Source organism: Nothobranchius furzeri, chromosome 13 (genome assembly GCF_043380555.1).
Source record: "Nothobranchius furzeri strain GRZ-AD chromosome 13, NfurGRZ-RIMD1, whole genome shotgun sequence".
Lineage (NCBI taxonomy): Eukaryota > Metazoa > Chordata > Actinopteri > Cyprinodontiformes > Nothobranchiidae > Nothobranchius > Nothobranchius furzeri.
The window spans coordinates 51,308,594-51,380,682 of NC_091753.1; the positions used below are offsets into that span (position 1 = coordinate 51,308,594).

Here is a 72,089-nt window from a genome sequence, read left to right on the forward strand (position 1 = left end):
TGTTTGATGTTGTATACATGTTGTTGTTCCTCTCCACTGCCAGGATTAAAACCATGAAAAACACATTGGTGCACCTCGCAAACGACGCTGAACATGAATAAGCTGTTAGGTCACATGTATTGACGCAATCTACGAAATTAAGTCTTTGCAACAGTCTGTAAATTACCAGACGATTTACACTGATACCGTATGTGATTTCCTGTCTGACCCTATGTTAACTGTGGAAGTTGATGCATCCCAGAAGCGGCTCATGGCAAAAATAGAACCCAATAATTTCTTTGGCGTTACGTTGAGTTGCATCTGGGACACGTCTGAAATGTTCCGCACCACGACCAGTCATCTCATAGACTATAGTGGATTTTATTTGAAGCAGCGACCTTCTGCTGCCGTTCTGCACCAGGCCAGTCTGGATTGGGAGTAAATCTGTTCCAGATACATTCCCACAAATGATCATTATTCAGCAGATTGTTTTCCATGGATAAAGCATCAAAAATGGTACAAATAACGTACCTTGACCCCCTGAAAGGTTAATTTCTGCAGACATTTCTACTGTTTAAGTCTATACTGATCTTTCAAAGAAAATAAACAACTTTGCATTGCATGGTTTTTATTTAATTGCTTGTAGGAATGTGTATAGGTGAACTTCTGGCGATACAATACGTATCATGATACAGGGGAAACGATAGATTATTTTACCATATATTGCAATACATTCAGTCAGACAATATTAGCAATTTTTTTGACTGAAATTATTGTAGAAAAATTCAATAAGCAGTCCAAAGTGATACTTAACATGTTTCGAAATATGTATCTGAACCATAAAAAGGATTTACATTTCAATGGTGGTGTAGTGATCTGTAGTTTGTATATTTATACACTGTAATTAGATCTAAATAGTATAATCAGAAGTGGTTGTTTTTATCATCAGGGAGTTTACTTAAACGCTCTGTATTGACTGAGAGACAAGATAAGAGAGAGTTGGGATCGTTTAAGAATCTTTAATTTCTATAATTATAAATTCTTACAATCTACCAGGACTAACTCCGTGATGGATGCATATGGATTTGGATGTTTCGTGTTGCTGTGTTGGGAAACAAACTCCATTGCACACTGCTGCCAATTAGCGGCCGGGATTTGAATTACACGAAAATAAAATACACAAATGTTTGCAAGTAAATTCTTCCAAAGATTAGATACATGGCTTTTGAAGATCGATATAATATTGCAGGGAAAAAAATCACAATATATTGTCATATCGATATTTTCTTAAATCCCTATTTGCCTGCCTAAACCAGAGCACATTCTTTTAAGTTATTTGGTTTATAAAAATATGTCAAATCAGAATCATTTCCAGGATCTGCACAGTTTTTCAGCGTGACAGAAAAGCAATTTTAAGAACAGATTTAGCTTTTTTTTTTTGCTGAATTAACTATGCTTTTCCAAGCATGTGTTTTCTTGTGTTCATTTCAGGTTTAAATACAAGAATGAAGCATTTTGGTGCAAATATACAAAACAGTATTCCATAACTTGATGCCAGAATAGCAAAAATCTCCACGGCAACAGTAAACTTCCCAGGAGAGCTGACATATGCTGGGATGAAGGTGAGCCACACTGCACAGAAGATCAACATGCTAAAAGTAATATATTTGGCTTCGTTGAAGCTGTCTGGCAACTTTCTGGCCAGAAAAGCAAGAACAAAGCACAACAAAGCAAGAAATCCAATAAATCCTAAGACAGCCCAGAAGCCGACAGTTGACCCCAGAGCACATTCCAGAATTATCTTCTCCAAATAGTAACTCCCATTTTTAAAAGGAAAAGGGGGGTTTATCCTCAACCACAGGGTGCAAATTATGAGCTGTATGAAGGGGAAGAACAAAACAGTGAGTCTCTGCTGTGCAGGCCCAAACCATTTCATCACATTGCTGCCTGGAAGCGTTGCTCTAAAAGCCATTAAAACCACCATGGTTTTCCCGAGAATACAGGAAATGCAGAGGACAAAGGTGATGCCAAACGCCGTGTGACGCAGCATGCAGGACCACTCTGTGGGCTGGCCGATGAAGGTCAGAGAGCATAAAAAACACAAAGACAAGGAGAAGAGCAGCAGGAAGCTCAGCTCTGAGTTGTTGGCTTTCACCAACGGTGTGTCTTTATTGATTAAAAACAGAGCAGCTACCATGAAGGTCAGGAGCAAACCAAACAAGGTGAAAAACACAAGGATTTTAGCCATGACCTCACTGAATGAGAGGAACTCAATAAGTTTGAGTACACATGCATCTCTGTTCTGATTGGATAAAAATTCCTCAGGACACTTTTTGCAGTCATTAGAGTCTGTAATAAAAAACAATGTTACTATTGTTGTCATAAGTGAATCAGTCACATACTAATGACACTGATAAGGGAGTGTGTTACTGCAGATTTCAACAGTAAACAGACACTGTAGCTAAGTAACGATGTCTGCGAATCATGATAATTCAGGTCCGTGTTACCTGTTGAGTTGCTAATTTCCCCAACAGGACATGGTATACAGTCATAGCAGCAGATGGGTTTTCCCTTTTGAAGGACTTTATGAGTTCCTGGTCGACAGCTTTCACTGCACACTGAAGCAGGCAACTTTATGTCATGCAAGAAAAATACACTCTTAGTTTATTGAAACAGCAGTTTAGAAAATGAGGTTATAGGAAGTTTACCTCCTTGCTTCCTCCAGGCCACGTTATAGCTTCTGTATTCAGAACTAACATCTGTCCAGAAGGCAGAGAAGCATCATAGTAACCAACCGGTTTAAACTGAATCAATCCATCTGATCCACGCTGCCAGTTCACCACTTCATACTTCGCAAAAGCTCCTCCTGTGTGATCAAACCACACCTGGTCTCCATTATTCATTGTAAAATTCAACTGCTGTAGAGCCTCAACTACCTAAACACAAACAGTTTCTCAGTGACAATAGGCAAAACGAATTATGAAACTTTAAACACAAAAAAATATATTTTTTTCATTTTACCTCCCAAGGCTTGACCTCCAATGTTTTATCGCACCCTTGACTTTCTGAGCATCTCAGGATGCTGTGCAGAGCGTGAGCCACAGCAAAGATGGCTTGATATATGTTATTTGAGTATCTCAGCTCTGCCACATCCTCATTATAACCTCTAAACTCAAGTAAGTCCTGGTTTTCTTTGCATATTTTTATCATACTGTCCGTATTCATCTCATTGCATTGGAGGTCTGATTCCCAGAAGTCTTTAACTAAAAAATCCTCTAGACCACTAATATTAACTTTTTGCACAGCAAAGCCCAGTGAGCCTCCCAGCACATTAAAACTTGTAGGAGTAACAAGGCTGTCAGCGGTAATCCAGGCCTCCACACCAATGAACTGTCGGCCCGTGATGTTGAGCCGACTCAGCTGCTCTAACAGATTGTTCATTTCCACGTGAGCCAGGAAGCAGACAATAACCCGAGCAGTGCTCTTTAGGATCACTTCCACCACTTTCAGGAGTTTTTCTGGTTCGTGTCGGCTAAATTTCTCTGTATATTCCACACACACTCCTTCCTCCTGGGCAGCAGCCAGGAAGATGGCCATGCCATTGTTGCCATAGTCACTGTCACTGTTGACTGCCCCGACCCACGTCCAGCCAAAGTGTTTAACCAGCTGGACAAGAGCACGGCCTTGATAGAGGTCACTAGCAATGGTTCGAAAGAAAGAAGGATACTCCTTCCTGTTGCTCAAACACTCGCACGTTGCTGAATGACTGATCTGTGGACAGAAAATAAAAACAAACAAACAAATGAAACGTAGAAGAAGGATTTACCTGTGATAATAGCCACAGGTATATTTCTTACCACTGGTATTTTAAATGGTCCAGTAGTGCGTGAAAGCACAATGGTTGAGGAAGATTCCGATTCCCCAATGATAGCATGGACAGCTGCTTGGCCAGAGCAACTCTGTCCCATTGTCCACTCATCACCATTCAACAGAGCCATTGCGGAATGCATTGAGGTCAGTGTCGATGCACAGTTGTCATAAATCCGATATCCAATAGAAACATTAGGAAGAAGAAATGTACTTTTATTGATTTCCTCAATAGCAAAAATCATCATCTGTGCAAATCTGAACTCCCTTAGGTTGATGCTGAGACAAGATCAGAGTAATATAAATTCAAATGAAGTGATACAAAATAGTGAAGGACTAAGACATTTACATACAGTTCAGAAATACCTGGAACAAGTTAGAGGTGTTGGTTTCTCTCTAAAGGAAAGTGGAGGTTGTGTGATTTTGCTGTGAATAGAGAAAGCACCCCCGACCACCACATCTCCTGCTTTAGACAGCAGAGGAAGCTCTGAACTCCCCAAAATCTGACAGAGAGGAGCGCCCTTCTCCGCTCTGTCACATGCCAATAAGAGCCCGATGAAAAGAAACCCGGTTATTACTCGTGGCATTTTCATCCTCATGGACCCTGACGGGGAAGAGCCACTTGGGTCAAGTGAGACAACTCTCTTGTAGCTTCCATGGTGAGAACTGTAGTATCATTATCCAATCAGAGCATTAATTGGACCTTGTCATATTATTGTATATGTTATTGATCTTTCATGGTGTTGCAATACATTTTGCATTATTCACTCAGAACACGTGAAAAGATGTAAAACAGTCAGTATCAACAGAAAACAGATTTTTCAATCAACTTTTATTTGTATAGTGCTTTCCATCATCCTTAAAGGGACATTATGGAAGTTTGACAGCCAAAACATGTATAGAAATAATACATTTCTTCTTCATACAGTCTCCTGCAATGCCCTGGTCCTGTAGACTGAGCCCTGGCATTTTTACTGTGATTGCCTGTTTTTCTGTAAAATCACAAAAAAAGAGAGATGCTCGGGTCGAGCAGGCTGCTTCATGCGCGTTCACGCTCAGGCATAGCCAGTGTTGCCAACTTAGCAACTTTGTCGCCATTTCTAACGACTTTTCAGACCCCCATAACGACTTTTTTTTTTTTCAAAAAAGCACCTAGCGACAAATCTGGCGACATTTCTGACCCCCCTCAGCTACTTTGACTACAACTTTTTAGCAGACTTTACCTGCAGATCAGCGATGCATCTGAAGCGACAGGACCGTCCTTCCTTTCAGAGGATCAGAAAGAAAATGATCTGCGCATGTGTGTGCAGCATGATCACGGTACCCCCATTGATCAAACCTTTTGTGAGTTTTCACAAGTCCATTATTTGAGATAGCCACCGGAGCTACATAAAGGGCGACCGCTCCTTCCGCCATCCTGCCGCATTTCGGCCACTGAGCTCGGCTGGCACTGGCAGGCAGCGTCGCACTCACACATGGCTTCTCGCACCACTTGTGGTGCATTCAAGGAACATTGACACTCTATGATGAGTTCAAAAACATAGCACATTTAAATTTTTTTATAAAAAACAGAATAATGCTGTAAGACAAACACCTCAGGTCATTGGCAGTTTGCATGTAATCTGAATACTAAATACGGCCTGCTTCTTTTTACACAAAAGTACTAAAAACAACAAAACCAAACAAAAACAAAAATATATATATATTATCTTTTAGGTCAATATATAGCACTGAATCACAACAGAAAAATACATCTCAAGGCACTAGAAAAGTACAAGAGAAAATTCATTTTAATTCAATCATACATACATTCCTATCAATTTAATATTTTTGTGTTTAAGAGTTCCATTCTCTTCAGACAAAATAGAAATATTCCTTCCATTTTTTTGTGCCATCTTTCCTTGATGTTTTAATGGCTGCTGTTTTGGATTATATGGGGTTTTTATTTTAATAAAATATTTAAAAATAAATTAAATAATTTTTTAAATAATATCACGTGGGTTTTATTTGATTTACTCTACAAGACCGGTGACGTCATGACGCAAACATGGTGACGTCATCACGCAAACCAGAGGACGTCATTGCGTCATATGCAAATTAGCACATGACATCATCTGGCGACATCTAGCGACTTTTGGGGGGAACTTCAGCTACTTTCAGTCAAAAACAGTTGGCAACACTGGGCATAGCCCGTAGCATTTGCTATCCGTAGATTTAGCAGCAGAGCCAACTCAGCGACTTTGTCGCTGTTCCTAATGCCTAGTGATGAACCTAGCTACATTTCTGAGGACCCTTAGCTTCTTTCTGTAGAACTTTCTTCTAGGTATTTCCTGCAAATTGGCAACAAAATTGCCATTTTCGCCTTGAACCGTTCTTTGGTTTGACGTTATTTCAGCTGTCATCAAGGATATAAAAGTTACAGATACTGTGAATGTTACTAGAGTGTAACTCACCTTGTAAGATGTCTGACTCCCATGCAGAAGACCTGGGTTTGATTATGGGTGTGAACATAGTTCATTTAGAGTTTCTTTTTTACATTAATGGTATTTTGTTAATAGTACGATGCCCAAATTTTTATTTGAGACTTGCCGAACGGCATTGAATTCACCGATAAAAAAGATGTGGGTTCAACTTTCATTTTGGAACAATTTTTCAAGCAAGGGAAGCGAATGATCTGAGCATGCAGGAGGACTGACCCATCATAAACCTTTGTCGGCTGTGCTGAAGAGAAAGGTACAGAACCAAATTATTTAATTAATTAGCTGCGCATTCTCCTGTCCTCTTTCCTCCGGGCCACACACACACACACACACACACACACACACACACACACACACACACACACACACACACACACACACACACACACGTGACTGTCTCAGCTGTTATTTTCGTTAAGGAGTGTGCACGTACAGAATGCACGCCTCGTGCACGAGCCTACTATGGAAGCTGCCATTACGCTTTTGGCCTGAGGGGGCAATTGCGAGCATAAAAATTCAAAAGTCCGTTAAGTCCCTTTAAGGGGAACCCAAAGCGCTGAACACAGCCCAAATAAAACATAGAAACAAGACACCAATAAAACTAGGATCAAAAAGACAAAAATTAATAATAGAAAACAAAAATATAAACTATTTAAATAAAATAAAAATAAAAGGAAACAACAATTTTTACAATAAAAAAATCAAAAGGTTTTAAGTGACTGTTAAATGTTGGCTCATGTTGGAAATGCTTAAAAATATTTTATTTCAAATGAAGACCCTTACCACAGGAAGTAAAGGACTCCCCTCTTTGTAGATGAACAATACAGATATCAAACTCAACTAACTTCACAAAAGCAACTGTAAATATACAACTTATTTTTAAAGGTGCAATTTGTACATCATGTGGTGAAAAATGGTTACTGCTGTCTTTTTTTTATTCAAAAATATCACTTTCTCACTCCCGTTCAGTGAGCTTCATGGCTGATGCCAGGATCTGCACCAAAACATTCTAGATGGCAAATGAAGATGAGTCATACACAGTGACTTGACAAGTAGATACACATTGGCATATGTGGTGTTAGCCCATTTGAGTTCTAAATGGTAGGGAGCACTTACTACACTTATTAATCAATCAATCAATCAAAGCTTTATTTATAAAGCACCTTCCGCGACCCTGTCGGGAAGCCCAAGGCGCTGAACATGCTACATGAGAAAAGTTAAATATGATGAATAAATCTAAAATAAAAGCAATTAAAATCTTACAAAAAAAGGTAAAACATTCTAGTAGAAGACAAATGGGTAAAACAAGGGATAGAGAGACCATTGAAAACAGAGAAATAAAATCAACATTGAAGAGGGCCAAATTCAAACACGTTCAGGGAACACCAAGCGGAGGATGTGGGTTTTTAGGCGACTCTTAAAGACTGGCAGAGATGGGGACAGCCTAACTGAGGGTGGCAACTGGTTCCAGAGTGACGGTGCTAGGACTGAGAAAGCCCGGTCTCCGCGAGTACGGCACTTAGAACGAGGGACAGCGAGCAGGCCTTGGTCAGAAGAGCGCAGAGCGCATGATGGGGAATGTTGGTTCAGGAGTGTGGCTAGATAGGGGGAGCACCACCCTGGAAGAAATTGTAAACAAAGATGAGGAGTTTAAAGTGTGAATGATAACAAACTGGAAGCCAGTGCAGGGAGGCCAGAACCGGACTGTTGTGATCCTGTTTCCTGGTCCCAGTCAGGAACCTGGCTGCGCTGTTCTGCACAACCTGTAGGCGACGCAGTGATGACTGACACAACCCTGCATAGAGAGAGTTGCAATGATCAAGCCTCGGAATTACAAAAGCATGGAGTACCCGCTCCAGGTGGGCTCTTGACAGCATAGGCTTGATTTTTGCAAGGCGTCTCAGGTGAAAGAAACTGGACCGGATCACAGAGTTGATGTGAGCATCAAATTTAAGTCCAGCGTCAATTTTCGCCCCCAGACTGGTGACAACTGGTTTTGAATGGGGGGAAAGAGGGCCAAGATCAACATAACGACCCACAGCCCTGCTATTGGGGTGAAAAACAATGAGCTCTGTCTTTCCCTCAGTTACAGTACATTACAGTAATTTGTCTCCAGCAATACAGGAAGTGTGATCTTTTATCGTCTTACAGTTAGCTTGCTATTATACTTTTTAACGACTCAATACAATGCGCCGATGGACTCATTCACTTCCCACATACATTTCACTGTAACATCGAGTGGTTGGTGTTTGGAAAAGTAGCTTGAGATATTTTTGGAGCTGACTATTTGATTCTGATTAGCCATTAGCATTGTTAGCTCAACATTAGAAGAAGAAGAAAATATCATTTCAATAGCGCCTCTCAAGATAAAAATCATGAGGTGCTTCGCCTCTTGCCTTCTTCACTCCACATTAGAGAAAAACAAAAAGATACCTTGGCTTCTTATGGGGTAAAAGAAATAACATCTGGGTCACTCTGACTCTAGTCCTTTTAACAAGACACGCCGTGCCAGCAAATCAGCGTAATATTAGGCAAGGCAAGGCAGCTTTATTTATAGAGCTCATTTCAAACACGGAGGCAGTTCAGTGTGCTTTGCAGTTATCAGGACACTGATTACAGTAACGGTGTGTCCTATAAACACGCCGCACCGGCATGGCAATGTGCAAATTTTGCAGCATTCTTTTCACGACTTATTGCGACAAGGCGACTGCGCCTTGACGCAACAGAGGAAGGCATCACGATTGCGTTAGAAGGTACTGTCGAGCTTCCGCCGGCAAATGTTTTGAAAATGAAAGCCAACACGGGCCGCAAGTTTCACTTCTGTAAACAGAATCAGCTGAGATGTTAAACTGAAGCGATGCAGCTTTCCTGGAGCTTCTCTCGGTTAGAGCTGGAGGTCAAATCACCAGAGACAGCATGGGGACTGTGGAAGACAGACACCTTTAGGAGCAGCTTGTTAAAATAAAAAGCAAGTTATGTCCAAGATAAATGGAATGCCACAGCGGCGCAGAGACCGCCCCCATACCCCCTTATACCGCCATCGCCTAATCTTTTGTAAAAAGGAAATAATTGAGCAACATTACCACCATGGTCTGACCACTTATACAGGTGCTGGCCAGTAAATTAGAATATCATCAAAAGGTTGAAAATATTTCAGTAATTCCATTCAAAACGTGAAACTTGTACATTATATTCATGCAATGCACACAGACCAATGTATTTCCAATGTTCATTACATTTAAATTTGATATTCATAAGTGACAACTAATGAAAACTCCAAATTTGGTATCTCAAAAAATTAGAATATTCTGAAAAGGCTGAATATAGAAGACACCTGCTGCCACTCTAATCAGCTGATTTACTCAAAACACCTGCAAAGGCCTTTAAAAGGTCCCTCAGTCTTGTTTTGAAGGCACCACAATCATGGGGAAGACTTCTGACTTAACAGCTGTCCAAAAGACAATCATTGACACCTTGCACAAGGAGGGCAAGACACAAAAGGTGATTGCTAAAGAAGCTGGCTGTTCGCAGAGCTCTGTGTCCAAGCACATTAACAGACAGGCGAAGGGACGGAAAAAATGTGGTAGAAAAAAGTGTACAAGCTCTAGGGATAACCGCACCCTGCAGAGAATTGTGACGACAAACCCATTCAAAAATGTGGGGGAGATCCACAAAGAGTGGACTGCAGCTGGAGTCAGCGCTTCAAGAACCACCACGAGGAGACTCATGAAAGACATGGGATTCAGGTGTCGCATTCCGTGTGTCAAGCCACTCTTGAACATGAAACAGCGCAAGAAGCGTCTCGCCTGGGCCAAGGACAAAAAGGACTGGACTGATGCTGAGTGGTCCAAAGTTATGTTTTCTGATGAAAGCAAGTTCTGCATTTCCTTTGGAAATCAAGGACCCAGAGTCTGGAGGAAGAGCGGAGAAGCACAGAATCCACGTTGCATGAGGTCCAGTGTAAAGTTTCCACCGTCAGTGATGGTGTGGGGTGCCATGTCATCTGCCGGTGTTGGCCCACTCTGTTTCCTGAGGTCCAGGGTCAATGCAGCCGTCTACCAGGAAGTTTTAGAGCACTTCATGCTTCCTGCTGCTGACCAACTTTATGGGGATGCAGACTTCACCTTTCAACAGGACTTGGCACCTGCACACAGTGCCAAAACCACCAGCACCTGGTTCAAGGACCATGGTATCCCTGTCCTTGATTGGCCAGCAAACTCGCCTGACCTTAACCCCATAGAAAATCTATGGGGTATTGTGAAGCGGAGGATGCAATACGCTAGACCCAACAATGCAGAGGAGCTGAAGACGACTATCAGAGCAACCTGGGCTCTCATAACACCTGAGCAGTGCCACAGACTGATCGAGTCCATGCCACGCCGCATTACTGCAGTTATTGAGGCAAAAGGAGCCCCGACTAAGTATTGAGTGCTATACATGCACATTCTTTTCATGTTCATTCTTTTCAGTTGGCCAACATTAGAGAAACAAACATTTTTTCATTGGCCTTTAGAATATTCTAATTTTCTGAGATACCAGATTTGATGTTTTCATTGGTTGTCACCTATAAATATCAAAATTAAACGTAATAAACATCGGAAATACATTGGTCTGTGTGCATTGCATGAATATAATGTACAAGTTTCACGTTTTGAATGGAATTACTGAAATATTTTCAACCTTTTGATGATATTCTAATTTACTGGCCAGCACCTGTAAATGACCTAAATCTCCCTGATGCCACAACGCCGTGGCGGCAAATTGACGGCATTGTTTTGTAAATACGGCTTCTGGGGCTTTTTGTCTGCTTGTGTCGAATTAAAAGTGTCGGCGCTGCTATGTTAGCTCGCTGCAGATTCAGCAATCTCACAATCTTACAGATTGTAAACAGTACCAACATCAATCTTTTGTCTTTTATTTTGAAAGGAGAAAAACTGACAACACTCCAGCCAGCAGAAAAAGAAATCCGTCTCAGTACAACCTTTCTTCTAACATGTTTGAGACATTAGACTGTTTTGTGGTTATTTTACGGTAGAATTCTTACAAATTGCACCTTTAAATATATGTGGATGCTAATGTACACAGCTGTACTGTTGTACTGGATAAAATAAAAGTAAGAAACTGAAAGAAACTTTTTTTTTCCCTCATAAGGAGCACAACTGGGTGACAGGGGAAATTAGAAAAGTAGAAGTTTCAAACTCCCATGAGCCACAGCTTTAAAAGTCAGGCATTGTCTCATGAGATGCATTTCTTATTTGGCCATTTTGTCCATGTGGCGACAATTTTGGCATTCAAAAGTTGATGTCAAAATCGTTACAAACAAGCTGTGGCCATCTTAGTTTTGGCTCTGACCTGGTTTTAAGTCTATCGGCCCTCTGGCAATTGCTTGGCCTACCTATCGGCATGCAGGGGCGCGTTTTACCTTCAATGTATTTAGAAAAAAAATCTTACTTTGCTTCTGGCCCTCTAACTATAGTCTTTTTTCTTTCCATGTTACAAACATCGTATTCCCTCAACCATTTAGTGGACCTTAATTGATTTTTACTTTGTTTTATTTTATTGGTTTAGAGCAGGGGTGTCAAACTCATTTTAGCTCAGTGGCCATATTGAGGGAAATCTAGTCCCAAGTGGGCCAGACCGGTAAATTAAAAACAACTTCAGATTGTTTTCTTTGTATTAATACAATCAATATAAAACAAAGCTGGAGCCTGAGGACAGTGTATCCAAAATAGTACAAGTACAACACCTGAAGTGTACTTGAAAATTTGAAAAAATAAATAAATAAATAAATAAACATTCCTTAGTGATCCAAAGAGCTTACAGATCACATGGCTAGATCAGTTTCATGCAGCACTTAAAGTATATTTGACTCATTTTACTTTACATCTTTTAGCTTTCACCAGCACATCAATATCAGGAGTCACATCCTGAGTGGCAGACATCTTCAGGATGGGATTCAAGTTCTTGTGTGAGCCTTGAGCGCAGCTTTGTTTTATTTATACTCTTTACAGAGAAAACTTGCTCACAATGATAAGTTTATTTTCACTCTACAATGTAAAGTATGAAAATAAAGTTTACACAACCATCTCGCGGGCCGGATGTTTGACACCCTTAGTCACAATTTCAAAGTGTTATGGCTAAATCCAAAGTGGATAACTGCTGTCACCTAATAAACATTTATAAAAGATTTGATAGCAATTGATAAAGAAATGTGTTTGCAAAACTTCACATAAATATTTTCCTCACAATATGCTATTGTTCATGAACCTTTCACGAGTTTAAACGACTCTTATGACCATTGTGTATTTATTACAGGTAATGTATACAGAAATCTCTGCTTTTCAGGCCCTTAGTTCTCTTTGGAAGAAAAATACAGCCATGCCATGGAGGAATATTTAATTTTTTGTGCTTGACAAAAACAACAATATTGTCCATTTATTATGGATTAAGTGCATCTTTAAGAAATTGGGTTCATTTCATCTTTGACACATTTTTAAATAAGGAGATTTTTATTTTGAAAGTAAATGTAGGATCTGCAAGAAAATGCTAATTTGCAGAAAACTAAACAATTTAAATTGCATGTGTTCATTTCAAATAAAGGTAAGGTTATGTTTTTCCAAGCATGTGCTTTCTTGTGTTCATTTCAGGTTTAAATACAAGAATGAAGCATTTTGGTGCAAATATACAAAACAGTATTCCATAACTTGATGCCAGAATAGCAAAAATCTCCACGGCAACAGTAAACTTCCCAGGAGAGCTGACATATGCTGGGATGAAGGTGAGCCACACTGCACAGAAGATCAACATGCTAAAAGTGATATATTTGGCTTCGTTGAAGCTGTCTGGCAACTTTCTGGCCAGAAAAGCAAGAACAAAGCACAACAAAGCAAGAAATCCAATAAATCCTAAGACAGCCCAGAAGCCGACAGTTGACCCCAGAGCACATTCCAGAATTATCTTCTCCAAATAGTAACTCCCATTTTTAAAAGGAAAAGGGGGGTTTATCCTCAACCATAGGGTGCAAATTATGAGCTGTATGAAGGGGAAGAACAAAACAGTGAGTCTCTGCTGTGCAGGCCCAAACCATTTCATCACATTGCTGCCTGGAAGCGTTGCTCTAAAAGCCATTAAAACCACCATGGTTTTCCCGAGAATACAGGAAATGCAGAGGACAAAGGTGATGCCAAACGCCGTGTGACGCAGCATGCAGGACCACTCTGTGGGCTGGCCGATGAAGGTCAGAGAGCATAAAAAACACAAAGACAAGGAGAAGAGCAGCAGGAAGCTCAGCTCTGAGTTGTTGGCTTTCACCAACGGTGTCTCTTTATTGATTAAAAACAGAGCAGCTACCATGAAGGTCAGGAGCAAACCAAACAAGGTGAAAAACACAAGGATTTTAGCCATGACCTCACTGAATGAGAGGAACTCAATAAGTTTGAGTACACATGCATCTCTGTTCTGATTGGACCAAAATGCTTCAGGACACTTTTTGCAGTCATTAGAATCTGTAATGAAAAACAATGTTCAATCAGCTTTATTTTTATAGCACATTTAAAACAGACTGACCGTTGCTGAACGTTTGTGAAAAACCACATTAAGACAAATTAAACAGTCAAGAAATAAGAGTAAAGATACTAAAATCATTAAGAACACTCAAAAGCTAAAGAAAATAGATGTGCTTTCAAATTAGATTTCAAAATCGCTGTGAAAGCGGAGTCGTTTCAACCAAATAGGAAGATAAATCTAGAGTTTTGGGGCTGCTACAGCGAACTCCTGGTCACTTTTTCTGAAGTGCTGATCTTAGACACACAGCGCTATTATATTAAGAAAGGTGCTCAGTAATATTTACGGGGGCCAGACTATTAAGAGCTTTAAAAACAAATGGCCAAACCTTTAAAACAATGCTATATTTGCCTGGAGCCAGTGCAAGGACATTAAATAGGACTGATTCTCTTTTCTAAGTCTAGCTGCTGAATTTCGCACCACTTGCAGATGCGTCAATGCATGGCGGGATAGATTACAACACAGGGCATCACAATCATCAAGGTGAGAGGAGAAAAGAGTTGTGATTAATGTTTTTAGGTTTAGAAGGGATTGGAACATTTTTATTTTGATTATTCACGTTATTTAAAAAGAGCATAATTTAGCTACAGAACGTCAGTCTTTCAAATAATGATGTAGAATAAAAACTACAGAGATTTTTAGCGTATTTTTGAACATGCGCTGCTAGATTTCCCAGTTGTCTGATTATACCATTATTGTCGTAGTCACACACTAATGACACTGATAATGGAGTGTGTTACTGCAGATTTCAACAGTAAACAGACACTGTAGATAACAAACGATGTCTGCGAATCATGATAAATCAGGTCCGTGTTACCTGTTGAGTTGCTAATTTCCCCAACAGGACATGTTATACAGTCATAGCAGCAGATGGGTTTTCCCTTTTGAAGGACTTTATGAGTTCCTGGTCGACAGCTTTCACTGCACACTGAAGCAGGCAACTTTATGTCATGCAAGAAAAATACACTCTTAGTTTATTGAAACAGCAGTTTAGAAAATGAGGTTATAGGAAGTTTACCTCCTTGCTTCCTCCAGGCCACGTTATAGCTTCTGTATTCAGAACAAACATCTGTCCAGAAGGCAGAGAAGCATCATAGTAACCAACCGGTTTAAACTGAATCAATCCATCTGATCCACGCTGCCAGTTCACCACTTCATACTTCGCAACAGCTGCTCCTGTGTGATCAAACCACACCTGGTCTCCATTATTCATTGTAAAATTCACCTGCTGTAGAGCCTCAACTACCTAAAGTATGACATCAATGTTTGTCAGTGATCATAATGTCAGGACAATGAATTATGAAAATTTGAAACTAACAGTGTTGATTTGATTGTAATTTACCTCCCAAGGCTTGACCACCAGTGTTTTCTCACAGTCCTGACTTTCTGAGCATCTCAGGATGCTGTGCAGAGAGTGAGCCACAGCAAAGATGGCATTATAGATGTTACTAGAGTATCTCAGCTCTGCCACATCCTCATTATAACCTCTAAACTCAAGTAAGTCCTGGTTTTCTTTGCATATTTTTATCATACTGTCCGTATTCATCTCATTGCATTGGAGGTCTGATTCCCAGAAGTCTTTAACTAAAAAATCCTCCAGACCACTAATATTAACTTTTTGCACAGCAAAGCCCAGTGAGCCTCCCAGCACATTAAAGCTTGTAGGAGTAACAAGGCTGTCAGCGGTAATCCAGGCCTCCACACCAATGAACTGTCGGCCCGTGATGTTGAGCCGACTCAGCTGCTCTAACAGATTGTTCATTTCCACGTGAGCCAGGAAGCAGACAATCACCCGAGCAGTGCTCTTTAGGATCACTTCCACCACTTTCAGGAGTTTTTCTGGTTCGTGTCGGCTAAATTTCTCTGTATATTCCACACACACTCCTTCCTCCTGGGCAGCAGCCAGGAAGATGGCCATGCCATTGTTGCCATAGTCACTGTCACTGTTGACTGCCCCGACCCACGTCCAGCCAAAGTGTTTGACCATTTGGGCGAGGGCACGGCTTTGATAGAGGTCACTGGCAATGGTTCGAAAGAAAGAAGGATATTCCTTCCTGTTGCTCAAACACTCGCACGTTGCTGAATGACTGATCTGTGGACAGAAAATAAAAACAAACAAATGAAACGTAGAAGAAGGATTTACCTGCGATAATAGCCACAGGTATATTTCTTACCACTGGTATTTTAAATGGTCCAGTAGTGCGTGAAAGCACAATGGTTGAGGAAGATTCAGATTCCCCAATGATAGCATGGACAGCTGCTTGGCCAGAGCAACTCTGTCCCATTGTCCACTCATCACCGTTCAACAGAGCCATTGCGGAATGCATTGAGGATAATGTTGAGCCACAGTTGTCATAAATCCGATATCCAATAGAAACATTAGGAAGAAGAAATGCACTTTTATTGATTTCCTCAATAGCAAAAATCATCGTCTGTGCAAATCTGAACTCCCTTAGGTTGACGCTGAGACAAGATCAGAGTAATATAAATTCAAACGAAGTGATACAAAATAGTGAAGGACTAAGACATTTACATACAGTTCAGAAATACCTGGAACAAGTTAGAGGTGCTGGTTTCTCTCTAAAGGAAAGTGGAGGTTGTGTGATTTTGCTGTGAATAGAGAAAGCACCCCCGACCACCACATCTCCTGCTTTAGACAGCAGAGGAAGCTCTGGACTCCCCAGAATCTGACAGAGAGGAGCGTCCTTCTCCGCTCTGTCACATGCCAAGAAGAGCCCGATGAAAAGAAGCCCGGTTATTACTCGTCGCATTTTCATCCTCATGGACCCTGATGGGCAAAAGCCACTAGGGTTAAGCAAGACTTATTCTTGTGGTTTCTATGGCAACAATCACATTTTCATTACATAATCACATATAACCAATCTGATTGGACCGTTGGATATGAGTTATGTGTAAAATTATTGTTTTGTGGAGGGTTTTACATATGGGACATTTGTGCAGAACATGTGAGGGTTGAGGCTCAGGGTTTAGGAGTTTACCCTGTGATCGGTGTGTTTCTGGTTCGAGCCCAGGCTCCATTCATATTAGTCATTGTGTCCTTGAGCAAAACGCTTCCCCCTTCATGCTTAATGATGGAGGTCAGAGGGACAGTTGGTAGTTGTCCCAAAGGCAGCTGTAGTTTATTACCATCAGCAGGGGTATGAATGATTGTTCTCTAAAATGCTTTGGAGTCCCCAACTTAGAAAATGTATTTATTTTAATAAATCATCCTAATCATCATTTTAATTCAAACATAGTTTATCATCACCTGAAAAAAACATGGTCCATGTTAAACGTCCTAATAGAATAAAAACCAAAGGCTTTAAATAATAATTCATGCTGTAGACACATGGAATCAAACTTCAGATGAAGAACGCCAGCGCAGAAAGTGGTGGATTGTTGAGGTATCACCACCCTCTCCTGGTAGCTCAAGGATGTAGCATCTAAAAGTCCAACTTCCTATGAGCAGCTGCAAATGCACCACCTAAAATATAAGAATTTTAGATGCATTACATTACTTACTGGTATTGACAAAAAAATCTAAATAATAGGCCTAAACAGACATTTGTTCCTGTTTAGCAGCTCAACACAACTAGTTGATACAGGAAGATAGTGAAAGAAAGTTTTAAACTCTCATGCTTCGACAATAAGGCCTGGACTCATGAGATTCGTGTTCCTTTTAGTAAGTTTTGCCATGTGGCATCAACCTACATTGGTGTTTTGTAAAGGAAAAGTTTCAGTTTCTGACCAACAAAAATGCTTTTGAAATTTTGAATTCTGATTTTTACTGTCTGCTTCATTTGAACTAGCCAGGCCCCACCTGTTGCAACGGCTGATTCAGTGTTGGTGTTGTTAAATGATACTGCTTCATTAGTAGCAATCACTGCCCCCCAGTTTTTTTTTTCTATTTTCTGACAGTGGGTGATATTCAGGAACTACAGGAGCAACTTAAACATCTAACAGAAAACTAAAGATATCTTTCATCTTGCACGTAGAGGGCATGTAGAGCAGCTTGTTAGCATGATAGCCATGTTTAAACATGCAGCCACTGCTGAAAAAGTACCATGTACCAAAAAGCATGTATTTTTTATTACATGTTACTAAATGTCTGTTGCACTTACAATCTCGTACACTTACAAGAATATCTTTGTAATGGCACAGTCAGGAAGAAGGTATTTAATTTTGTTTTAAAGTTCCAAATGAATAAAAGATTGAGAAAAAGATGTTTTATTTGTTAATTGACCCCCACATGTCACGCCACTTAGGGAAATTTAAAGTTTCACATCTGTCAACTGATCAAAAATAAACAATTAAACATGTTTATTTTAGCAAAGCATTAGGGTGTTACTTTTAATCAGGTGTTTTTGCTTTTTCTCAGCCTAAGGGGTGTTTAGAGTCAAGCTGCGATGCCACTTAGTCCCATTTCAATTAAAAAAAAAACAATGATGTTTTCTTTTTTTAAGTTTAGAAACCAGCTTTGACTCTGCTGGTTTTGTCTTTTGGGAGCTGATCTAGCAGAACACCGGCTGTGAAGTGCCCGTGCCTCGGGCCTGATGGTGACTTGCATCCTGTGTTTTTCTTGAGAACAGAAACACTAAACCAACCAACTCTCTAGAGAACCAACCCCATGTCACTCCTGTTTGTTCTGGAAACTTCCCTTCAGGCTTGTTGCATCACAACAACACCAGCGATTTGGGATTTTAATTGATCAAATTGTTTGAACGTAAATTCAAGAAAAGAAAGTTTGATAATAAAACTGTAATCGAATAAAACATAATTATCTAAAAATACATTTCCTATTAAGTCATTTATGAAAACTCCATATTTTTTAACATGTTTGCTGAACACCAGATTCTTATAAATTTTTTAAGTCAAATGATCAAATCAGGATCAGGCCAGTTAACATTTTTCATTACTACTTCTTTAGTTCGTGCTGGAAAAAAAGACACATTTGATTTGGAAATAATTTTATTACATAATTTAGTTTTAAAATTATATTACAGGAAGGAAAGGGAACCCCACAGTTAAATACACCATTTGCCTGAAACAATTAGGTATATTCTGCCAGTAAAAACAAAGTTCATTCAAATAGTGGGTTAGCATGGAAGTGAAAATTAGAAGAGGGGTTGTAGATAGTCTGAGTCATAAAAATGTAATATAATTAATGTAAGATAAAAAGATCCTAACAAACTCTAAAAAATAAACAAAAAATGGGAAAATAGAAAAACACACATTGACTTTTAAGACCCAAGAAACAAAACCATACAGTGTACAATGTTGCCATCTGCTGGGCTGGTGTGGTATTGCCTTATACTCTGAATGCTGATGTTGTTTTCTGAGTAGTAAAACCAAGTACTGCAGGTAGAACAACAATATATGTACCTAAATATGAGAGGCTTTTGTCTTCATTTAAAAAAAAGACGTTATTTTATGTGTCAGTGAAACTCTAAATTGGAAATAAGAAATCACATGATGGGGAAACCTGACACAGTCCACAGTCAGATTTGATCTGGGTCCATTATGTTTTTTTATGAAGATGGTCCTGCTTTTGGACGACATCCAGTTTCCAGTTTTAGTATCCAAAACATCACCAGTTGAAGGTTTTCATCTAAATGGGGTTTTTGTTTCCCTTGCTTACAGTAAATGTTTGCTGCACAAACCAAAAAGTGTACTTCAATGATCCAAAGACCCGAAATCCAACAACACAGATTCTGTCAATTTCCACAAATTCTTCGGTTGTCAAATAAAAGTAGGTCGAGGTTGGGGCATGTGTTGTGGAAGGTTTTTGTTTGTCAGCACAGTTTCTCACCATTGCTCAGAAAACTAAAGGCCTTCTTTAAGAATAACAGAAAATGCCCACATGTACTCTCAAAAAGGCCAGATTGTTCACCAGATGAACAACTTAAAGCAACGCACAACAGCTTCCTGCTTCTCCATTCTACTGGCTAAAAGTAGAATTAAAACAGTCATGACTATAACCCTGCCACTGTCTGCTAGCGCTAACAACAAGCTAAGGCCAACTGACATTAACGTAACCAAAGATCTACACTGCTCATTGTTACTTAACAAAGCCATGTAACCATCAGTCCGTGATAGCATAGCATCTTTAAGCACCACTTTTAGCGTTTTGCTTAGCCTCCAAAGACATTTAATTCTCGCATTTACTTCCAGGCTTGGCCATGATGCCAACAAAAAAAGAAACATTTTTCTTCTTGTGCTTTTTACTGACAATCAGTAAACAAAAATAAATAAATAAATAAAACTTCTAGCCTTTGTAGTAGCCATCGGCAGAGTAAACAGCTAGCAGCCATGAAGCAGGTAGAGACGCCCACCTATACCCAGAGCCGGATGAACGCAAAGGCAAAGTCGGCACGCGCCAAGGGCCTGATTGGCTGGATGGGGCCCAGACAGAGGGACAAAATTAAAAATAAATAAATAAAAATTAAATGTACAAATGTCCAATGATAGGACTCCTATCTACAGTTTATTTCAATATTTATTAATTAACTAAAAATAGTGACAATGTTTATCTTAACCATAGACATTAGCTACGTCACATTAACACCAGCCCATGACTAGCTTACAACTTGGGCTCCACCCAATTAAGGATGTCAGAGAAGTGGTCAGAGACAGAGCGGGACACAACAAAGCTAGCAGGTGTTTTTGGGTAGGCTAACTTTCACGATGCTTTCAGGTGCGGCAAAACGTAAAAAGAAAAAAATGAAGAGGAACAAAAGAAGAGACAGGGGGCGGTGTCGGTACAGGATCTGCTCGGGTCCTTCGACTGCCGATGACATCAAAGTAGTTGATTGGCTGAAGATGAAGCTTACGGAAGTGACGTTATTACGTCATGATTTTGATTGGTCAGAACACATTTGCGGTCGTAGTCTTAGCGGTTGTAGTCCTGTAGTCCAAAAATCAACACTTTTTGGAGAAAATATGTTTGAATTTCTAAAGGAAATGTAAAATATAAGCAAATGATAAACGGTGACCCTCAAAAGCTCTTGATGTTGATGAAATGGGGAAAAATAAAATATAATAACTTTATTGAAAGACACCAAGCAATATTTTGAGTCAAAGAATGTATTTAGATAACAACTAAGGAAATATACAGACGAACTCCACATGAATACAAACAGATGTGGCTTCACATATAAGAACTGTTCTATTTTTTGTCAGTCCGATGTTGGTTTTATGCAGTTTCACATTCTTTACAAAACAAAGATAATGTGGTGTTTTATTAACAAATTGCAGTTATAAAGAAAACATTTAGGTGTTAACAAACAAGAATTTATTAACAAAACTGCTGATGTCTTTCCAAAACGTGTGTGTGAAAACCAAGTAGATTTGCAGTTATGTGACGTCATTGGCAGTCGAAGGACCCCGAGCCGATCCTGTACCGACAGCGGCTTTACAGAAGTTTCTGTCGGGCTGCTCAGGCAGCCGTTCGACAGCTGTGAACCTGCTCAAGTCAGCAGAGCCAGAGGCCGGGCCCGAGCCAGACCCGGAGGAGACACGGCCCGAAGACGTGGTGGAAGATGCGGTGGGAAATGCGGCGGAATGGCTGTCAACATCAACGCCGTCACTAGGGCTGGGGGTAAACGATTATTTTTAAAACGATTATTCTGACGATTATTTTATCGAATAGTCGACTATTCTATTTAGAAAATTAATCTAATGATTATTTTTCTATTGCACAATTAACAAAAACCAGAAAATCTCAAATAAATTCCTCAAAAAAATTGATAAATTCTTACTGTAAGAGAATAAACACTACAGGCCTTCCATTTTGTATAACACTGCGTTTATTGTGTTGGTTGGTTATGTTCTGGTGACGTGTAGAACTTGGGAGTGCAGGCTGCTGCCTGAGAGGTGGTAGAAGATGGAGTGTCTCCATGCTGCTTTGTTTTGGTCACTTATGTGCGTGAGGCGAGTGGTCTTACGGGTTAAACCAAACTCAGGTGATGTTTTACACTAAACCGAAAACCCACAACACTCTAAATGTAATAAAAGGGAGATCTACACCACAAAAAAGATGAACTCTAAACCAAAATGTAACAGCTTATTGCAACGCAAGAAGCTGTTAGCGAAGATGCTAACAGTAGCTTTACCAACATTAAGTTCAAGTTACCAAGTTTAAATAAATCAAAAACACCCAGCAGCAAACAGACCAGCACGGAGGAGAGACTGCTACCACCAAAACAGCTCTCCTAATGTCTGAAAGAAGCTCCTTTATGAAGGGAGAAGCGCTCCCGGTGATTTTCTACATCTGCGGTAGAGACGAAGCAGCGCATCTGACCCCGGAAGTTGTTGTCCGTTGCCGGGAGACGAAAGGGCAAAACAGGAAAATAATCTAGTAGTGGACGGACGTTGTTCCGGGTCTTCGGTATTTGGCGGAGATGTTAGTGAAGGCGGAGAAGAGGGCGAACTAGAGGAAAAACAGGCAGATTCCTCCTCTATTTACAAACTCCTGGGGATGTAACAAGTGGGCGCGGTGCGTCGACTACCGGATCTGACGTCGACAAATTTTTAGAATCGAGCCGTCGACTTCGTCGAGGCTTCGCTACAGCCCTAGCCGTCACAGAACGATGAACTAGAAACCAGCCAGCCAGAAGACAACCCAATATAGTCTTGCAGCAGGAGCCTCTAGACCAGGGATCCCCAATCCTGTCCTGGCGAGCCGGTATCCAGCAGGTTTTGTGGTTTTTCTGCTCCAACAGACTTGATTCAGTGGTTGGAACACCTGTGCAGCAGCTCATCAGGCTCTGCAGAAGCCTGTTAATTAGCTGCTGATTGAAATCAGGTGTGTTGAAACAGTTCAAACTAAAACATGCAGGATACCGGCTCTCCAGGATCAGGACTGGGGACCCCTGCTCTAGACCCAGAAAGGGTATTAACAGGCTACATCTGATCCTGCAAAGTGGTACCAAATTGATGACAGGGTGCGAGAATACTTTGCACTAAACCATCCCTCTCAAAATATTGGATATTCCTCTGCATCACAGAGGAAATATGGAGACATGAACCGAAACTTAACCAAGGAACATTTCTTTAGACGTGTTTCTGCTGTGACTGAGGCCTGTGATGCTGGAAGGCTGAAGATTATTTCAGAGAGGAGAATGCTAAATGGTTTCCATGGTTTCTGTTTTTATTAATTAATTTTTTTTCAAATATTTTTATTAATGTTCAAATATCATAACAAACAATAAGTTCACACTCAGAAAACACAGAATTTCTGATTCAGCAGAGGGAAAAACAGCCTGAATGCGCATAAAGCAAGATCAAAACTTAAGATAATGTTTTTATTTTATTAAAATGCTTTCTTTTAAGATTATAGATTGTATACAATTCATACTGTAATAATTTAGGCTGCATGTTTATAGTTTGTTTTTGCACCTTTAAAGATGCTTCAGTCCATTCAAATAAATCCGTTTCTTCTTGTCAACATTTATAAATATTTGTAAGTTATTGTATTTTGCTGAAAATGTTTTTAATTAAATATGTTGATTCACTCATTCACTTCCATTGACGACTAAAGTCGTCATTTTAGATCCAACCGTTCACTGCCAAAGACGACTAAAGTTGTCATTTGCATTTTTTTACTGTTTGAGTGTCGGAACGAGCCCACGCGCTGAGAACAAACATCTCAGCCTTGAAGCCGATCTTCATCCGCACACGCCACACGTCACATGATCAGGAAGCAGAACATCCATGTGTTAGGAGATCGTTTTGGGCCGTTCCTGTAAAAAAAAGTGAGGCGCGAACCGGAAAAGCGTCTGCCGATCACAATTTGACAACGGATTATGAAAGAACGGATAACGCTCGAAACACACGGATTCCTCCTGATGTAAGGGGTGAGTCCTCTTTGTTTTGGTTGTTTTGGCATCGACATCATCCTAGCGCAACATTCTGTGACTCTTAAAAAAACAGTAAAAACGGTGAGAAACACTGGCAGCGAAGGCCTTTAGCGATCAGGAAACGGCTGGCAGTGAATGAGTTAAATGTAAACAGAGCAAATAAGATAAACATATTTGCTCTGTTTACATACTGTAGTTTAATGACACCTAGTGGTTATTTAGAGGTAGTACTGCCTTAACAATGACACTCCGAATGGATAAGATGAGGATAATTGGGCAGCAGTAGCTCAGGTGGTAAAGCGGGTTGCCTCATGATCGGAGGGTCATGGGATCGATTCCAGCTCCCGCCAGGGGTATCCTGCTGTTGTGTCCTTGGGCAAGACACTTCACCCAATTTGCCTGTGTTAGTGGTGGTCAGAGGGGCCGACGGCGCCAAATGGCAGCCTCGCCTCTGTCAGACCTCCCCAGGGCGGCTGTGGCTACAAGTAGCTTACCATCACTAGCAGTGTGTGAATGTGAGAGTGTGTGAAAGCGTCTTTGGGTATCTAGAAAAGTGCTATATAAGTTCAATGCATTATTATTATTATTATTATTATTATTATTATTATTTATTAGCATATAATACAGCTGTGTAATGATGTATAAATCATTAATATCAAAAGATTGTCTAATATAATGTTTTACATACAACACATGACTTATTTTGGCATACAAACAACCAATTTGTAACCAAAGACTAGGCTATGTAAAATGCCTAGTGTAGTCCATTTAATCCGGCTCTGACTTTTTCCATGCCACAAAACGTTAGGTGTGGTTTCTGGTCAGCAGAGGGCTGCTGAATTTTGTCCAGTGTGAAGTTGATCAAGTTTCTACCTAAAGAAACTCCAAAACCCTCTTTTAAAGAAGTAGGCTATAGTATTAAAAACTCTTTTGTGTCGCTTTTTATAAACAAAACAGTTCTTAACATTTGGGTGTGTTTTTTGCAGATAGTAGTTTGTAAATCCAAACCTAATTATGATATTTTCATTTTGGATTCTATTTCTATTCAGCCATGTTTATATACTTAGAGCAGTTGGACCAGCACAGTGCTACAGGTTACTGAATATAAAGTATTTGATTAATTTGAAATAGAGCTCATATTATGTCAATGTATCAATATGTGGAATAGAATCACAATAAAACAATGTCCCAGTCAGATGTGTGCAAAAAGTCATCTTTAAAAGAAATTACATTAAAAAAAATTCAAAGCAGTTCCTTTGCTTTTGTTTTATATGTGGTCTATACGTGTTAAAGTTATATAATAGCAGCACTTTCTATCCCTAGGGGAAATATTTATGCATGTTTTATTTTGGAGGAAAAAACATTTTAAATGATGACCTTTCCTTCACTTTTTTGACATTTAGTGGTTTCAACTACAATTTAAAAATAACTATTATTCTTTCTCTAAATGAAATTTAATATATCAGTTGAAGGGGAAACATTATCTAATAAAATTAATTAGATTTTTTTTCCTTCTAATTAATGTGTTTTGGAAGAGCCATGATGAATTTGGAACTCTGAATTAATTACCTTTGCAACACAACACCTGGTGTCTTCCTGGTGTTCAGCCTCAGGCCGAGATTTAACCACGTCGAATGGAAACAGTTACTTGTCTTTGCACGCCCAGCTGCCCATCCCCGTGGGGTAAAAGGTAAATTGGCAGGTTTGGGATGATGTAAGGATGTCGTCTCTGTCATGAAGCTCACAAAAACAAGTCTAAGTGCTTCCCAGGTGTGTGTTGTGGTTCCGATCTTGTTATTGAGGAATTCATTAGATTAGAACAACATTTATAGTTCATTGATCATTGTCCCCCACTGTGCAACCTCACAAACCCCCACCTTTACTGAAAGTTTACTTTGTGAGAAATAAGTGATTTAAACTATATTAGAATATTTATGCTTGATGACAGTCAGTACTAAATCATGGTTTAATCCATTCTATATAGTATTATTAAGTGTTTAAGACAATCTATTTGTTGTACGAATCAGTTGCATCTTTGAGTACATCTAGAAATAAAATGGAACCCAGTTTTTCTCATGATTGGGGCCGTTTCTCATTATGCATACCTGTGTACTCACCTTGTTGTGAAACGTCATCAACGATGGTCCAAGTACTGTTCCGATCATAAGTACATGGCCCAGTCCCAATACTCACACTTTCACCCTCAATTGCACCTTTCTGTCCAGGAGTGCGTGTACGTAGACTGTCACAATTCTCAAGTGCGGAAGTGAGCCATGCTACTTTTACACCCTTGATCTGTAGTTCACTGAAGTTTGCATCAATGAGTACTTTGGCGAAGGGTATTACCCATAATCCATTGCTGTGTGGGAATTTTAGGAAAAGCCTGAGCAATTTATTGGTGAAAAATTGTATTATTGTACAGATTAATTAAAATAAAATCACTTGTTTTTATACACTGCTTGGCCAACAAGTTATTCAACCCAACTGGTGCAATGAGTCGCTTCTCATTTCTTAAACAACCACGTAGAAAGACACATCTGGTGGTCGTGTAAAAGATGTTAGTCTGTTTAAGAAGGGTCAGATCATTGGCATCAAGCAGAGAAAACATCTAAGGAGACTGTATCAACGACTAAAACGGGGTTAAGGGGACTTCCGGGCATGGCGTATTGGTGAGCGGACGTGTCTAGCGGAGCTCCGACTATTTTTTTCTGTAATGAGCTGCTAAAGGACATGAATATCGCTTTTCTTTCCCCTATCTGGCCTAAAACTGACCTTTCACAGTTCTCTTGCCTTGAGCATGAGTATACTTAATGAGCAAGAAGCAACAATACGGAACTCGAGCTAGCGTGTCAGCTAAGTTAGCTAACATGGATAAATGTAAGGCCAGCAACGATGACCGCCCTGTCACCAGAGGAGACCTCGAAGCACTGCTCAATGAACAACGAGAAAGCTTCAAGACCGATGTAGCTGCCCTGATCAACGAGTCAACAGTATCTCTCAAATCGTCCGTGGAATCACAGGGACAACATGTAGCATCTTTCAATAGCCGCCTCACTCAGACAGAAACACTGGCTGGGGAGAACTTTGGGAAACTTACCGAACTGGAGGCTGTCATTAAAACTCTTCAACCCTAGTATGAAAAGTTACTAGAAAAAGTGGATGATCTTGAAAATAGATCAAGGCGGTCGAATTTGAGAATAATCAACATACCGGAAGGTATTGAAAAGGGCCAAGATCCAGCTAAGTTTGTGGCGAATCTGCTGATGACGGCTACAGGCTCAGAAGTCTTCAGCAGCCCTCCTGAGAAAGAGAGAGCCCACCGCTCTCTTCGCAGAGCGGGTCACAGCGCTACGGAGAAACCCAGGGCCTTCATCGTGAAATTCTTTCACTTCCAGGAGAAAGAGAAAGTCCTGAAGTGGGCCAGGAGCCATCAGATGACGTATTACGGCACGGATCTCAAGTCTACCCGGACATTAGTGCTGAACTGGCCAGACAGAGAGCGTCATTTAACGGAGTCAAGCACACCTTGTATAAAAAAGGGATAACATTTCGCCTTTTGCATCCAGCTCGTCTCCTCATCTCTTTCCAGGACAAGGACTACTACTTTGACTCTCCGCATAAAGCCCAGGATTTCTATGATCAGCCCTGAACAGTAAGCTGTTAAAAGGATGGGGTCAACTTAATATTAAGATGCAGTTTAGTCTATTTGGCCTTGTTATAATACGATTTGGATATTTTGTTATTGCGTTATCCTTTGTATAGTCTAGGTACCTTGTTTTGTGACCCTTACCTCTTATAAGTGTAGGACTATTAATACCATTATTATCAATATTTCAATATTTCATTTTTTCCCTTTCGTCTTTTTTTTTTTTTTGTGGGTTCTACTAAGTTGAAATGGGTCATTTGAATGTACAGGCCCATTAGAAGCCTAAACCGGACTTCAATATTCAGTATTGCAGCACTCAGTTTCGTATCTGAGTTCGGAGCTCCCCCTAGTGGAGGGGAAAAGGTGAGGCTAATGCTGTTGGGAAGTCTCATGTTTTTGATTATCCTGCTGCCAGTTCTAGTTCAGAGAACATGCTTAGGAATAGGGTTCAGGTTTAATACTCTCTGTTCTGAGAGTTTAGGGGGTTCTTTCACAATAGGGGGGAAGGGAAGGAGGGCAGGCCCCTGGGGTTTTTTTTTTGTATGTGTATATGTCTCTGGTGTCTATATGTGCGTGCGCGAGTGTATGTCTCCATTTACCATCCTTTCTCCTGCCTTTTTACATCAATACTCGGCCGGGCAGAAGCAGTCTCGCTTTGTGTATCTTTGAAAACGATATATGGCGAGTACGTCTAAAGGCACAGGTGCCAACTTGAGATTTGTATCGTGGAACGTTAAGGGGCTGAATAGTCCAACCAAAAGAGGCAGGATTCTCTCGCATCTTAAACAACTGAAAGCGGATATAGCCTTCCAGCAGGAGACTCACTTGGTTGCTAGGGATCTTTACAGGTTGAGGGCGCCGTGGATCGGCCAGTCCTTCCACTCCAACTTTGGTAATAAATCTCGGGGGGTGGCTATTTTATTCCATAACAGAGTGCAGTTTGCCCCGTCTAAAATAGTAACTGATTCTCAAGAGCGGTTCATCATAATTACAAGTTCCCTCAATAATGTTGCAGTCAGTCTTATTAATTTATACGCACCCAACTGGGCCAATGAAGATTTTGTCTATAAGGTTATTTCATCAATTCCAGATTTAAACAATCATTGGCTTATTCTAGGAGGCGACCTAAACTGCACAATAGACCCAATGCTGGATAGATCTTCAACAAGACCGCAGCCACCCTTTAAAATGGCTAAGGCTTTCTCCTCTTTTTTTCGTCAAGTGGGAGGGGTGGACCCATGGCGGTTTCTCAACCCTGACAAAAAACAGTTTTCATTTTACTCACATGTACATTCAACGTTTTCACGAATAGATTATTTTTTCATAGATAACAGCTTCCTCCCTACTCGAAGTTATGTTGACTACTCAGCAATAGTCATATCAGACCATGCACCGGTGCTCCTGGACCTGTCTTTTAGCCTCCTGCAAAAAAATCACCCCAACTGGAGGTTAAACTGCACTTTACTCAATGATATCAGTTTTAAATCCAAAATCTCAGATGCAATAGACAACTTTATTATAGACAACAAATCAGATGCTATTTCTCCTTCTTTGATATGGGAATCACTGAAAGCTGTTATAAGGGGAGAGATCATTTCATATTCTATTAGTTTCAATAAAAATAAGGACCGGAAAAAGGAGCAACTAATGAGATATTAAAAACCTGGATGATGTTCTCTCAACATCTCCATCTCCAGAGGGCATCAAGGCGAGACAAAATTTGCAAATGGAATATAACTTACTTACAACGCATGAGACAGAAAAATTATTGCTGCACTCGAGGGGCCTTGTCTATGAGTATGGTGAGAAAGCAGGGCGACTGCTGGCCCACCAACTCAGGACAAGGGCAGCAAATCAGCAAATCAGACAAATAAAAACTTCCTCTGGAGAAATTACAGTAATCCCATCAATCATCAATGAAACTTTTAAAAACTTCTACTCTACACTGTTTACATCGGAGGCCTCTAACACTGACTTTGATCAAGCTTCGTTTCTCAGTAACTTGGAATTCCCTTGCATTAACCCTGATAAGGTAGACTATATGGATCAACCCCTAACAATTAATGAAATCATTGATGCTATTAAATTGATGCACAGTGGGAAAGCCCCAAGCCCAGATGGATATCCTATAGAATTCTACAAAATATTCAGCGATAAATTAAGCCCCCTTCTCCTCCAAATGTTCAATGATTCTCTCAATCGGGGTACGTTACCACAGACCCTCACAGAAGCATCTATAACACTATTACTAAAACCAAACAAGGATACTACAGAATGCGGCTCTTATAGACCGATTTCACTCCTGAACGGTGACTATAAAATTTTAGCCAAAATTCTTGCTAAGAGATTGGAATCTATTCTACCGGACATTATATCTTCAGACCAGACGGGATTCATGAGAGACCGCCACTCATTCTCAAATATTCGTAGACTTTTAAATGTTATTCTATCTCCAGGTCCAGTCGATGTTGCGGAGGCAGTGATCTCACTAGACGCCGAAAAGGCGTTTGACAGGGTCGAGTGGGGATACCTGTTTGATGTTCTTGGGAGATTTGGCTTGGGGTCTAAATATATTTCATGGATTAAGTTACTATATTCTTCACCCAAAGCCTCAGTAAGTACAAATGGAATGAGATCACAGTACTTCACACTTTCCAGGTCCACACGCCAGGGGTGCCCCTTGAGTCCCCTACTATTTGCTATGGCGATTGAGCCATTATCTATAGCTCTCAAATCCATGAATTATAACCAAGGGATCACTAGAGGTGCATCGAAACATGTGCTTTTGCTTTATGCAGATGACTTGTTGTTGTTTGTCTCCAATCCTATTACCACCGTTCCTCGTATAATTGAACAATTAGACAGATTCGGAACCTTCTCAGGTTACAAACTAAACTATTCCAAAAGTGAATGCTTTTTAATAAACAATCCAGCCCCACAGATTGTGGAAAATGATCTCCCCTTTAAATTATCTGGTAGCAGTTTTAAATACTTAGGGGTGTTATCTGCTATTCTCAAGACTAACTTTTTACCTCTGACAGAACAAATTAAATCAGACTTGGAAAGGTGGAAGAACTTGCACTTATCCATTGCAGGCAGGATAAACTGCATAAAAATGAATGTACTCCCACGCTTTTTATATCTCTTCCAGAGCCTGCCAATCTATCTACCAAAAGCATTCTTTAATAAGATCAACAAGTTGTTCTCCTCCTTTATATGGAAGAATGGGGTTCCCAGGGTCAGGCGTGTGTTTCTAGAAAGGGATAGGTCAGGTGGCGGACTCGCACTCCCAAATTTGTTATTATTGGGCAGCCAACATTCAAAAGGTTATCCTCTGGATCCAACAACCTACACTGAGTTGGTGTGAACTGGAAGCTAGTTCATGCACTTCGACTTCCCGGTTAGCACTAATTACATCTAAGTTACCCATTCCGACATCTCAATACACGGATAACCCTATTGTTATCACAACATTAAAGATCTGGTCTCAATTTAGGTTCACTCATGGTTATAAAGAGGCCTCTAATCTTAGTCCCATTTGTAGAAATCATCTCTTCCCTGCCTCGGGGGTGGATGCTACCTTCCTCACATGGCGTAGGTTGGGCCTTAAAAACTTAAGGGATCTTTACACTAATAATACTTTTAGCAGTTTTACAGAACTTTGTAAAAGGTTTGATCTTCCACAGTCACACCTTTTTCGTTACTTCCAGATCCGTAACTATGCCAAGATGAATAATCCAATCTTTCCAAATGCCCCCCCAAACACAGTAATCGACTCGCTCCTGGATATCCCCGTACTCCAGAGGGGTCTAATTTCTAAAATATATAATTTCATATCTCAACTATCAGAGACCGCATTAGATGAGATCAGAAAAGTTTGGGGAGATGAATTGGGGAGTCCATTGAATGATGATGAGTGGCAGAAGGCCCTAGCGAGAGTAAACGGGAGCACATCTTGTGCAAGAATGAGCTTGATACAATTTAAAGTAATTCATCGCATCTACTTTACTAACTCTAAACTCTCTAAAATATACACCAATGTTAGTGACAAGTGTAACAGATGTAACTTATCTCCCGCAAACATGACACATATGTTTTGGTCCTGTCCTCGACTTCATGACTTCTGGAAACCTATTTTTAATCATATGTCCCGATTTTTCAATCTTACATTGTTGCCGAATGTGAGGACTGCAATTTTTGGGTTAATGCCAAACCCTGACAACTTCAGAAAATCTATAAGAGATGTTATTGCCTTTGCGTCCCTATTGGCGCGGAGAAGAATCCTGCTAAGCTGGAAATCACCGCTTGCCCCTACTGCTTCTGCTTGGCTGAGAGACCTCATGATGTTTATTAACTTGGAAAAAATCAAGTATAGTGTAAGAGGATCCACTGAGAGTTTTGAGACAATTTGGAAATTACCGTTGGAATACATGAGATCTTTGAAGACACTGGAATGAGAATAACCACCGCTTTGAGCTCAAGGTTGGGAACTTGACATTTTTTAGAATGGATTAGTACCATAACTATCATCATCATCATCATCATTATTTCTATAACACTTTCTGTCGTCCAAGTGGCGAACTAAAGTGCTGCACACGTGCAAAAGATTTAAAGCACAAGGCCAACAATAAAATATGCATAAAAACAAACAAGCATAGAATGTTGGTTAAAAAAAAAACAAGGTCAAATAGGTCAAATAAAACTACACAAAAATGTGCTAAGTTGTCTAAAATTGTCCACAGATGTTTACATAACCAACTCGTGTGCTGAGGGAGCGCCACTGTATAAAAGTCAGTGTTCATCCCACTCTTTAAAAACTGGCAGTGAGGGTGCTTGCCTGACCTTTAGTGGAAGGTCATTCCACAGCTTGGGGGCCATAACAGAGAAAGCCCCACCTCCTCTAGTCGAGCATTTTACTCGTGGAACGACTAGTGAGCCTTGCTGTGATGACCTAAGTGTGCATGATGGGTTGTAGCGGGTGAGTAACTCAGACTAGGAGCACTGCCCTGAAGAAATGGTAAATGGCCTGTATTTTAATAGCGCCTTCTTAGGGTTCTACAACCCCCCCAAGGCGCTTCACAACACAATCAGTCATTCACATACACACACGTTCACACATTGGTGGGGATGGTCTACGATGTAGCTACAGCTGCCCTGGGGTGCACTGACAGAGGTGAGGCTGCCGAGCACAGGCGCCACTGGTCCCTCCAACCACCACCAGCAGGCAAGGCAGTTTAATGGGCCATTCCCATCTGTACCGGGTCGGCCCGGGCCGGGTAGCCCCAGTCGGCCCCAGCCTGGCCTGGTTGATTCCACACATCCTTGTCTTAAGCCCATGTGGGCTGATTCTACCCACCAATCAGAGGCTTGCTCTAATGGAAGGTGTGAATGGGCTGATTCTACCCACCAATCAGAGGCTTGCTCTAATGGAAGGTGTGAATTTGCTGTCAGCAGTGGGCGTGTTGGCCCTGGTCGGCCTGAAGCAGTACCCCTCGGGAAGAGGGCCGAGAATGAGCCTTGGTTGGCCCGGGAAAATTCCAGGCCACCCAGATATGTAAACAACCTACGCTACCCGGCCCGGGCCGACCCGGTACAGGTGGGAATGGGGCTTAAGTGTCTTGCCCAAGTACACAACAGCAGCATTCTCTGGTCAGAGCCAGAATCAAACCTGCAACCTTCCGATTACTGGAGAACCCGCTCTACCTCCTGAGCTACTGCAGTCCAACTTAAAATCAAAAACCTGTTACTTGAACCTGGTTCCGAAAAACACTGGAAGCCAGTACAGATTGGCCAAAATGGGCTTGATGTGTTCCTGCTTTATGGCGCCAGGCAGGAATCTAGCTGCAGCCTTGTGAGCAAGCTGGAGCCGAGCAAGTGCAGCCTTGCAAACTCTAGAGTAAAGGGAGTTGCAATAATTGAGCCAATAAATAATAAAAACATGGACTACAGTCTCTAGGTGGGCTTGTGACACTAGCGGCTTGATCCTGGATAGGCGGCGAAGATGGAAACAGCAAGACTGTAACACTCTATTGATGTGAGTCTACAGCTAACCTGTTCAGTCCTTGACCCTGTGCCCTGCCCAGAGCCTAAGCAGCAATGCCAGTTTTTCATACTGTTTAGCAATTTTGACAGAAATACTTTGAAAAACTATAAGATGCCATTTAAAACATATTTTATGTTAAGGGGTACTTCAGGATCCTAAAAAATGACCTAAAACACATGTTTACCATGCATGCAAAAAATGAGCATAAAATGTGAATCACTGACATCCTACCTAGTGTTATTTTTGCAACTCCCCTACTTTAGAAACCAGATTTATTTCCTTGAATGAATGAGTAGCCTATGATGTGAACACAAGTAAAATTTAGCTGCATTTAAAGGGCCAGCAAATGGTCAGACTCGTGATCAGAAAACATGAAATCCACTTATTTATTGTAGAGGTTTGACATGATGTTCATTATGATGACTTGGCTGTCATATTTCACCTCCACCAGCAGATGTTGCTATATAGGGCTGAGTAAGTGGTGAACCCTTTTGTGAAGTAATGTTCTGGAAAGCCTGATAGCTTCATGAGGCTTCATTTGGCCATCACTGAGAACAGAGAAGGCAGGATCTGCAATGTCAGAAACACAAGAACTGGCAGCAAGAGGTTCTAACAGTGACCCCAATATATACTGGGAGGGCTGATTACCTTAATGGGAACAGCTGAGCAGAGACTAATGTGCAACAGGTGGAAGCAATGAGCAGAATCAGAGGAGCTGAAGAAAAAAAGGCAAGGAAACAGAGAGCTTTATATAGCAAAACATATATATGTACATATATATATATATATATATATATATATATATATATAGATAGATAGATAGATAGATAGATAGATAGATAGATAGATAGATAGATAGATAGATAGATACTGCTAAAACAATAAAAGGGAACACACAACATATATATATATATATATATATATATATATATATATATATATATATATATATATATATATATATATATATATATATATATATATATATATATATATATATATATATATGTTGTGTGTTCCCTTTTATTGTTTTAGCAGTATATATATATATATATATATATATATATATGTTGTGTGTTCCCTTTGATTGTTTTAGCAGTATATATATATATATATATATATATATATATATATATATATATATATATATATATATATATATATATACTGCTAAAAACAATAAAGGGAACACACAACAAGACATCTTAGATCTGAATGAATGAAATATTCTTATTAAATACTTTGCTCTTGACATGGGCTCATGCTGGGGTAAAACCAGATGTCAAACTTTCCATGTTTGTAACCTTCTCAAGATACATTTAATTGTTTACTTAAAATAATTATGTGTTTACTTTGAAATTGATAGAATTTTATATAGAAACTGGAAAAAAGATGAAAAGCAATATAAACAAGCTAAATGTCATTATTGTGCATCTAAAAGAGATTATGTTTGAGAACTCACCACTTCTTAAAGTTTACATATAGTTAGAGAGATCTAGTATCAGTGACCTTTACAGCATACTGGCAGTTAAAGGGAGTCAAATACTCGCACTGCACCCTATGGCCTTCTGTGAAGTGCATTTGGAGGAAGTGTACAGTAAGGCTTCGAGTGTGTGGTATAGTGTACAACTGTGCAAATAATTGTTGATTTGGGACTGTGACCGTTGTGTCATCGACCACGAGACATGCCGGGATGCTGGTCACTGTTTGTGCTACTTTTTTTTTTTTTACAAAAGAGCTTTATTAACAACTTTCAAACAAACACTTGACAAAATTTACATTCATTGCTGTCCACATTAGATCTCAGTCTAAAGCTTTCAGAGCCTTAATAAATATAATTAATTGTATTAAAATGACCTTTTGCCACTTCAACCATTGTTCCGCCTTCTTCTCAAAGTTCCCAAGCAGCAAGGGATTGTGGGTAATACCCTTGACCCAAGTCCACATCAATGCTGACTTAGGCGAAGTGCAGATCAAGGGTGCAACAGGAACGTGGTTAACGTCTGCACAAGAGGATCGGGACAGCCTACGCACTTGCACCCTTGGCTCGGAATGTGCAATTGAAGGACACAAGGGTGGAAGTGCACGTATCGAGATTGGGCCATTAATGTGTAGCTATTAAAAGAGTAAACAATCCGTTTTTTGTGTACAGAGAATATTGTGTCACAAACAATAATTGTTTAGATCTAAAATGCATTATATAGTGCAATATTTAAATGTATTATTTTATTCCTTTAATTCATTTTTGATGTTTTCTCACAAGAATAAATTTGAAAATATAAAAGCAGCCAAAAACTATAATCATTCATCATAATAATTATAACTGCAATGTTGGTAAAATAAAATAAAAAAATAAGAAATTGTAATGCAAAAGAAATAGAGGAAAATGTTAACATTTGAAACAAAAAAGATTATAACTACATTATATAGTTTTCAGTTGTTTAAGAATAGCAGGTTGCAAACTGTCAGAATGTGAGCAGATCCAGATCTTTTGCTTTTATTTTTTTTATCTAAGAAATAAAATTTTAAAAAATGCCTCTTTCCTTCTTGTCAGATTTCATGATGATCATTAGGATTTTAAGTGTAAAATAATTCATACCCCTTGAATTTTTATACTCGTTGACAAGATACAACCACACATTTAAATGCTTTAATTGAGTTTCTGTGACAGACCAACACAAAAGGGCACATAATGGAGAAGTGGAATGAAGCTGATACGTGGTTTTCAGAATTTTAAGTGAACAAAAATTTGAAAAATGTGGCATGCATTTGTATTCAGCCCTGTCCTTAGATACCCTTAAATAAAATCCAGTTCAATCGGTTGTCTTCAGAAGTCCATGAATTAGATGATAGTAATGTTGTCTCATTATAAATTCACCTGTTTTAGATTAGAATTAGAAAATTGTGAAAATGTTCAACATTATTCCAAAACACCTGCAAAGGGTTCCCGAGACTTCAAATGGTCTCTTAGTTGATGGGAAGGTGGATGGAGCTAAAAAGGAAAGAACATAATGAGCCTAAACTTGCAACAAGAGCTACAATAGGATGGTTTAGATCAGGGGTAGGCAGTCCTGGTCCTGGCGTGTCGCTATCCAGTATATTTTTGTTTTTTTCCCCCTGTTCCAACACACCTGATTTAAATCAGTAGGTAGTTAACTGAGCTTGATAACTTGGTGAACAGGTGAATCAACCAATCAATTAGGTGTGTTAGAGCCAAAACCTGGATAGTGGCACTCCAGGACCAGGGTTCCCCACCCCTGGTTTAGACCAAAAAATCTTCATAGGTTAATTCAACTCAATTTAGTTTATTTATTTTGTGCCGAATCACGACAAGAGTCATCTCAAGGCACTTCCCAAAGTAAATTCCAATTCAGGTCAGTTCATTAAGCCAATCAGTAAAAGTCTCATGTATAAGGAACCCAGCACATTGCACCAAGTCACTGACTAGTGTCAGAGTCTTTACAGCAGTCCTCATACTAAGCAAGCATGTAGCGACAGTGGAGAGGAAAACTCCCTCTTAACAGAACGAAACCTCCAGAGGATCCTGGCTCAGTATAAGCAGCCATCTGCCATGATTCACTGGGGATCAAGGAGACAGGGCAGACACACGCACACACACGCGCACTCACACACACACACACACACACCTATACACCCATATACTCGGCTGCAGCCTTTCTGCGTGGAGTTGCATGTTCTCCCCATGCATGCGTGGGTTTCCTCTGGGTACTCTGGTGTGACCGCCGATGCCTCCCTCCAAGGGGCTACCACAGCTCAGCAGAACACCATTGCAGCTTCTTCTGAGGAGAAAAACACTTAGAGAGAAAATAAAGTTAACAACAGAAATAGCAGGAAAATACGCAATTAGAGAGAAGTCGTTGAAGAAAGTAGTAGAGTGTGGAAAGTATTGTCAGCATAACAGTGGAGGTTTATTAGCCTGGCAAGCCAGACTAAATAAATGTATTATTTAGTCTGGCAACGCTCCATTGACGGCTCTCGGTTGTGGGGCGGGTTCTACCGTTGTCTTTCAAATTATCTCCACATGCTAATGGACAATGAATGCGACATACTCTTGTTTCACTCTGTTGCATCATCCCACCCACCAGGCATATAGAGTGCCCTGATTGGCCCACAAAGCAGATAAAGCTCTGTGATTTGTTCACTAAGCAGATGGAGCACTATGATCGGCCCACCATTATGGACCGATCACAGCTCTTTATGTGTTTGAAACCCCTCTAGAGAGCTGCGATTGGCTAGCCATAATGCTGTTGGGGCTGCAGAGGTTCCAGTGGAGCATTCCTAGACCAAATTTGCAAAGCAAGAATTTGGTCTAGTTCACTAGGCTAGAGGTTTATCCCATGCTGTCTAATGATTTTACCAACTGGAAGCTTGTATATAGTAAAAATTATTTTCAAGCACTGAACCCTGTGGTACTCCAAAGGTAATCACCAGCCCAGCAGTGTTCCTTTGATCCCTACAACACGTTCAAGCCTTTATAAGAGAACATTGTGATCAACTGTGTCAAAAGTAGAAATGAAATCTAAAAAGATTAGAAACAGACACAATATTCTTATCTGAAGCCATGAGAATGTCATTTGTAACTTTCATTTATGCGGTTTCACTGCTTATTAGATTGGCCCAGTCAAAGTCCAGACATAAATCCCATTCATCATCTGAAGAAAGACTTGAAAATTGCTGTTCAGAACCTTTCTATCCATTCTGGGTGAGCTTGAGCTATTTTGCAGTGAAGAATGGGCTAAACCGTCAGTCCCTAGATTAGTGTTTCCCAATTTCGGTCCTCAGGACACCCTGTCATGTTTTCCATGTCTCTGCCACAGCACACCTGATTTATATATTTGTATTGCCTCCTCGGGAGGGTAAGTGCTGCAGATGCCTGCTAGTCACTCATTAATTAAGGCCAGGTGTGTAACAGCAGGAAACACTGCCCTAGATGTGCAGAGACGACCCCAAAAGTTTTGCAGCTGTAAGTCTAGCAAATTTTGGTTTTACAAAGTATTGATGTAGGGAGAATGAGTGCAAATGTACACCATACGTTTAGATTTTTGTTTGCTTACTTTTTTTTTCAAATCACAAATCAGTTTCATTCTTCTTCACAGTTATGTGGTACTTTGTGTCAGCCTGGCAAGTAATCCTAAATATGTAAATGTATGGTGTAATGACGACCCACCAGATCTCAGTTGTGGGGCGGAATCTACGATTGTTTTTCAAACTGTCTCTGCATGCTATTGGACAACAAATGACGTGATGTATTTACCACTAAAGATGTCAATCAGCGGGGTAGTCCGCGATAAACTGTTGAAGAAGAAGCAAATTCAACACTCTTCTAAATAAGGGACTTCAGTACCTCTATCTGTTCTTGACTCAAAGAAAAACCCAATTCTAAATAGTCCGAAGATGTCAAAGCTGTTTCAAATGATTCATCGCCATCACCAGCTCAGTGGCCTAGTGGTAGAGTGTCCGCCCTGAGACTGGGAGATCAGGGTTCAATTCCTGGTCGGGTCATACCAAAGACCTTGAAAAATTGGGACCCAAGGCCTCCCTGCTCGACACTCAGCATTAAGGGGTTGATTGGGGGGTGAAACCACCAAATGGTTCCCGAGCGCGGCTGTGCCTGAAGCTCACCGCTCCCCTAGGGGATGGGTCAATTGCGGAGAACAAATTTCGCACACACATCAGTGTGTGTGACAACTAATGGGACTTTAACTTTTAACTTTAACTTTTGTTGTGCTCCATTGCATCATCCCGCCCACCAAACTGATACAGCTCTGTGATTGGCCCACCAACCAATAGAGCACTGTGATTGGTCTAACACGAGGCTGCTCAGGCCAATATTGGACCTGTTGAGGCTCCTAAGGAACGTGGCTTCACTAACCTGCTAAGCTAAATAGTCGTTGCTACTAACATGGTGTGTCTAGATTTCTAGGCCAATTTTGCACGTGTCTATCGCAGATAATCTCAGTAGAGCACATTTACATTTGTGGACATATGGTGTCAAAAGATGTATAAGTTCGTGGGGTATGAATACTTTTTTAAGGCACTGTATAACTGCAGAATCTCCAACTGCTTGTGTTCATCAAAGGGGTATATGAACCTTTTAGGAGAGACTTTGATAATGGAGAGATGAAAAGTCTCCATTTAATTGTAAACACTATTACCCTGATGCTAGTAACAAGAAATAGAAACACATTTAGTGGACATATTTCTAAATTACTCAGATGAATATGAATTTAGTCTGTAACCCAACGTCTCTTTGATTTTTACTTGCACGCCTGCCCTTTTCTACAATTATTAATAAAACTGTTTCTATTTTTTTCCATCTTTGTGAGTTTCTAGTACATCCCTTTTTGCTTTCACCCATTGACAGTATCATAGCTATTCAGAAATACTTCTAGCAGATGTTTTTACTTCTTAATTTGTATCCAATTTAGTGACAAAACACAAAATAGGACACCCAGTCGTCATCAGCTTTGATTAGTTTGACACGTGGGACACTTGTGAAAACAGCCACTGTCTTTCTGATCTCCCTGTGTTTAGTCTGTTTAAACCCATCTCCTGATAATAGTGTTAGATTCTCACCTAAAAGAAAAAGTGTCATAGGGCACCTTTCCTTCCTCTTGTGTCACACGGGAACACATTAGGATCAGGAACACCAACATGGCCGGAGGCATCACAACATGCTGCATGTAATAATCTCTGTGCTTCATACTTAATGATGCTGTGTTTTGTAGCCTGCAGGGTTTCTCTTGGTAATGATTTGTGAAACACCCCACTGACTCAGGTATTACTCCCCTGAATTCTGTTTCACTGCATGGGTGTTTATTGTGTAAAGTAAGAAAAAAACATAAAAACTGGTAAATAAAATCAAATGAACACAATTTGTTTCTAAGATCCCAAGTAATCCTAATTGCTCTCTCTAAAAATATATCCAATATCCTTTGGATAGTTGAGGTTTTTTTTTTGTCTTTGTCTAGATTTATTTTTTAATACGATGCATTATTTCTTGTTGTTTCTTAGTTTTGGGGGAATTTGTCTTGCGTGTGCTCATTTAACACAGTAACAGGCCAAGACAGCAGAAGCTTCATTACAACGAAGACAAATGAAATTTGCTCCCAGAAAACTCTTTGTAAACTCGCTCAATGGTGCAACAATTAAAGATGAACTTTAAATTTTAAATTGTTCCCGGCACAAGTTCACAAAAACCTCCAAGATTTCTTCCCCATTTCCGTTTGTAATTTAGGGACAATTACTTTATTTCGAAAGAATTTGGTTCGGTTGCAGAGCAGCAAATCTGATTACCGTGTGTTTTTCTAAACAAAACGGGACTTCCTCACTACCTTCCCCTGACTTTCATGGCTGTTGTTACGGATCAGCGTCAGAAGATTCTATGTGACGATTCTAGATGACAAGCAAAGACAAGTTTTACAATACATAGTCATATCTGATGTTTGCACTCTTGGGTGTTTTATAGTAAGGAGCACTTACTACACTTATTACGGTTGTATGCTTCTAACATTAAAGGGAGTGCAGTTGTTTGCCCTATTGCTGTTAGCTCGCTGTTATCTTAACGACTCATTAAAGGAAGTAAAACGCCACGATTGACACATAATTCACTTCACACATACATTTATGGGGGCAACGGTGGCACAGGAGTTAAGTGCTCGCCCCATAATCGGAAGGTTGCAGGTTCGAGCCCCGCTCAGTCTGTCGCTGTCGTTGTGTCCTTGGGCAAGACACTTAACCCACGTTGCCTGCTGGTGGTGGTCGGAGGGACCGGTGGCGCCAGTGCTCGGCAGCCTTGCCTCTGTCAGTGCGCCCCAGGGCAGCTGTGGCTACATCGTAGCTCATCCCCACCAGTGTGTGAATGTGTGTGTTAATGGATGAATGACTGATTGTGTTGTAAAGTGCCTTGGGGGGTTCCAGGACTCTAGAAGGCGCTATATCAAATACAGGCCATTTACCATGTAACTGTAATATTGAGCTGTTGGTAATAGAAAAAAAGTAGCTTGAGATATTTTTAGAGCCAACTATTTGTTTCTAATTCACAGTTAGCTCAGTGTTAGCCTCTAGCCTTTGGAGCAAAACAAAGAGATGTCGTGACTTCTTAAGGGCTGCAAGAAATAACTTCTGGGTCATTCCTGTTTACTGGCTTTGGTTCTTTAAAGTACAGTGTGTATTTTCCCTGGCAATACGAGGCAGTACATACTTAAATCATTCCAAGAAAGCAGTATTTTTGTGTTCGAGTGAGAACTTACCAATGGAAGGCCATTAGGGTCAAAAATCTCTGGGAGCGCAATTTTCAGACGAGTACTTTGTCAGATTGTTCAACCTCTGGCAAAAATGACAAGCACATCAGAGCGAAGAGGTAAATGTGTGAAACATTCATGAATATTTTGTAACCGCTTGTTACAAATCAGTAAATGTGTTTTGTCTTCACAGGCTCCTGTAGAGGGACACATCATCTCTAGTATGACGTTGCACAGAGACTTAGTATATTTTATACCAAATTTTTGTGGTTATATGTTATGACGCCACCGATATTTTTCAACAACTGGGCATTTTCGACAACAACTCATTCCAGAGAATAATGGTAAAAACTACACATTGCCTCTTTTGCAGTGCATATATGCCCTTTATGACTGATGTCAAGTTGTTGTTGTTATTGTTGTTAGCCTCAAGGGCAACATGCCGATTATCACTTGTAAGTCGCTTTGAACAAAAGTGTCTGCTAAATACACAAACATAAACATTTATTTCCCCTAAGTACTTTAAAATATTTAAAAAGATTAGTTTTGTGGTGGATTTCATAAAAAGAGACTTTTGTTTTGAAATTGTCAAATCAGGTAACAAAAAATGTGTAAGCTGGTAGACCTGCTTTGCTCCTTGTGTTAGCATTATTCCATCACAGTGATTCCAATCTCATTTGCATGAAGATGAACAGGAATATCTACAAAAACCAGCCTTTTTTTCCAGTTTGCAGTCTTTGTATGACTGTGAGTCATGATGCATAAAGTCAGTGTGGAAACACTGAAACACAGGCCATGTGTGTGTTTCAAATGCATTAAGTGTGTGTAATGTTGTTTGGCAGCCCCAGGTGACACTTTTCTGCTGTGTGCCTCATTATATCGATGCAGGATGAATAAATCAGGTGAAACACTGAGACATGACAGCGCTCACGTCTTTCGCCATTAAAGTCAAATGTCCATTTAAGTATTCTGTTTTTGTTATTACAGGCTGTGGAACTGGATTTTTTCCCATCGACTCAAAGCATCAGGGGAATGAAGTCACTTTGACAGCTGCAACAGGAGCTTGGAGCTGTGTTTTTGAAGGATGGCACCGATTACATGATGCTAGAAACAGATCTGTGCTGGTGTTGTCACACTTTGATGCATGAAGGATTTCCATTGGTTTAGCCTCTTTTTAGATGCTGTTGAACTGCTGCAAACACACACGCTGAGTCCTAGGATGAGAAAGATTTGGATGAGATTGGCTGAGGCTGTTCCAACATGGAGAAGAGCCAGATTTCTCCTTTTGAGTGTTTTGTGGATTGGGTTTTTTCCAAACAATTCCCACCAGGACCAGAATCCACAATGTCAAATAATCTCCAGTGCGCTGCCTCTGCCTGTGCTGCAAAGAAACGGGGACATCATCTTAGGGGGTCTCTTCTCGCTTCACGACGCCGTGTCGGTGCACAATCCGTCGTTCACCTCTCAGCCTCCTCCTGCAAAGTGCACCAGGTAATCTTTAAGTTTTAACATTGTCTTGATTAATGCAGCTGTGGACTGGTTTGAAAAAAACCATAGTTGCCCTAAACTTTGCAGATTTAATTTCCGGACTTTCCGTTGGATGCAAACGATGATCTTTGCCATTGAAGAGATTAACAGACACGGTGAACTTCTTCCAAATGTCACAGTTGGCTATAAGATCTTTGATTCGTGCAGCACACCGCATCAAGCTTTAAAAGCTGCAGTGGAGTTAATGGGACGAGTGAACAATTCGGTGGCTGAAAAAAACAGTAATGGCACTTGTTACGGGAGTATACCCGTGGTGATAGGAGATGGAGGATCCACTCAGTCTCTCGTGGTGGCTCGTTTCCTGGGAGTCTTCCACGTTCCTCAGGTAAACTGACCACAACTATGACTGGTTCTAGTCTGCTGTAGAACTATAAACAGTGACTTTAATTATTTCTGATTCATACATTAGATTACATTGTGGGAAATCTTTTTTACAGGTCAGCTACTTCTCCAGCTGTGCCTGTTTGAGTGACAAAAAGCAGTTTCCTGCATTTTTAAGGACGATGCCAAGTGACTCATTCCAGGTTAATGGCTGCTGATTCTTTTTTTATCTCATTAACCCTTTGATGCATAATGGTCACTCCAGTGGACAGGTACTTCAAATTGTTATTTATTTATTTTTGCTATTAAGCACAGCTGTTGAAGACTTTATTGCATTTGAACTCCTCCATTTGTACTTCAGTAAGTCAAGCCAACATATTTCATGTTCAGATTGCACACTGTCCACTGAGGTGGACATGTAATAAATTATTTGTAAATTAAATTTTACAAAAAATATGTAAATATGAAATTTTTTTCATTCACACCTAAAGATGAATGAAAAAAATTGTTAAAATAAATCATGGTTGAAGATTTCATAATTCATGTATCAAAGGGTTAAAACCAATAGAAAACCTTTTTCTATGTGCCACTCGTTTGTACATCTCTGTCCAGGTAGATGCCCTGATACACCTTGTGAAACATTTTGGCTGGACCTGGGTGGGTGTGATTGCAGGTGACGATGCTTACGGTCGTGATGGGGCAAACATCTTCGTAAACAAGGTGGGTACACGTCTGTAAAATGTCATTAGTCTCACAATAAAAAGTTGGATTACAACAGAGCTTCTCTTTTGCTCTCTTAGGTTCAGCGGTTAGGGGTTTGTGTTTCCATACATGAGATCATTCCCAAGAACCGAGCTCAAACGGATATTTTATCCATCATCTCTAAAATCCGTTCGTCTGGGGCTCATGTGATCCTGGTGTTTGCTGTGGAACAGGATGCAGTGGCTTTGTTTGATGAAGCATTACGGTATGAAAACACTGGTTGGATTATTAGACAGCGTGTAAATACACTCAGAAGAGAAAATTTTAGATTTTTGTGTCTTTCCCAGTTTCAAGATTAAAACTGAAATGTTGAGCATGAAACAAACTATTTTGTTTGTTTCTCAGCAGTTTGAATTTAAAGGTTGAATATGAAACACGAACGAGGACGGCTGTTGTTGTTTTAGCGTCCAGGAAATGGCAGAGAATGTCTTGAGTGGTAGAAGCTAATCGTTAGCATTAGCAATTCCATCACATGGCATGAGATGAGATGTCCAAGTATTAGGGATGCACCGATCAGTTTTTTTGCTGTCGATCACCGATACCGATATCAAAGAATGCTGATCGCCGATACCGATCACCGATACCGATCACCGTTACCGATCACCGATACCGATCACGTGGATTGGCCAGAAACTGTCTACAACATTATAATGAGTGCTACAAACTACATAATCTGGGAATAAAGGAAATGTAATCTAATCTAAAATGGTCTGTATTAGGGTTGTCACGGTGTGAAAATGTAACCTCACGGTTATTGTGACCAAAATTACCACGGTTTTCGGTATTATTTCGGTATTTTTTTTAAACGTGCTACATTTTCACACAATTAAATAAACCCTGTATGTCAGGAAATATTGTCCTCAGTTTGTGTCTAAATTTTGCCTAAAATTTGTTATTTTGTAATTATGTTGTTTATTTGTTTACATTTTTCCCCTTTAGTCTTTAAAATACCAACATTTGCCCATAACTTCTTATTTTATGTCTGTTTGGTGTCATCATTTAAAAATATTAGATCAGATGATACTCAGTACTCAAGTAGACTTCTAATCAGATACTTTTTTACCCTTACTTGAGTAATAAACCCTATATCAGGAAATTATTGTCCTCAGTTTGTGTCCTTCCAGTGAGCTTTGCAGATTTGGGAAAATGTCATCAGGCAGTAATCATTGTTAAATTCATAATTATTCTCGGAGAGAGACCAACTCTTATCTGCCCCTGGGAGCCCCGTAATGCATAGCGTCATTTCAACATGGCGGTGTCCGCGACACGGTTTATATGCAGGTAGCGGCGCTGCGGCTGCTTTATATAGCAACTCGTTGCTTTCTCCCTCAACCCAAATCCTCGGATCACGCATTTTAGCTAAAACGCTAATGTTAGCTTGCCTTGCGTTGACTGTAGAGTTGTGGGTGATGGTCATGCAGATGTGTCATGAGATTTGAAGCGTTGCTGCCTTTCACAGACACTTTTTCTGCACGTGCTGCAAACAGGATAGCCGTCCGTCTTCCATAAACTCCCTCGGCATTCTTCAAATATCTAAAATATACCCATACTTCCGACTTTTTCTTCTTTGAGGGATAATGAATGTCCTGAGCGCTGTCGTCTCCTCCTTTGACCATTATTTCAGCTTTAGCTTCAAGAAAGTTTTGGTCGTAAACAACAAAGCGCGCATGTGCTGCCGTTAACTTCAGCCGATGATACGGTGGCTGGTAAGGGTCACCGCGCCTACACCGCAGCCACGGTAATCCACCGAGATAATATAGTTTTTTTTTAAACAAGACGGTTATTATTATTGTCAACTTTTTTTTTTACCGGGATTTACCGCTACACTGGTTACTGTGACAACCCTACCTGATCGTCTGCTTTGATCTGCTTTGAAAATTCCGATCAAAACCGATAGGGGCGCTATCGGCCGATTCCGATCAAATGCCGATCCATCGGTGCATCCTTACCAAGTATCAGGCAAAAAGAGGTCAAATCCTGCCGACAGAAGCTCTCCTCTGATGTGGCAACTTTCTAGATTCTGCATCAGGTGCACCTGAGCTGTTTATCCCCCAGAGTACGACTTGCAATGCATTCATTCCCACCACAGATCACTGCAAACGTATTGATTAAACAAGTCCTCCACACCTTTTCATTCAGTTTCTATGAGTTTGAAGCTATTATTTGAAGCAAACTGAGTTTCTGTTTCTTAGGACTGGGCTGACTGGGATACAGTGGCTGGCCAGTGAAGCCTGGAGTACAGCTGCTGTGCTTTCCAGTCCTACAAAATACCACCACCTCCTCCAGGGTACAGTTGGTTTTGCCATTCGGCAAGCACACATCCCTGGACTGCGAGACTTTCTTCTGCGCTTGAGTCCCTCGGGGCCAGCAGCCCGTGAAGATCCCTTCCTTGCTCTCTTTTGGGAAGAGGTGTTTCAGTGCAGCCTGAGTGGGCAGGCCAAAGGTCAAGAGCTGTATTCTGAGGGCAAACCTCCATGCACAGGAACAGAAGACCTTAGGAGCGTAACAAATATCTATTCAGATGTGTCACAGCTGAGAATTTCCTACAATGTCTATAAAGCCGTGTATGCCGTCGTCAACGCACTGAAGGATATGAAAAGTTGTGTGAAAGGAAAAGGCGTGTTTCCTCTGTGGACCTGTCCAGATGTAGAAGGTGTTCAGCCATGGCAGGTACCATTACATACAGATGTTCACCACATCTGGTTAACAGTCACCATCGTCTGATCACACTCGCTCTCTACCTTCAGCTGCTTCACTACATCAGACAAGTGAGGTACTTGAATTCGTTTGCAGATGAAATAAAGTTTGATGAGAATGGCGACCCGGCAGCTGTGTATGATTTGGTCAACTGGCAGCTCAACGCAAACAGGCAAATTGGGTTCATCACTGTAGGTAAATATGATGGGATGATCCCAACTAATGCCCAGAAACTTCTGATCCAGAAGGAAAACATTCTGTGGAATGGCAACCAATCTCAGGTAGTGGAAATCTCCATAGAAATTTAATACATTTATTTTTTGTAGTCTTTTGCATTAACAACCTCTTGTTTTGTGTTTCTAGGTTCCTTTGTCAGTGTGTAGCTCCGGTTGTCCTCCGGGCAACTGGAAGGCAGTGAGGCCAAACTCTCCTGTCTGCTGCTATGACTGTGTGGCATGTGCAGCCGGGGAAGTTAGCAATCAAACTGGTGAGAGGACACATTGTGTTTAGGAATGTGACCTTTTGAGATAAAGTGGAATGAAAAGAGCCTCAGGGAATGAGCTAAATACTTTTTTTTTTCCTTTAGATGCCATTAGTTGTGACCAATGTCCACCAGAATTCTGGTCCAACCCAGAAAAGACCACCTGCGTACTGAAAGAGGTGGAGTTCCTCTCTTTCAGCGACACCACGGGCATCATCTTGGCAGCTATTTCCCTTCTTGGCGCTCTTTGCACCTGCGCTGTGCTCTTTATATTTTTCTGTCACAGAACCTCAGCAGTTGTCAGAGCCAACAACTCTGAGCTGAGCTTCCTGCTGCTCTTCTCCTTGACTCTCTGCTTCCTGTGTTCTCTGACCTTCATTGTCCAACCGTCTAAGTGGTCCTGCATGCTGCGCCACACAGCTTTCGGGATCAGTTTTGTTCTCTGCATCTCCTGCATTCTGGGGAAAACAATAGTGGTGCTAGTGGCCTTCAAGGCAAAAATTCCAGGCAGCAATATTATGAAATGCTTTGGACCTGCACAGCAGAAGACAATCATTAGCATCTGTACACTAGCCCAGGTAGGAAGCTACGCTTTGGATCATTTGGAAGGTTTTATCTAAAGCAGGGGTGTCAAATATGCGGCCCGCGGGCCGGATCCGGCCCGCAAGCGGGTTAAATCCGGCCCGCGAGATGGTTGTGTAAACTTTATTTTCATACTTTACAATGTAGAGTGAAAATAAACGTATCATTGTGAGCAAGTTTTCTCTGTAATGAGTATAAATAAAACAAAGCTGCGCTCAAGGCTCACACAAGAACTTGAATCACATCCTGAAGTTGGCCGCCACTCAGGATGTGACTTCTGATATTGATGTGCTGGTGAAGCTAAAAGATGTAAAGTAAAATGAGTCAAATACACTTTAAGTGCTGCATGAAACTGATCTAGCCATGTGATCTGTAAGCTCTTTGAATCACTAAGGAATGTTTTTTTTATTGATTGATTTTTTTATTTATTTTTTTTTTTTTCAAGTACACTTCAGGTGTTGTACTTGTACTACACTGTCCTCAGGCTCCAGCCTTGTTTTATATCGATTGTATTTAAACAAAGAAAACAATCAGATTTTTTTTATTTTATTTACCGGTCCGGCCCACTTGGGACTAGATTTCCCTCAGTGTGGCCCCTGAGCTAAAATGAGTTTGACACCCCTGATCTAAAGGATCAATTAAGACTTCTTTTTTTTTCCTCCAGGTAATAATTTGCACAGTTTGGCTGACTGTTTCACCCCCTGCTCCACGCCACCTGATGCCACGTGAGAAACCTTTCATTATTCTCCTGTGCGACGAAGGTTCGAGCATCGGTTTCGCTTTGGTCATGAGCTACATCGGCTTTCTGGCTTGCCTCTGTCTTCTTCTGGCCTTCTTGGCGAGGAAGCTTCCGGACAGCTTCAATGAGGCCAGACTTATCGCTTTCAGTATGCTTATTTTTTGCGCCGTGTGGGTGGCATTCATCCCCGCCTACATCAGCTCTCCAGGAAAGTATGCCACAGTCACAGAAGTGTTTGCAATCCTGGCCTCCAGTTATGGCTTACTGGGTTGCATATTTGCTCCAAAGTGTTATATAATCCTACTCAGGCCAGAAAAGAACACCAAGACGCATTTAATGTCCAAAACTCCTTCACAGACTTTTTAAAATAAATATAAATCTCGTTTCATCTCACATAGGTGTTCTTCTATGTAAAAGTGGACTTGTCATAGAGGCATTTCACCACCAGATGGCAGTAGTGCGTTAAAATACTATCATTTGGTTATCCACCAGGAAACACACATTTGTGCTGTTACACACGCCTTTATTATTGTAAATAACTTCCCACAGAATGTTCATAATTACACACTTAACCATGTTTTTCCATTGAAAATCAAAAAGAAGCCAGTGTCATGCAGTTGTTGGTATGGAAGCTCATTTGAAAATATGAGGGCAAACGTGATAGATCTCTCTGTCAGATTTGACTGGGGTTTGGCAGCAGTGTCCGTGCTTATTGGACTTCCAGGTGGAATGATGAGACCCGGGATTTCTGAGGAATGATCCCAGAAATCCCGGCTGTCATTGGTTAATTGAATCCTCGTTCTCCGGGGGGACTTTATGTAAACATCACGCCTTGTTGTTCCCTGTAATAACAAATTGTCTGACATTTTCCTGGCTCTCCCAGCGATCATTGATTATTGAGCTTTGATTAATATGTTTATCCTTCCAATGAAAAGAAGAACACCGTGGAACGTGGAAAGACCGTGCATCATTAATGTCCATCAGAAATAATCAGGAACCAGAATTATTTGGTGGACTTAAGTGATTTAGTTGATTCACAGTGTTGATTCAGTGCTACGTGGCCTTTTGTAATCGAGTGAAAAAAGACTATTAAAGAATAAATTGATTTTTGTGTTTGTTTGTTTTGTTTTCAGTACACTGCCGAGCTGATTAGTAACCTTTAACAAAAAAGCAATAATTGCTTGTTTTAATCAAGGAAAGTAAAATAGATCAATTCAATTTGATGGTTAAATAATTCATTAGGTTTGAATGAGAACACACTTCTCAGTGATTTCTTCAGTTGACTGAAAATAAAACATAAAAATTACCAGCAGGGCAGACTTGAAGTGTCATGTCTGTGGGAAGATCTATGGGAAAGGTAATAAATGTCATGCAGGGCATCAAATTAGAGCATGTTTTGTTCTTTTGTATACAATGTGCTCCTCTGAAAAACATTATGGGAAAAATTCATGAAATGTATTTGCTAAATGACCAGACTCTGCTTATTTATCGGTGATACTAAATCATACATTTTATTTTGTAAATATTTATTAATTTAACCCTCTGACTGTCTTTATGGGTGACCCCGCGAGGAAAGTTGACCATGGTTTATCCCTTGAGGTCCATGTCAACCCTGTTCAATGGTCAACTTTCCTCACGGGGTCAGCCCCCTTAGTACAGCGGAAGGGTTAAAAAAGATAGACTAAGATCGGATGAGGATAAGGGCCGCAAAAATGCTCGGCGTGTTCTTGAAGTCCATTATCAAAGGTCAGCTTCACTGAAAAATGTATTTATTTTTTTCTGATTTTAATGGATCACTGAGTTTTTTGTGCTGGCTGAACATGAAAATAGTCTCCTACACGTATCCACTGCATTAGCTTCTGACAGAAAATAGATGGTGAAACTCTAGGATTAGAAAGTCCTGAAAGAGCTACGTCACAATGTCACTTAAAATTCATGGACTCACCCATCGTGACTTGCAACAAGGAAGGCTGTTATTGGTTTAATGTCCAGGAAACGGCAGATAACATCTCAGCTAATAGAAGCTAACTGTTAGCATTAGCAACTCCACCACACAGCAGAACTCCTTCAGAGTCAGTGGTAGTGTAGTGTTGCTGTTAGCCAATCAGAGGCGAGATGTACAAATGTCATGAGTCCAGATCACGTCGCCTCCAGCTGACATCGACGTCCTCCAGCGAGCACCGTGCACATAGCCTTTTTAGAACAACTTACATGGCATTCATTCCCACTAGAGGCCACTGCAAATAAATTACAAATATGACCTTTAATATCTGTGTTGGGCCTTCTTTGTTAAGATTTGAAGGATTTTACTTAAGAAACAGCAATGAGGATATCAATTTGCTTTAGCAACTTTGGAAAACACGTTAGCCTGAAATCTTGTTTCCATGCTTCTTAACAACCTTTTGACATAGTGTGGCTATAAACAATCATTACACACTCACATATTTAGCAAGAGAGCACCATTGATGAAAAGTTCTCCACTCAATAATATCAGAGAAGGAGAAACAGCCGGCTGCAACCACTTCAACTTTAGGAAAAACTACCAGAGCCCCAAAAAGAAAAACAACATTTGAAGTCACGGAAAACAAAAGATGTTTGGACCTAGAAAACAGTGAAAATTTCCTCTGGATACACGGGTTTCCGGTTCTGGCAGAACCCCGTCTTGGGAAAGATATCCAAGGGAAGGGGTTGGTGATCCGTGGCCGTGTTAGCGTTCAAAACCTAGCTTATTTTCAGATTTACCATAACAGCTTTAATTCTTGACTTGTTAATTACCTTTCATCTGCCAAAGTTTACTGTTTGCTTGAGACATTTACTTCAAAATCACATTACTTGAGAGTATTCCTCCCACCTTATGTTAAAGTGTTTGCAAATAGCTTTCAGAAAGCAAGGCACATACAGGCACAATAGCAGAGATTAGCATAATGTTTTTGTTTTAGCATAAAAAGCAGCATGTTTTTTTTTTGTTAGTGAGGTAAAAAAAACTAAATCTATTCAGATGTCTAAGATCAGAATCTCCGGTGATGCATCGGTCCTTATGCACTGAGAGCATTTTCTCAGAAAATATGTACAAAAAAATGAAGTGAAATTTCTCACATCGCATTTCGTTTTCAATGGAAAAAAAGAAAAGGAACACAGTTCAGCAAACAGCATAGAACCCAAGTTGTCATATCTGTGATTCGCATTTTAACAGATATGAAACATTAGATAAGCACATTATCGACTTTTGGAAACTAAAAAAAAAATTAGTTCTGATTGAAATTGTGTTTTGCTGCTTTTTCAGCTGTTAGTATTACAAATGCCATTGATCAAATTAGTTGGTTTCCTAATAGACGACGTAAACAGGTGGTTCATTTGATTTATTTCCTTCTGAGATGCAGAATTTAGTGCCTTTGTGCAAAGTCTACACCGGCAGTTCTCACTCCTGGTCGTGAAGAGCCAGTGTCCAGCATGGTTTCCTTGTTTCCGTATTACAACACACCTAAGTCATTGGTTGAACCACCTGTGCAGCAGCTCATCAGGCTCTGCAGAAGCCTGTTAATCACCTGCTGATTGAAATCAGGTGTGTTGAAGCGGGTTAAAACAAAGACGTGCTGGAATACCGGCTCTCCAGGACCCGGAGTGAGTACCACGGGTCTACACATTAGTAACTATCGTGGAGTACAGTGTTTGTGAAGAAAAAGGTGTACGTGCATATGAAAAGCTTGAGTGTTCCTGGAAATTGTGAGGAAGTCTTGTCAAACAAAAAACTAGAATGACTACAATCTCTTGCTCCTCCAGGGAAGCACTAAGCCGACGTCTTCATTCCCTAACGCTGGGTGCCGATTCGTCCTCATTCTGTATGTCTTCGCTTTGCAAAGCAGTGACGAATTCAACTGTGAGTGATTCAACTGTAAAAGATATCTTAAATTCTAAAATCTCAAATTAGCTGCAAAGCCTCGTCCTGTTAGTCGTCAGAACTGCCTCCTTTAATCTTCTGTCTCCGCTTTCTCCAGCTGTAGGTGGTACCGTGTAGATCCAAAGCTTTAATCCACAGCCACTGTGCTGATCGCTGATTTTGTTCATGGTATACTTTCTGATACACACACACACACACACACACACACACACACACACACACACACACACACACACACTCATTAAGAGAATCTAATGGATGTATTAACAAGGTTGAAAACAGGTGCTTTGGACCCATTTTCCTCAGATCCATGACCTAAATACTTTCTTTTACCTCCGTTTTAGGCTACCGTCATCCCTCCCTGCATATATCAGTTAGTTCAGGTAGCTTTTACTTTGCTTCATCTATTATGTAAGACGAATTAGATTCGCAGAGGAGGTGGGCACCATAGAAACTGCAGCCGAAACTAATGATCTCCTCTATAATAACCATTCACCGGAGATCACGTGCTTCCCTCTATTATGAGGGACCCAAATAGAAGCTTTCAAATTTTGTTTGAAATTGAAGTGACAATGGTCCTTTTTTTTTGTTTTGTATTGTTTTTCTCACTTTTCCTTTCTTTCCCCGGGGCTTGGTGGGAATGATGAACGTCTTGACAGCGTGCAGCTGAACGACAGGGATGCAGAGTCTCTCGCGCCGAGTAATACGTGCGAGAGAAAACAATTGTCACTGTGTAGAGCACACGCATCTGCTGTCTGATGAGCGGGTGTTTGTGTTTGGGTGTAATTAGCGTCGCACCTACCAGCTCATGAGCTGGTAGCATGATGGAGTGTTTGCTGCATTTACGCTGGCGTGCATTTAAATCCAATTTAATATTTTTTGCTTTGGCGTGTTCAGAGCCTGGCTGGGATCACTTCCTATTAAAAACTCCAGGTGTGGCAGAATTGTGATGCACATAAACAATCTTGAATGCAGTTTCATTCCGTTCTGCCATCATTCAGGAGTTGCGCCTCCTCTCTTGTCAATCAGTGTTTCTGGAGCAGCGATCAGCTGTTTCGGCTGGTTTAGGGAACATTAGACCTAAACAGAATGCCATAAATGCAACTCAGAGCTAAAGCAAGCTTTCAGGAAAGCCACCCCAGCAGGAAAAGACAATCAGCATTCTGACTGCGATCATAGGCGTCATTAAAGTTGCCAGGGAACTTTTTCTTATTTATTTATTTATTTATTTGCTTGAAAAGTCAGGAGAAGTCAGACAAAGGCTAGAAGTAACAACCTGGAAAATTCCCACCGCAAACAATAACGTACATAATAATCTCTTGTTGTCTCATCCTGCAGGCTTTAGAGGAGCTCTGGTTAGCCTCTGCACAAAGATCAGCAAAATACGGAGGAACCAGGAAACGGGGAAGAGATTTGGACCTAGTCGTTAGAACCGAAGGGTCATGCTTCAGTTAGATCCCGGACAAAGATTTTTATCAGCAATATTTACAGTTAAATGAACAGTTAATTAATATGATTGAATAATTGTTTTTTTTAGAAATGTACTGATTCCAACAGTAAAACAGAGACGTGGTGATGTCATAATGGTGATTAACGTGAACACGGCAGCGGGAGTCACATTTCTCATCACACGAGGTTTAAAAAAAACAAGTGTGGAAAGACTTTTCTTCATGCCTCATTCCACCGTCAGTATAACAGATGTTTGATGTTCTCTTTGTTCAGCACAAAGTAAGAGCTCAGAACAGCCAGTCTGTTCTGCTTATGTGCAGTTAGATGTGCTAACCTAAGTGTCTTGATGCCTTGTTCACAAGCGATGGAGTGAGAAACGCACTGATGGACTGGGGCTTCATTTGCCATAACGAGGGCATTGCTCTTGTCTGTTAGGAAGAAGCTGAGGCAAAAGACAAAGATCTCAACTCACTGGTTCTTCTACGTTTCAGCTCTGATTTGTGTTCACCATTTTGTGATCCTGATGGAAAAGAATAAGATCCCAGATACAAGAAGCTAGGGTGGCTGCACTCAGCCTTGGAGCTGAGGAGCTTTTGAACTGGGGGAGCTCAGAGCAGAGCTGTTGCTCCTCCTCGAAAAGAACATTCTGAGGTGCGTTGTGCATTATGCTAAAATTCGTGGTGGGATAAGACCAGGAGGCAGACCTAGTCTATTGCCCCCAGACTTTGGAACAGTCTGCCTTCAAATCTCTGTCTCTTGAAATCTGTAGAGGTCTTCAAAAACATCTTAAAACTCACCTTTTCATCCAGGCTTTCCCACGCTAAATATTCTAAAAGATGGCTTTGTTCTTGTTCACACCTTGACTTTGTTTTTACTCCTGATTTGGGTTACTATTGTTATCACTGCTATTGTTTTTATGATGTTTTTATTGGTTTGAGGTATTTGCCCTGATTTTACTGATGTTGTACAGCGCTTTGTGATTTATATCTGTGAAAGGCGCTATATAAATAAACTTTACTTACTTACTTCACTTACTAGAACTTATGGAATTAGAAGGTATTACATAAATTCTCTTACATAACCAGTTAAGCCCCGTCCACATGCCGATTTTTGACCAGTTCCTACCGACAATCTTAAGGACATGCATGGTTAGTGTAAACGCTCTAAAGATAATCTTATCAGATTATCTTAAATTGTGTGGTGTGTTAGGAGCACACTGAACATGCTGCCTTTTGAATGTGACATTCAAGGGATACTAGAAAGTTTTGCTAGCTTTTAGCACCCCATAGTGTCCGTTATTGATTCTCTGGTGATCGGGCCGGTGAAAACTCCGCTGGATATCAATTCAGCCCCGGGGGTGTAAACCGCGGGAATTGCAGCAGGAGGGGGAAGAACTGCGGGAAACAAAATCACTGCTAGCAGGGGGGTGGCCCAACACAGCCTCGGTGACGATATTATTGATGATGGCTGGGTTAGTTTGGGAGAAGAGGAACAGTATTCCAAGTGGATCAGGCATTTTGATGAGCCAGTTGGACTGTGGAGACAGGGATCTGTCAAATTCAGAACACATTGATTTTGTGTCAGTTTTTTTGGATGAGGAATTCTGGACCCTCACCACAACTGAAACTAACCGATATGCTCACCAGTATTTAGAGAGGGAGGAACTGAAATCTAGCTCCAGATATAATGTCTCGTACGATGTAACTGTCCCAGAAATGAAAGCGTTCATTGCCATTCAGTTCTGCATGGGACTTGTGGAAAAGCCTGAGACTGAGGATTATTGGGCTGGCTTTTGGCCAACGTACACACTTGGCTTCAGCAAAGTGATGTCAAGAAAAAGATTTGAGATCATCCTTTCTTTTCTCCACTTTGTAAACAATGATGAGCGTGTTGAAAGGCGTCAGCTGTCAGCACACACTGGTTTCTCTGTTTCTCGAAACCCAGAATGTTATATATATATACATACATAGTTATATATGTCTACATAGGAATATGTATATATGTATCAAACAATAACAATAATAAAAAAAGACAAAAACATAAACATAAATCTGCTAGTGTGATGCAATCCAATACGACTGCCACCTGATGATGTCATAATATGCAAATTATGTGAGTGAATTTGTTCCTATCGCAAAATTTGGCTCATACTGAAGATTTTTCTAATTTCCAATATTCCTCTATCTCTAACCAGATTTAAGCTACAATCTCTTTAAAAAGTGATATAAAAAATTCATATTTTACTGAAAAAACTATGGCGCCTAAAGGGTTAAGAGTCAGACAATATCGGTTTGTTTTTATTACAGCAGAAAGCACTCAAACAGAAGAAGTGACAAACATCTACTAATATCCTAATAGAATTTTGTTGTGGGCTGTTATATTATTGATAGTGTATAACTGGACCTAAGACCTGTCTTTAAAAATAGCAGTTCTTGTCTGCTGCCTCCATCCTGGACCACTCTGACCCAAGATGGCCAGCGGTGATAAACTCTGTTGCTGCAAAATGTCAAACGATGATATCTTAGGAGAGGGTAGGTTTCCTTTTATGTCAAAGTTCACTTGTTCCTTTCCAGATTGAAGGCCAACTTCAAGGCCGCTTTGTGAGCGAGAGAAAAAAGATTCCTTCTATCACCTGTGAAATTGATAGCATCTGCAGCTTCTAAAGGTGATACAGCTTCATTTGCTCATTTGGTTTGCAGCCTCCTGACCTCGGGACACTTGTCCTCTCGCTGGTGGAGATGTTTTTCAGCACAAGAGCACTGCTTTCCCTCTTTCCTATTCACTCTCTCTCTTTCTTAACATGTTTTCTTTTAAATCCCAATTGCCTATTTTTGCTCATTTTAAATATATTTTTAAACATTTTCTAAATGCTTTTTTGTATTTTTACTTTTTGTTTTTGTGAATCGCCTCGTGATTTTTATCTTGAGAGGCGCTATAGAAATGATATTTTCTTCTTCTTCTTCACAATGTGTATTGTAAAAATTATTATCTTACAAGAATAAAACACATTAAGAGAGTTTACTGTGGCATTTTCTGTGTTTAAACAAACTGAGAACAACATTGGACAAAAATGTGTGAGCAACTGAATGCCGATGCTTTTATGGAGAGATGAAGCCATTTTAGCTGAGGGCCATGCATGTAAAGCTGCTGCTGTGTCTATATAGTGAAATATTACAAAAACAGAAATGACTTTTGCATTTCTATCTGTGAGAAATGCGGCAGCATCTCTGAATTAATGGGTGGTTGCAACAGCCATTTGCATTTTCCTCTTGAGTTAGTCCATGGCATAGAAATGAGGACTGCAGGAGGTGAGAAGACAGAAAAGGGATTTGTAGTGACACTTTCAAATGAGGCATCGCAGTAGCCTTGTAATTATTTCATGGTAAGGAATGGTCAGCTCGGTTCCCCCGAGTGCATCTGTTAAAATCCAAATCTCCAATCTGCCAAACCCATCATCTCCAGACGCCCCGTCAGGCACAACAACAGAGTCGACGTCCATTCACGTCCAGAGCCGGTGAGCATCGAGCTGAAGAACAGCAGGGCGGCTTGTCAATCAAATCAAACAGTAGTATGAGTAGATCATCTCAAACAGAATGTGTTCTTTATGACACTGAAAGAATAAATAACCACAGAGAAGAGACGATGGGATGTTTTTAACTACCGTGGTTTTATTAAGAAGCAGCTCATGTAGGTATGGAAACCATCAAAAGAGAAACACTGACTAAAGGCAAGTTTCTTCCTGTCTGGCAGCACTGACCCTAAAACATGTTAAAAACACGCACGTGCTCCTGTGCTGCAGCATTAGAAATACTTCACAACAAAACTAACAGACCATTATGTTTCCAACACTTGAGCTACTCCCACCACGAGCATATAAAACAGCTAGATGAGTGTTTGTAACAATAGCGGTGGAGCAGCATCACAAACACTAACTGGCTTTGAATCAGACAAATCTCCCTTTTCACTTGCTGACGGCTTCGAACAGCTACTTCATCTAATGAAAGGAGTAATCTGGGACTGTCTGTGTCCTTTGAGGGAGGGAGGGAGGGAGGGAGGGAGGGAGGAAGGAAGGAAGGAAGGAAGGAAGGAAGGAAGGAAGGAAGGAAGGAAGGAAGGAAGGAAGGAAGGAAGGAAGGAAGGAAGGAAGGAAGGAAGGAAGGAAGGAAGGAAGGAAGGAAGGAAGGAAGGAAGGAAGGAAGGAAGGAAGGAAGGAAGGAAGGAAGGATAAAATAAGAATTTAAAGCAGGTTCACTGAGAAAACTAGTTTGAGTAGTTATTTGGAAATACGATTGGTCACACTGAGTTTAACATGCAGGCTGAACATTAAACTAGTCTTCTACCTTTATTTCCTGCATTAGCCATTGAAAGAAAATAGACGAGGAAACACTCGGGCCATTAAAAGACATACGATGTCACATCAGTCTACAAATTAACATTGACATATGGATTCACCCATCTTAGCTTGCGACAGGAAAATATGCTGATTTAGCATCCAGGAGAAAGCAGAGCATGCCTTGGTTAGCAGAAGCTAACTGTTAGCATTAGCAGCTCAACAACATGGCTGACGTCAGGGCGTCCAACCCCCACGCATCGGATGTGAGGAACACGCATCTTACCCTCTTCACCCGCTGTCACTTTAACCCTCCAATATCTCACACTGAAGACGACCCCCCCCCCCCCCCCCCCCCAACTCTAACTCCTAACGTACGGCAGAAAACTGGTTGGCACCCCACCCACCCGCAGCTTTCGCGTGTGAAAAAGATCTAAAGTTGGCAGCCCTGGAACTCCTTCAGGCCTGTGTTATTTGTGGAGATAAAACATCAGTCCATGTGTTTACATTCACATCTGAAAACCAAACTTTTGCCCTAAATAGGCTGACGTCATTTTTTTTAATAAATGTAAACGCGTTAGTCTTGCTGAAGGCCAACTGGTTCGATTTGCGCCGCAGCTCCCAGATAACTTGGCAGGAAACCAAATGCATCTGCAGTCGGCTCAGCTGAGTTGGTGTTGGTAAATTCTGGGAGTTACAAGATTGTGGAAGGGGTCTTTTGATAACATCACCACCACAGAGTAACACTTGTAACGCCATATATCAATTCAGTAAGTACCAAATAAGCTGTGCTGCTGCGTTGTTGCTGTCCATTCCTTCTGCCATTTTGCATGTTCTGCTTTATCTCCGTCTGCTTCAGCCCACCAGCATTTGTTCATTATCTGTGTTGCTATAAGCTAACCAGAAGTATACCAACAAAAAAGAGCGCATATCGCCACCTACTGTACCGGAGTGAAACGTTTCTAACGTACATGTTAATAAAGGCTTCCACTTTATTACTTTAGATCAACCTTGATCGACTTAGTTGAGCACGTAAACGCACTGACTGTCTCAGAGCAAACTGAGTCATTGGTAGAGTCGCAATGCCATTAGCCAATCAGAAACAAGAAGATCGTATACCTTGAATAATAATGAGACTTCAAATACTGCCATTTTTTGCCTCCCATTCCTAACTTCTACATCCTGAAACTGAAACTGAGGAAATTAAAGGGCTCAACTGAACCACAAAAGGAAGGTAATTCTGAGCTCAAATTATTTTTAATGATCAAATTACTGAATAAAGACAAAGAGAGAGAAAATCAACAAGCTTGAAAGGAAGGCGCAAGGAAACAACTTAAGGATGAAATGATGGGACATTGAATGAAGGAAGTGAAGATGGGTGGGTGAAACGGAAACAAATGACAAACATACACAAGTGAGTGAAAAAATACAAATTAATATATGAAGGAATGAACAAAGGACAACATAATAAAGCAGCGGCGCGTCTGGTCTTCAATCAGCCTAAAAGAGCACACGTCACCCATCTGTTCATTGAGCTCCACTGGCTACCGCTAGCAGCACGCATCAAATTCAAATTGCTAACACTAGCGTACAAAGTCCGAGACGGTACGGCTCCCATCTACCTGAATCCTCTTGCAAAGGCTTACGTCTCGGCCCGGCCACTCCGGTCATCACAGGATTGTCGGCTAGCAGTGCCTACACCACGCTCAGGACAATCCAGACTTTTCTCATGCATCGTTCCACAAATGTGGAATGACCTTCCTAACACTACCAGAACTGCGGCTTCCTTTTCTATTTTCAAGAAACTCCTGAAGACCCTGCTCTTCAGAGAGCATCTTCTTAACTAGCACCTTGTCTGCACCCGTCCCCCTCTCTACTGTCCACTCCTTGTTCCCTCCTCTCCATGACTGATGTCAATTTGTTGTTGTTACTATTGTTGTTAGCCTCAAGGGCAAAATGCCGATTATCACTTGTAAGTCGCTTTGGACAAAAGCGTCTGCTAAATACATAAACATAAACATAAACATAAGTAAATTCAACAAGCTTAAGAAAACAATGTTTTTCTTATTTGTGCATAGATTCTAACATTTGACAAGAATTATTCACTGCCAGAAAAAAACATTACCGCTTGGCATCAAATAGGGAGGTGGAGGGTAGGAAGCCACCAATCACAGCATGTCCTTCCTTCTAAACAGTACCTGGATTAGAGTTACTGTTAGCTGGCAGGACTCCCATTCGTAAAGACACCGTGCCAGCACAGCTGCAGATGAGAAGAGCCTAGATGAGCATCACTTGGATGGGATGAGAGCAGCGAGGGAAATCCAGATGGCGAACAAAGTCTGAAAAGCTTTGATTGCTTAACTCATGAGGCACAAGCACGTAAACACTGTTAGATAAAAGTAATAAACCAGGGCTGGAGGGTGTTTAAAAATGGGCCCGATGTGTTAGAATCACTTTTGTACCCAAACAGCGTCTCATTCCTAAGCTCAGTCACAAGGACAGATGCCTACTTTGAAAAATGGATCATTTGAAGAAAATTATAAAGCACTTAATGTAAAATAGTCCTTGCAACAAGAAAAGTCTATATTTGTGCAAGTGAGCGGACAAATTGAGGGCAGAGGTTCAGAAACATGCTAGACTGGCAAACCATCTTGTATCTGTGAACACATCGTTAGGCCACGACCCTGAGGGTGAGCTCAGTTGTGGAGCAGAATCTAGGGTTGTCTTTCAAACTAGCACACTCTCACACCATAAGAGTCGAAAAATGATGCGGTGTGACCAAGCATTTGTTTCTGATGCATAGGGAGCCCCTGCACGTCGGGAGGCGACGCGCTGTGCCAGAGCGTCGGTATCTGACGCCCGCGGTAACACGGACATTTGACCGAATTGTGACCTTTACCCTCTTGCTCTTTAACCTTCTCACCCCCATCCTAACCTTAACCAGAAGCTTTGTTTCGCGTTTCATCGTTCCTCTCAAACATGCTTAACGGAAAATTTAGACTGACAAACTGAGTTAAGGGGTGAGGGGAAGGTTAAATTCTTATTTTTAACTAAAATTTTTAATCTTTCATCTGTTTATGAAAATTTATAATTTTGTGACTTTATTTTTTCTGATTGTTAATCTGATTCTGTTTTGAGAGCATTTTGATTGATGATGTTAATCTATTCATGATTGCCAACTCCGGGTCGGGAGAGAGGTCCTACCTCGTGGAGGAGTTTAAGTATCTCGGGGTCTTGTTCACGAGTGAGGGTAGGAGGGATCGGGAGATCGACAGGCGGATTGGTTCGGCGTCTGCAGTGATGCGGACGCTGAGCCGATCTGTCGTGGTGAAGAGGGAGCTGAGCCAGAAAGCCAGGCTCTCGATTTACCGGTCGATCTACGTCCCAATCCTCACCTATGGTCATGAGCTTTGGGTAATGACCGAAAGAACGAGATCGCGGATACAAGCGGTGGAAATGAGTTTCCTCCGTAGGGTGGCCGGGCTCAGCCTTAGAGATAGGGTGAGGAGCTCGGACATTCGAGAGGCACTCGGAGTAGAACCGCTGCTCCTCCAGATCGAAAGGAGTCAGTTGAGGTGGTTTGGGCATCTGGTCAGGATGCCTCCTGGACGCCTCCCTGGGGAGGTGTTTCGGGCATGTCCTGCCGGCAGGAGGCCCCCGGGTCCACCCAGGACACATTGGAGAGGTTACATCTCCAATCTGGTCCGGGAACGCCATGGGGTCCTGCCGGAGGAACTGGTGGAGGTGGCCGGGGAAAGGACGGTCTGGAGCTCCCTAGTTGGGATGCTGCCCCTGCGACCCCGATAAGCAGAGGAAGACAACGACAATGATCTATTTATGATTTTATGACTTTGTTTTATTTTGTTTTGATCTATGTGAAGCACTTTGTGGTTCTATGTCTGTGATAAGTGCAATATAAATAAAATTTACTTACTTACTTAAATCGCGAGAAGTTAGAGGTGAAATGTCGGTGAAATCTCCGTTTAACCGCGGATGTCAGATATTGATGCTCGGGCACAGTGCGTCGCCTCTCGACACGCAGAGGCTCCCTACGCTTGGTCACACCGCGTCATTTTTCAACACTTAGGGTGTGAGAATGTGTTGTTCAAACTATTTCCTGATGCTATTGGACAACACACAATGTGACATTCTCACTGCAACGGTTGTCAGTCAACAGGTAGTCACTGTTGAAGATTCAAATACATAATTTTTCTAAATAACGACCTTAAGTACCCACATCTGCTCTTGATTCAAATAAAACCCCAGTCCAAAGTTGATGCCAAAGCCGTTTTAAATGAGCTGTTACCATCTCAGTTTTGCGCTGTCGCAATGGCATCCTACCCTCCAAACAGATGATTGGACAGGCACCAGAATGTCTGGGGCTGCCGAGGTTCCAATGGAGCGTAGCTAGAGCGACATGTAGCACAAAATAATTTTGCTTTGGCAACAGACAGTCTAGATGTCTAGGCTAGGTTAGTGGTTTTCTATCTAGTCTTTTAAGAGCTTTTGGTAAAGACTTTCTTTGGTTTTCAGTGCTGTAGGGTATGCAAGTGACCAAGTGGTTAGACAGCAATCAACGTGAAAGATGATCATAGAATAAACTAATATAGCAGAACGAGTATTCAGACTGCTACACTTGTACTGACAGTTTCAAAAATTCAATTTGACGACCGGTGAAACATTTTTCATGTGCAATTTAAAGGACAAAAAGGTATCTAATACTACACCAAGGTATTTAAAACTTGAGACTTGGTCGCGCTCTATTCCGTTATAGAAAATGTGTGATCCATACAGATGCTTTTGTTTAGTGTTCAATAGAGCTGCACAATATATCGCAAATATATCGTTATAGCGATATCAGCATGCGCAATACGCATTTTGCAAAGAACAGATAAATATTGTGATGAATGTTCAGCTCAAAGGTTTGCTACACATAATGCATTCTGTCCATCAAACGGAAGCATGATGTTTTTTTTAGCAAATCAAATAGAGCTCTTCACCCATTTGGCCAATTGGGTGGGTTCTCATAGGTCAGATGCCCGCCCCCGAGGCGGACGAGACTTAATGTTGATGGTTAGCAAACACCTGAGTTAGCGTTGTTCTGCTCTTTCTGCTGATTCTACTTTTCCCAGGATCCACTGATTGCCTTTTCTTGTTCATTTTTTTTCCCTCTCCTCACATCTTTTGCTTTTCTCATTTTTATGATTTTTTTTTTGGTAATTTTTTTAATTTCTTTGTTTTTGATTATTTTTATTTCTGAGTTAAGTTTTTATTAATCGCACGTAATATCGTCATCGCAATATTTATCACTGTTATCGCATATCGCAGGTTTTCCTAATACCGTGCCGCCCCGGTGTTCAACAAAAGGCATGACTCCCTGAGCCAGTCATGTACATGAGACAGGGCCGCTGGGCGGTTAGCGGAAGCTTGTTGACTGTTGATTGCCTGGGTGTAGATGACATCGTCAAGATGTCTGTGTTGTTGACAAAGATGCAAAGACGTTTCCAAAAGGAACTGTGATTTCTGCATAGGGCCTAGTTCATTCCATCTAATGACGTTTCAGTGATAACAAAGAGGAAATAACAAGATGTCAGGTCGTCATGCGGCCTGTTTGACTTCTCGTATCAGATCACGGGTGGTATGTAGGGATGTGTAAGGTTTCTTAAACTGAGTCCTTTAAGAGCTCAATAGATATTACCTCTGTTCATGACCAATAAGTTGTGATACTCTATCTAAATATAGAATAGCAACCCTGCTTGGTCTTTACTGTGTTTATCAGAAGATTCTAGGATTCTTTATTTATTAGGGGATTGTACACACTTCGTTTGATGCAGAAAAGAGTCAGGTTTATAAAAGTAAGGATTTATTTTACCAACAATTAAAACATGACAAGTTAACTAAGCATTTAATGTGATGGATGGAACTAGATGTGATTTATGAACATATGTGTGAATGCGGTGTTAGTCAGAACTTCCGTCTCTAGGAGAGCTGCGTTCTGGATGTAAAAGAATTTGGTTTGTGTTAAGCTATGAAGTGAGTTATTATCAAAAACACATCAGACGCAATCTCACTGTGTTCTACATACCCAAGTGGAGACGCCCTTTTTGGATCCGAGATGTTGGGAGGGGGGTCCGAAGTCCGTAGATTAACTGCAATACGGCCAGGTCAGTCCAGAGTCATCTCCAGGTAACGACAGTTGGAACTAGTTTGCATCTCAGGAATAACTCTTAGGGAGTTGAACAAATCAGCTTGTTCTGCAGGAACTGTTTTGTTGTATCAGCTTTGCCGGTACAAAAAGGTTTTGACGACGTGTCAAAAGCTTTGGAGGTTAAAGAGGTGTTTTGCTTCAGGTGGCTGGTCTGAAGCTTTCTGAGGGAAAACCCGAGTAATCTGGTTTTAATGTTCTCATGTTATGATTGTGTGGCCAACCAGAGGTTGACTAGTTTGAGGAATATTACCAAGAATCTCAGAAACACGCCTTCTTTGATGCCGGATGCTCTGATCTGGGTAAAAGACTATTTATGTGTCATGGCTTTAACTTTACCTTACTTTGTTCTTGTGTGAGTGCAAATGTCGATGACCTTGTCAAGTAAACATGCAATCAGTCAATGTAATCAAAACATAACATTCATTTCAACCTTCAATCATTGAGCACAGATTAATGAAAGCATTTCATTATATTAACTATCATAAGTAGCAATAAACAAACATGTATTTAATGATTATCTAGCTTATAAGTTTTAGAAGTCCATATTTAATTTTAAATCTTCTTTCTTCTGTAAAGCACGGAGTCTTGGATAAAAGGGTGTTCTGTGAGGGACCTCGGAAAGAACAGGATGTCTATGGTATGATTCCAGGATGTCAACAAGCAGTGCAGGATCTTGTGGTCTTGTTGGCAGACACAATATAAAATCCACCTCGCAGGATGGAATTAGGTCTCTGTAGGTGAAAACTGACCATTTGTGGACGTTACACATGTCAGGGCGCATCTCTACGTTGGGTAGAGGAGTAGATAAGAGGTGCTGTTTTACAACAACAGGGGTTACAGCGAGAAAAGAGAACTGTCATTTTCAGAAGCAGACCCTGCCAGTTGCAAGTGCTTATCCAATTACACCAGGAGTGGCCTCTCTTCCTGTCCTCTCATTTTTCCTGTGATCCACTTCTGCGACCACCTGATCCCTCTTTACTTTTCTCTGCTCCACTCATTTGTCCTTTTTTTAGTTCCTGAGAGTTCTTGAGTAATTACCGCTTCTCATCTCAAACAGTATTTCATGTGTGTGAAGTGCATTGATCTCATAGTGAAGGAAGAACAGATTGGGGACTTATTTCTGCAGTTCTCCATTCATTCTCTTCCTAATCCTTCAGTTCGATCTTCACAGATTTGTGTAGATCAAAAGGTCCAGGTCCAAACATTTCATGGCGGAAAATATGCGTTAAAAAATATGAAATATAAAACCTTAACCACTTAGCTCGTAAACATTTGGTATTGTGGATAATCTAGCCTTCATCTTCCTGTATCATCGACATCTGGTGCTGCAATGAATGCCTGATTCAAGTGTGCTTTGTTCATCGTAGTAAATTACTTTGTCTGCAGGTGCAAAGATGATGAAAATCTTTTGGATTTAATTAATTCAATTCTATTTTCATATCAAACCTTTTTCCTTAAAAATAATATCAACATTTTACGGGTTAGTGATATTTATTGGGAAAGTGTTACAGATGGTCCTCCTGAGATATTTTTCTCTGATGTTATGCTCCATCACTCTGACCTGGCAGATGCAGTGTGTTTTTGACCATGTTTGAATTGCCCACTTCTATGTAGGGATGGGTACCTTTGACATTTGAATCGATCTGGGGTGGGGGTGGGGGGGAATCGGACTCATGTTAAGAAGAACAAGAAAATATAATTTCTATAGCGCCTCTCAAGATAAAAATCACGAGGCGCTTAAGCATAATTCTGCGCACATGAAGACGCATAAGAGACCAGGATGATGAAGCTCAATGGTTAAAGGAATCACTGAAGCGGTGTGAAGCGCTCCGTCGCGCGTCTAGGCGGTACCGTAGGAGGCGAGCTGCCGTGGTTCACCGCATGCTACAGCAGCGAGCTATCTAGGTACGCACAGCGTCCCCCGGTCCCCTCCTCCTCCCCCTCCCCCTTGTCCGGAACTCTACCTCACCAGTCTGAAGCAGCCATCCTTTCCGTAACAAATCCGGACCTGTTACTAGGGGCTTCGTCCGGTTAAATTCCGGAACACGTTATCCGGATGTTTGTATTCAGACACAAAGGTCTTACGGACAGAGTCCGTAACATTTCCGTTTTTCATGGTCTGTCTGAAGGGGGCTTAAGTGAACCATGGGTCCATTGGGTGCTTTAAAGAGCAAAACAGATAAAGTTGTGTGGTACTCAAATAAATATTGGATCGTTTGTTTGTTTGTTTAGTGATCTCAGAAATTATACAGGATTGGCTGCATGGTGGTGCAGTTGTTAGCACTGCTGCCTCACAGCAAGAAGGTTGCAGGTTTGAATCTCGGCTGTGGCCTTTCTGCGTGGACTTGTGTGTTCTCCTCGTGCATGCGTGGGTTTCCTCCAGGTACTCTGGTTTCCCCCACAGATCACAACATGCCCTATAGGTTCACAACTGTACATCGCTTTGGATAAAAGCCAAATAAATAAACATAAAGCAGCTGCAGACTGTGCAGAATTCCCCACCTAAACAGATGAGAAAGGTCTATAATTTTCATCATAGGTATTGAGAGTTAGGACGTAAGAAAACAGGAAAATGAAATTGTATTATGTTTGAAAAAAAATGTTTAATGGCGCAGAAAACAAGCACCGTATTTTCACGACCATAGGGTGCACCGGGTTATAGGGCGCGGGCACGGTAAAACGTACAGGTAAAACATCTGTGCGGGCTCGGGACTCTGAACATACCAGTGCAAACCAGACATTGTGAAAATTATAAACAGCCAAAAGCATGTTTCACTTTACTGGTCTAGTCCTGGTTCAGACCTGGTTTAGAGCGCACGTGCACTTCCTCATTGCGTACGCTGACGGCTCGTGCTCTTCTTCTGCACTGATGTGCTGTGTTGAAGTTCAGAATGTGTTTACCGATAGTTGGTGGATTTACCCACATAAACTTTCCACATGAACGAAATCATATGTTCTCGCCACGCCCCTTGTCTTCTACTACGTTCGCATCTCACAACAACACAATAGGTGCACCGCACCACAGGGCGCGGCGTACATTTTGGAGAAAATTTAAGACTTTTAGGTGCGCCTTATGGTCGTGAAAATACGGTACTTGGTCAATAACAAATCTCACCCCAATACTGTGTGATTTACCCTTGGTTGGCAATGACAGAGGTTAAAGATTTCCTGTAGGTCTTCACTAGGTTTGAACACACTGTAACTGGTATTTTGGCCCATTCTACCAAGCAGATCTTCTTTATAGAGCTGACTAGGCCACCCAGATGCTTGAATTGCTTTTTACGTAGCTACTCCTTCATTGCCCAGGCAGTGTGTTTGGGATGATTGTCATGCTGGAATATCCACCCATGTGCTGTTGCTCTCACGTTCATTTACCAGTCCTCCTCTTGAGCCGTTTCCTTTCCACTCTCTAGATCATTGGTACCCGATGAGGTGAGATCATGCACAGAGCCGCAGGTTGAGGGAAAGTCACATCAAACTTGTATGTATGACCTCATCGACCCAAGCTGCTTGCCTGTTGGAGATTGGCTCATCCAAATCTTGTGCAGGAGTACAATCTTGTTCCTATTGCCCTTAAATAGCTTTCTGAATTTGGCCATGGTAGAGGGTGGAGTCTGACTGTGGGCAGGTGTCTTTTATGCAGACCAGTTCAAACAGGTGCCATTCATTGCCAATAATACAGGTAACAAGTGGAGGATAGAATAACACAGTGAAGAAAGGGTGACAGGTCTTTGAGGGCCCAGGTTCTTGTTTGTAGGCACCATCATACAAAGACATTTCTAAATCATACAATGTTTTTCTGGATTTGTTTTACATTCTGTCTCACAGTTGAAGTGTACCTATATGAAAATTACTTATCCATTTCATCATTTTGAATGGGACAACTTGCCCACTTGGTAGCTGTCAGATACTTTTTTGCCTCACTGTATGAAATGCCCCAATGAAATCACCCCGAAAATCAAAAAGCGCATTAATATACAAGAAAATCTGCTCGGACCTTTGACTGTGGAGCATTTTCTAATTGCCACAATGTACAATGGCAGTGTAAACATAAACGACCGTAATGTTGCCTCCTGCTAATGACGAAGCCCTAGAAGACCTTGTTGTAAATCCTTCAGGCAAGATTTGTCCTTGATGTTCTCTTTGCTGTTGCATTATTTGCAGGTTTGGCAGCTGGTGTAGACAGGAAACAAGGAAAGGTCAAACCACAAATAATTACCAGGGGACCTCATGCTGGAGCAGCCCCAAACAGGCCTGGGAATATCAGCTGGTGTAATGAGAGTGTTTGGGAATACAGAGCGTCTTCAGACAGTAAAACATCCATGGTGTCTGGTTGCTAGTTATTCTAAACACCCAGATCATGAAAGTCCTGAGTGACAAGTCTTCTGCATCAAGAGTCGTGTGGTTTGTAGCAGATCCAGAGGTTGATGAGGAGATTTTACAGGTGCTGGCCAGTAAATTAGAATATCATCAAAAGGTTGAAAATATTTCAGTAATTCCATTCAAAACGTGAAACTTATACATATATTCATGCAATGCACACAGACCAATGTATTTCCAATGTTCATTACATTTAAATTTGATATTCATAAGTGACAACTAATGAAAACTCCAAATTTGGTATCTCAAAAAATTAGAATATTCTGAAAAGGCTGAATATAGAAGACACCTGCTGCCACTCTAATCAGCTGATTTACTCAAAACACCTGCAAAGGCCTTTAAAAGGTCCCTCAGTCTTGTTTTGAAGGCACCACAATCATGGGGAAGACTTCTGACTTAACAGCTGTCCAAAAGACAATCATTGACACCTTGCACAAGGAGGGCAAGACACAAAAGGTGATTGCTAAAGAAGCTGGCTGTTCGCAGAGCTCTGTGTCCAAGCACATTAACAGACAGGCGAAGGGACGGAAAAAATGTGGTAGAAAAAAGTGTACAAGCTCTAGGGATAACCGCACCCTGCAGAGAATTGTGACGACAAACCCATTCAAAAATGTGGGGGAGATCCACAAAGAGTGGACTGCAGCTGGAGTCAGCGCTTCAAGAACCACCACGAGGAGACTCATGAAAGACATGGGATTCAGGTGTCGCATTCCGTGTGTCAAGCCACTCTTGAACAAGAAACAGCGCAAGAAGCGTCTCGCCTGGGCCAAGGACAAAAAGGACTGGACTGATGCTGAGTGGTCCAAAGTTATGTTTTCTGATGAAAGCAAGTTCTGCATTTCCTTTGGAAATCAAGGACCCAGAGTATGGAGGAAGAGCGGAGAAGCACAGAATCCACGTTGCATGAGGTCCAGTGTAAAGTTTCCACCGTCAGTGATGGTGTGGGGTGCCATGTCATCTGCCGGTGTTGGCCCACTCTGTTTCCTGAGGTCCAGGGTCAATGCAGCCGTCTACCAGGAAGTTTTAGAGCACTTCATGCTTCCTGCTGCTGACCAACTTTATGGGGATGCAGACTTCACCTTTCAACAGGACTTGGCACCTGCACACAGTGCCAAAACCACCAGCACCTGGTTCAAGGACCATGGTATCCCTGTCCTTGATTGGCCAGCAAACTCGCCTGACCTTAACCCCATAGAAAATCTATGGGGTATTGTGAAGCGGAGGATGCAATACGCTAGACCCAACAATGCAGAGGAGCTGAAGACGACTATCAGAGCAACCTGGGCTCTCATAACACCTGAGCAGTGCCACAGACTGATCGAGTCCATGCCACGCCGCATTACTGCAGTTATTGAGGCAAAAGGAGCCCCGACTAAGTATTGAGTGCTATACATGCACATTCTTTTCATGTTCATTCTTTTCAGTTGGCCAACATTAGAGAAACAAACATTTTTTCATTGGCCTTTAGAATATTCTAATTTTCTGAGATACCAGATTTGATGTTTTCATTGGTTGTCACCTATAAATATCAAAATTAAACGTAATAAACATCGGAAATACATTGGTCTGTGTGCATTGCATGAATATAATGTACAAGTTTCACGTTTTGAATGGAATTACTGAAATATTTTCAACCTTTTGATGATATTCTAATTTACTGGCCAGCACCTGTATGCATATCCACATAGTTTTATGACTGTATGGATGTGGTAGACCAGCATTGTAGGTTTTGCTTTTTTATTTACAAGTTCCTCAGTATAGCAAAAAAGATGTTTGCTGTCCTAAAATTGCTAGAAGTTGCTAAATAGTGCCATCAGCTTTGCTTAATTGACTAGGTGTATGAAAGAGCAATAAAGAGTACAGGTGATTTCAATCATTTTGCATAAGAGACAAAAAGGTACAAAATATGTAAGTACGGGGTAGTTTGCCATACATCGTCAAAGAATAAGAAGATAATACGTCCTTTTTTTTTAAATAAAAAGACTTAAAGGGACTTTACGGAGTTTTGAATTTTTATGCTTGTGATTGCCCCCTCAGGCCAAAAGCGTAACGGCAGCTTCAATAGTAGGCTCGTGCACGAGGTGCGCATGTTGTACGTGCACACTCCTTAACGAAAATAACAGCTGAGACAGTCCCGTGTGTGTGTGTGTGTGTGTGTGTGTGTGTGTGTGTCCCGGAGGACAGAGGACAGGAGAATGTGCAGCTAATTAATTAAATAATTAGGTTCTGTACCTTTCTCTTCAGCACAGCCGACAAAGGTTTATGATGGGTCAGTCCTCCTGCATGCTCAGATCATTCCCTTCCCTTGCTTGAAAAATTGTTCCAAAATGAAAGTTGAACCCACATCTTTTTTATCTGTGAATTCGATGCCGTTCGGCGAGTCTCAAATAAAAATTTGGGCATCTTACTGTAAAAAAATATACCATTAATGTAAAAAATAAACTCTAAATACATTATGTTCACATCCAGAATCAAATCCGGGTCTTCTGCACGAGAATCCGACATGTTACTAGATCAGCTAAAGCGCCAGTGATGTCCTTTGTATCTGTAACATTTATATCCTTGATGAGAGCTGAAACAACGTTCAAAGAACGGTTCAGAGCGAAAATGGCTATTTTGTTGCTAATTTGCAGGAAATATCTAGAAGAAAGTTCTACAGAAAGTAGCTAAGGGTCCTCAGAAATGTAGCTAGCTTTGTCACTAGGCGGCACTACCTCACTCTCTGCTGCTAAAGCTACTGATAGCAAATGCTACGGGCGATGCCTGAGCGTGAACGCGCATGAAGCAGCCTGCTCGACCCGAGCATCTCTCTTTTTCTGTGATTTTACAGAAAAAAAGGCAATCACAGTAAAAATGCCAGGGCTCATTCTACAGGACCAGGGCATTGCAGGAGAATGTATGAAGAAGAAATTTATTATTTCTATATATGTTTTGGCTGTCAAACTTCCATAATGCCGCTTTAAGTACCTCTTTCTGCTCATGTCTCAAAGAAAAG

At 41.0% G+C, this 72,089-nt stretch overlaps 3 protein-coding genes across 3 annotated transcripts; 1 reads left to right on the forward strand and 2 right to left on the reverse strand.

Moving 5' to 3' along the window:
- Nucleotides 1–1,429: 1,429 nt before the first annotated feature.
- Nucleotides 1,430–4,445, reverse strand: LOC107372849 (extracellular calcium-sensing receptor-like). The gene is made up of 6 exons (XM_054743280.2): nt 4,213–4,445; nt 3,837–4,125; nt 3,001–3,750; nt 2,688–2,915; nt 2,487–2,610; nt 1,430–2,328 (listed from the first exon to the last, which is right to left on the reverse strand). Exons 1-6 carry the CDS (start codon nt 4,443–4,445, stop codon nt 1,430–1,432), a joined length of 2,523 nt encoding a protein of 840 aa, XP_054599255.1.
- An 8,487-nt stretch (nt 4,446–12,932) lies between these two features.
- Nucleotides 12,933–20,070, reverse strand: LOC107380563 (extracellular calcium-sensing receptor-like). Its single transcript, XM_054742495.2, has 7 exons — nt 20,055–20,070; nt 16,440–16,677; nt 16,064–16,352; nt 15,232–15,981; nt 14,908–15,135; nt 14,707–14,830; nt 12,933–13,831 (listed from the first exon to the last, which is right to left on the reverse strand). The coding sequence occupies exons 1-7, from the start codon at nt 20,068–20,070 to the stop codon at nt 12,933–12,935; spliced, it is 2,544 nt and encodes an 847-aa protein (XP_054598470.2).
- Nucleotides 20,071–42,739: 22,669 nt separating this feature from the next.
- On the forward strand, nt 42,740–49,934 carry LOC107380057 (extracellular calcium-sensing receptor). Its single transcript, XM_015951087.3, has 10 exons — nt 42,740–43,190; nt 43,275–43,572; nt 43,685–43,771; nt 44,181–44,288; nt 44,369–44,535; nt 46,523–47,000; nt 47,078–47,308; nt 47,391–47,514; nt 47,614–48,086; nt 48,755–49,934. The coding sequence occupies exons 1-10, from the start codon at nt 42,844–42,846 to the stop codon at nt 49,193–49,195; spliced, it is 2,754 nt and encodes a 917-aa protein (XP_015806573.3). The 5' UTR covers nt 42,740–42,843; the 3' UTR covers nt 49,196–49,934.
- The last annotated feature ends 22,155 nt before the right edge of the window (nt 49,935–72,089 follow it).

Excerpts from the sequence above, each read along its gene's own strand:
- LOC107372849 (XM_054743280.2), bottom strand. The coding sequence starts at position 4,445 with ATGAGGATGAAAATGCCACGAGTAATAACCGGGTTTCTTTTCATCGGG. Across the intron at positions 3,751-3,836 it reads GACCATTTAAAATACCAGTG|ATCAGTCATTCAGCAACGTG; the intron begins GTAAGAAATATA and ends TTCTGTCCACAG. Across the intron at positions 2,611-2,687 it reads GGCCTGGAGGAAGCAAGGAG|TTGCCTGCTTCAGTGTGCAG; the intron begins GTAAACTTCCTA and ends CATGACATAAAG.
- LOC107380563 (XM_054742495.2), bottom strand. Across the intron at positions 14,831-14,907 it reads GGCCTGGAGGAAGCAAGGAG|TTGCCTGCTTCAGTGTGCAG; the intron begins GTAAACTTCCTA and ends CATGACATAAAG. Across the intron at positions 13,832-14,706 it reads GGAAATTAGCAACTCAACAG|ATTCTAATGACTGCAAAAAG; the intron begins GTAACACGGACC and ends TTTTCATTACAG.
- LOC107380057 (XM_015951087.3), top strand. The coding sequence starts at position 42,844 with ATGAAGGATTTCCATTGGTTTAGCCTCTTTTTAGATGCTGTTGAACTG. Across the intron at positions 47,309-47,390 it reads GGAATGGCAACCAATCTCAG|GTTCCTTTGTCAGTGTGTAG; the intron begins GTAGTGGAAATC and ends TTGTGTTTCTAG. Across the intron at positions 48,087-48,754 it reads GCATCTGTACACTAGCCCAG|GTAATAATTTGCACAGTTTG; the intron begins GTAGGAAGCTAC and ends TTTTTCCTCCAG.